Source organism: Zingiber officinale, chromosome 4A (assembly GCF_018446385.1).
Source record: "Zingiber officinale cultivar Zhangliang chromosome 4A, Zo_v1.1, whole genome shotgun sequence".
Taxonomy (NCBI): domain Eukaryota; kingdom Viridiplantae; phylum Streptophyta; class Magnoliopsida; order Zingiberales; family Zingiberaceae; genus Zingiber; species Zingiber officinale.
Genome location: NC_055992.1, coordinates 91,906,818 through 91,978,906, shown reverse-complemented (window position 1 = coordinate 91,978,906; position 72,089 = coordinate 91,906,818). Strand labels below are relative to the sequence as shown.

At 41.9% G+C, this 72,089-nt stretch overlaps 2 protein-coding genes and 1 pseudogene across 2 annotated transcripts in view; 1 reads left to right on the top strand and 2 right to left on the bottom strand.

Annotated features, from left to right (window-relative positions):
- The window catches only part of LOC121970162, a 720-nt gene extending 676 nt beyond the window's left edge, over window positions 1-44 (bottom strand). Inside the window, exon 1 of the mRNA XM_042520677.1 lies at window positions 1-44. This exon is cut by the window's left edge and continues 115 nt beyond it. The gene's annotated coding sequence lies outside the window, so the exon portion shown is untranslated.
- A 44,499-nt stretch (window positions 45-44,543) lies between these two features.
- Window positions 44,544-44,716, top strand: LOC121973969 (annotated as a pseudogene).
- Window positions 44,717-46,218: 1,502 nt separating this feature from the next.
- On the bottom strand, window positions 46,219-47,275 carry LOC121973437 (CASP-like protein 4C1). Its single transcript, XM_042524869.1, has 3 exons — window positions 46,924-47,275; window positions 46,726-46,864; window positions 46,219-46,639 (listed from the first exon to the last, which is right to left on the bottom strand). Exons 1-3 carry the CDS (start codon window positions 47,121-47,123, stop codon window positions 46,418-46,420), a joined length of 561 nt encoding a protein of 186 aa, XP_042380803.1. The 5' UTR covers window positions 47,124-47,275; the 3' UTR covers window positions 46,219-46,417.
- Window positions 47,276-72,089: the final 24,814 nt, after the last annotated feature.

Genomic DNA, 72,089 nt, shown 5'->3' with positions numbered 1-72,089 from the left:
TGGACCCGCGGCCACGCGGGCGACGCGACGCCATTGGCAGGGATCAGATAAGGAGATCTAGAATGACGCTCACGGTTTGGATTCGCTTCGCGGCCACCGCCTGGCCGACGAATGGGATTGTGCCACGGAAGCAAACGAGAACAGCAGGATTTGGATCGAGGCTGCTCGCGTACGTCGACGGAGGAGATTGACGGTGGAAGGAGCTGCCGTCTCGGGCTAAATCATCTGTCCTCCTCCTTCCCTAGTATGCGTCATTAATGATGCTGTTAACTATTGTTTGAAGAGACCCATGAAATGCGTGAAAGGTACGGGTGGAATGTTCTGATCGATCGCACGCCAACTACCTGCGCCCGCGCTGTCGTCGATCGAAGTGCAAAACCACGGAGGAGTCGCCATCAGATTGCTGCCAAAGCATTTCGATCGGAGAAACACGATCGGAGACAACGAGCTGTGGTCGTCGCTATCTGTTGTGACCAGCAGATTGCTATTTTTCTCAAAGGAATTAAATGTTCGCCTGTGTATTCACCGCCTGATTGGATCATGCGATAAGCGATGACGTTATCGGCCTTAATTATGGATGCAAATGGGTGCACATGGAACACCGATCGATCGACTGCGCATATTTTGCGCTGTCTGTCGTACGATGTGGAGTGCAACCTGAGAAGAAAAAAACAGAGAACAAATTGAGAAAACGACGACGACGTCAAAACACCAGAAAGGAGAAGGTAGGGCTGATAAGAAAACGTACAGAATAATTATCGAGAGAATTAAACCACCAGAACTGTATCTACACTGACAAATGGGATGTTGTTATCTGATTGTCCATTGAGTGGCCAGTGACGAAATAGAAATCCAACGATCTAATAATTAAGCATGACTAGCTCCTGTTAGCTAGGTAGGAGATGCACATTGTTCTCCACAAATTTTGAGGGCATGTGCAAAGGACAAATCGAGAGAGGGCAAAAACGACGGTGCCGACGAACAAAAGGATCAGAATTATTCGAAAGAGGTTCATTGAGATATTTTATACCGACATTCTGGAGCAGGAAGGAGGCCCTGTATGATCACCTTATCTCTTCTGATCGCCTCCTACATCCCAATAATCCTTGGCAGCTCTTGCCTACCATCAATTTTAGATCACACAAATTGCTCTGTACGATAGATCGAGGAGGAAGATGGAGACGAAAGTTCACGAGGCTGATAAAGTCAAGTACTGCAACTCACCACAACATCAGAACAGAGTCTTCATCATGCGCCAACCTAAACTTGCCTGCTGAGAACTACAGCGGAGAATTCCTACAAGTTTTTTTATTAACTCTAACCTATTAAATTTTCGATCTATTTGTGCAACATGAGTCGACTAAAAGCTACTTCATATAAGAGAATCTAAGTATATGTAATACCAGGGCCGTCTCAACCATAGGCATAATAATAACTTAATCTCATGTCAAATCTTATTTCTTTATTGGTAGAATTTAAAAAATAAAAAATATTTTATGTTAACTAATTTGAAGTAATAAATTATTTAAATTTATTTAGTTAAACATATTTAGTTAGTAAGCATTGACGATAATTATTAAAAAAAATGTTCATAATAACTCGTTGCAAGGATACAATAATAATGATGGTGTAAAAATGATAATAGGAAAAGAAAAAAAAAAGAAAAAAAAAATTTAGAGAAAAATAATAGTACAATATTAAATATGTTTATGACTTTATAAAGTATTTTTATAAAAAAAATATCAATTAAGTATAACCAAAGTATTTTTAATTTATTAACCAAAATTAATTTTTGGTATTAAATTAAATTTTTATCAGTAAAAAATTTAAAATTATAAGTCAAATTTTAACAAAAAAATTATCAACCAAATTTAACTTTAAAATTATCAATCAAATCTAACACATGTAAAAAATAAAAATGATCAAATTTAACTTTACTCTATAAAAAATTAAAAAATTTTGACCAAATATAATTTAGCTAGTAAAAAAATTAAAATTATCAATGAAAATAAATATTAACTAAAATGTAGTTTAGCCATAATTTTAAATATTTAATATCTAAACTTTATATATACGAGTGTGATCGTCGTTGCGTGTGTAATATAATAATATATAAATTATTTGGGTCCCAGCAACAAACTACTGTAATGGGCTTCCATATGAAAAAAATTATTTTAATTTAATATTATACTTATCTTAGTAAAAGAAACTAAGAAAAGTAAATTTTTTAACATCGTCGGCTTAAAATATTTATAGAAACTTTTTTGATCATATTGTTATCAATTCTAAGATGTGGGACTAAAGAGAACTTTATTTTTTTATATAAAACAACCAGATAAAATTAATGATGAGAAAAATTTATAATAATACGTCGTAGCTGAGTCTCGAACTCTAGATCACTGATTGTTTCGCTTGTGGAATTACTAATAAACCTTGAAATTATTTTTAGTGTGAAGAGAAAAAAGGACAGTAACGTAAATTCATTTTAGGCTTCACCAAAGTTAGTTAGTAAAGGGGGAAGATTTTTAATAAAATAGTAAGATATATATTGATCCTGTCCGAACGCTGAATCAATGGACGCTGGGCACTTGGCGCTCTCCGAACTGATGACGTGGATCTCCGACTGAACGTAGGGACCTCCGGCGAAGTCGGGCCGGGAAGGGGTTCCCGGCGACGACCCTCCGACGCTCAAGTCGGGCAAGAGGAAACTATGAAGTGGCTTCGAATATACCAGAATGTGTACCTCCGACGAAGTGTGAGGACCCTTATATAGGGCTGTGAAGAAGCTTATGCACACATATCGAGGTGAATGCGTGTCCTCTTACCATACCTCAGTATGGGCTTGTCAGAGGAGCTTGCCTGACACCATACTGCTACAGTCCGAGCACCTCTCTGATGGGAAAGTAGAACCTTCCGTCATAGGTTTTTGCGTATGGGTTAGTCGTCGAACACGCTTGTTGTCATAAGATGTCCCCCGATGTTTCCCTTGTCCTTTTGTCTCTTCTGTTCCCGCGCCGAGCGTCTGGCCGCTCGGCAGTCCCATCACGTCCGACCGGAAGTAGGTACTGATCCGCTCGGGAGATTCCAAGTCGTGTGCTCGGATGAAACTATTCACAGCATTACTGCTTTATGCCTCGGCCGAGCGGGCTACCCGCTCGGCCCGGCGACCCTGTTCACCATGAGCGTCGGAGACCCGACTCCCCGTCGAGTTCTTTGCTTCTGCTTAGTCCCCGTTCGGCCGATCGGCCCCCCTTTTCCAGTCGGTCGTTTGACCTTTGACCTCCACGTGGTGTTGACTTCCCTCAAAGGGGGTCCCCCGTCCTTACTGCCGGATCATATATATATATATATATATATATATATATATATATATATATATATATAGGGGCCCTAGGCATAGGCCGACCTTGTGTAATATACCCTCAAAATTCTTTTGAAAATCATCCCTTAAAACGATATAGAAAATATGAAAATCTCACTTGTGAGAAAATCTTAAAAAATATATCTAAAGATGTATTTATTTCAAATTATCGTACATAATCAAGATTACAAGAAATAAAACATAACCTAATATTTTTAAATTCAATCCTAGACAATAAAAATTTATTTATTTAAAGATTTTAATGTGTAACTTAGTTTAATATTTTACTCGGACGAATTGAGATTTGAGAAAAACTTGCTATTTAAGCTTTCTTGCTCATTGATTCTGAGAACGAGTCAAGCACAGAGAGTCAATCAAAAGCAAGGAAATTGAGCGAAAGAGTGAAGATGGAGCAGAGGAGTGGTTGCTACATCGACTTGCATGGAAATAGCGATGTCGAGGCTACTTGAAGGATGGGTCGAATCATGCTCAGGTTCCGTCCAATCACTCCCAAGCCAGTCGTCAACTCGTTTAGGGTAGCCTCCGCCTATGTCGTCGTAGTGTCATCCTCCACCGAAAGGAAGACAAAGAGGAAGGGCTCTGATGGTTGTAGAGGGAGGAAGGCGAGGAAGATGGAGACTGGGTGGTCTTGTTCGTCAAAGGAGGGCTTGGCCTTATGTTCGTCGATAACATCCTCGTCACTCACAATCATGACTCTCTCCTTGATTCCTAAGACTCCAAAGAGGAAGGATGACATGACGATGGAACAAGGGTGCGCTAGATCTGAAAAATTGCTCACCACTACATTAGCGTCGACGTGGATAGGCCAAGGGCAGGCAGGTGAGATGCTTATGACAACAGGGGTTGCTTGGCCAGTGACAACGGTGGTGTTCCTACCTAAGATTGCCAACAAATGAGCCACGGATGAACTATTTCTGATGTTGACGAAGTCTCGTATCACCAAGAAGAGGAATGGGTTGCCAAAGGCGCTCACCAATCCCAAGAAGGAGAGAAAGAAAGAGGGGGAAGGAGGGTTAGAATGGAAGTCAGGGGATGCTCTGTGTTGACGAGTGGCTCATATTTGGATAAGGTTAATATGAGGGATGTTATAAAAGAAAAATCTGTTAAGATTTTTTGTAATAAAATTCTGTTAAGATTTTATATAACAGAATTTTGTTGTGATTTTTCATAACAAAATTCTATTATAATTTTACTTGGTCTGAAATTTAGCATTATTATAGGGATTAAGGTAAGCTTATTGTACAACAATAAATACAAGAATTATATTAACCAAAAATCTGTTAAAGTATTTTTAATTTATTAACCAAAATTAATTTTTGATATTAAATTAAATTTTTATCAATAAAAAATTTTAAATTATAAGTCAAATTTTAATAAAAAAAATTATCAACAAAATTTAACTTTAAAATTATCAATCAAATCTAACACATGTAAAAAATAAAAATGATCAAATTTAACTTTACTCTATAAAAAATTAAAAAAATTTGACCAAATATAATTTAGCTAGTAAAAAAATTAAAATTATCAATGAAAATAAATATTAACTAAAATATATTTTAGCCATAATTTTAAATATTTAATATCTAAACTTTATATATATATATATATATATATATATATATATATTGATCCTGTCCGAACGCTGAATCAATGGACGCTGAGCACTTGACGCTCTCCGAACTGATGACGTGGATCTCCGACTGAACGTAGGGACCTCCGGCGAACCTGCAAGGAAGTTGGGCCGGGAAGGGGTTCCCGGCGACGACCCTCCGACGCTCAAGTCAGGCACGAGGAAACTATGAAGTGGCTTCGAATATCCCAGAATGCGTACCTCCGGCGAAGTGTGAGGACCCTTATATAGGGATGTGAAGAAGCTTATGCACACATACCGAGGTGAATACGTGTCCTCTTACCATACCTCAGTATGGGCTTGTCAGAGAAGCTTGCCTGGCACCATACTGCAATAGTCCGAGCACCTCTCTGATGGGACAGTAGAACCTTCCGTCATAGGCTTTTGCGTATGGGTTAGTCGTCGAACACGCTTGTTGTCAGAAGATGTCCCTCGATATTTCCCTTGTCCTTTTGTCTCTTCTGTTCCCGCGCCGAGCGTCTGGCCGCTCGGTAGTCCCATCACGTCCGACCGAAAGTAGGTACTGATCCTCTCGGGAGATTCCAAGTCGTGTGCTCGGATGAAACTATTCACAGCATTACTGCTTTATGCCTCGGCCGAGCGGGCTACCCGCTCGGCCCGGCGACCCTGTTCACCATGAGCGTCGGAGACCCGACTCCCCGTCGGGTTCTTTGCTTTCGCTTACTCCCCGTTCGGCCGGTCGGCCCCCCCTTTTCCGGTCGGCCCCCCTTTTCCGGTCGGCCGTTTGACCTTTGACCTCCACGTGGCGTTGACTTCCCTCAAAGGGGGTCCCCCGTCCTTACTGCCGGATCACTTGCCTCCCCTTCAAGTCTAGTCGAAGGAGGCGATTAGTCCGACTGACTGGACCATCAGTTGCGCCGAGCGGCGTCCATATGCAACTATCCTCTGCTCGGCCCACACGGGGGCAGCTAAAACGTCCGTCAACGCCAACATTCCTCGGATCTCCTCGACGTTTATGCCAATCTCCATCATTAAGGTCGGGCACACACTCATTAAATGTGACATATGTTGCGATGCCACGTGGCACCCCTGATGCCGTCAGCGTACGACGGCGGCATTACCTTTGATGGGACCGCCTTAGTTTGAAATGGACGGCGCGATGCGTGCTCCGGTTCTGGCGACCTGAATCCGACGGTGGAGGCCGCTCGGGATCAACCCTATAAAGCGTTCGCCTTCTCCGCCTTCGCCGCATTTCTGCTCTCGCGTGCCCAGAAGCTTCCTTCGGCGTTTCAGTGCTCTGGCAGCTTCGGTTCTCTTTTTCCAGCGATCCCTCGTTCTTCGTCGATCCTCCTTCTTCTCTGTAAGGCTCTTTTTCTGTCCAATCTTTGGTTCTTGTGTTTTCTTTGCCTTTCTTTTCCGAGTTTTGATTCTCGGGGCACTGTTTCGTTTGTCATCTTCTTTCTTCTATCTTTTGCCTTTCGTCTTTTTTGATTTCGTCCGTTCGGACCATGGCCAGTTCCTCTCAACCCCAAGACCAAGCCCTCGGCCCGTGGTACACCACCATGGAGTCGCGCTTCGATCGGCGCGACGCCGATATTCTGATGGATAATTTTGACATCCCATCTGACTTCGAAATCATCTTACTCACTCCCTCCGCTCGGCCACACAAACCGCCGCGCGGAGTTTTTTGTGTTTTCCGCGACCAGTTCACAGCCGGTCTGCGATTTCCAATTCATCCTTTCATCGCTAAAGTTTGCAATTTTTTCGGTATTCCGCTCGGAAGCCTAGTTCCTAACACTTTCCGCCTTCTATGCGGAGTTGTCGTCTTATTCAAAGTCCACAACATCCCCCCCCCCTCGACCGGAGGTTTTCTATTATTTCTATTACCCTAAACAGTCCGAGCTGGGCACATACATGTTCCAAGCTCGACCCAGTTTAGTTTTCTTCCATAAACTGCCCTCTTCCAATAAGCATTGGAAAGAGTTCTACTTCTATCTTCGTATGCCCGAGCGGGCCTCTTTCCGAACTTAGTGGCAGGTCGGACCGCCAATCTCCCCAGAGCTCAAAAGGTTCAAGACCCGACCGGAGTATCTACACGCTGCCAACATGTTAGCCGGTCTGAAGTTTGACATCAATAAGTTCCTGCCCGAAGGGGTGATGTACATATTCGGCTTGAGTCCGATCAGGACCCCCCTCCCGAGCGGCTTCGGTAAGAATTTTACTTGTGCATTCACTTTGATTGCTAACTGATTTTCTCTTTTTTCCTTTGCAGCGGACATTGTGATGGAGTCCGTGATGGCCGGCATTTTGAAGAGGAAAGCGGCAACACTCGAGGTCGCGGCTGCCAAAGAGATGGAGGCGCTCGATATTGAGCCGGTCGGCTCACATGAAGGGGAGATTGACACGAATGCGGGGGAGTCGGCCGCTCAGGCTTCTCTCCCGGAGCCGGCGGTTGGCATAACTTCCAGCCGAGGGCCTTCCGGCCGGGACAAAGGCTCCGCTCAGGAGGAGGAGCGCCCTCTTCGACAAAAGAGGCGCCGAGCGAAGACACCCCTTCGATCGACGACTTCTGCTGTCCAGCCGTCCAGCGGGCCATCGTCGATTCCCGCGGCAAAGCCCCAGCGGTGGAGGCGATTTCGTCCGATCGGACCCCATCTCAGCTGGATGCGTCCGCGGACCCTCTCGAGGCCGTGCCTATCAGCGCCCTTCCGCCCGCTCCCCGCCAAGTCCAACGCTCGGCCATTTTATCCCAATTTTCTGCGCCGACCTCCGATCCTTCCCCGGCTTCTGCCCAGACGACCCCTTGTAGGCACCGTACCATCCGGGTCTCATTGCATCTCCCCACCGAAGAGCTGCTGCCTGAATTCGATCGGCCAACCGTGCCCAAGCACTTGATCACAATGAAGGGGCCTTTGGCCGAAATGTGGGCCGACGCTCGGGCACGCGTCGTTATGATCCCACTCAGCAGTCTGGCCAACAGCCACATGCAGCAAGCTACTGGGGTAAGCGTATTTTCTGAAGTCCCTTATGCATTCTTTCCGGTTGGCTATTAACAATTTTGCTTATGTCAGATATGGGTGGAGGAGATCGCCGTCTCCAATCATCTGGCGATGGTGGACGAAGAATTAAGAAGGCTAAGGAGTTCGGGCGGCGCGCCTTCCCAGGGTCCTTCCTACGCCGAGCTGCAGAAAGAGCTCAAGAAGACCCAAGCTTTACTGGCGGCGGAGTAGAAGAAAACGACCGACCAGGCGCACACTCTGGCCGAACTTGATCGCCAGAACAAATCACTGGATCGCAAAATAAGCCTGGCGACCGAGCGGAAGAAAACGACCATTGCCGACCTGGAGAAAATAAATGTTGAGGCTCGGGGCTTGGAGCAAAAAGTTAAGGAGCTGATAGACCAGCTGGCCGGCGAGAAGGCGGCCCGATCGGACGTGGTGACGAAGCTTGAGGCTGCCCTGCAAGAGCACCAGGCCGCCGCCGACGCCTCCCGAGCGGCCCTCAAAGAATACCAAGAGGCTGAGCCAGGCCGGGTCGCCGCCTTGAGGCAAAATTACATCCGTTCGGTCGAATTCTCCGAAAAAGTCTGCGAACGGATGTACACTACCTTCGAGCTTGCTATGAATGCCACCACAACCTACTGGAAGTCCAAGGGTCATCTTCCCGACTCAGTCCTCATCCCGGCCCAGGACCAAGCAACGCTCCTCGGCACCATCCCCTAGGGCATTTATGATTTTCTTGAGTAGGATTCTTCATGTAATTCGGCCGCTCGGCCAGAAACTATCTTTTTTTTTTGTAATTCGGTCGCTCGACCTTAATTTCTCTAATGATATGCTATCCTTTCGTTTGCTTTTTCTTTTGCTAATCAATATGCGTGTTGTCCGCTCGGATCACCAACTATCGTTGTTCATGTTCCTTCACTTCTCCCCGTTATTCGCCTCTCATCCCACCTCTCTTGTTCGAATGAGATTTTTTATGAAGTATTTTGCATAGCTAGTCCACTCGGCTGAACATATCTTGTTTCGCAAATGGGCTTTTCGCTAGATGTTCACGAAATACTTTTGGTTACTTGGTTGATCAGCCAAACGACTTAAAAGTCGACCGACGGCCTTCCGGCCGGAGGGTTTATAGTCGCCAGCGCGACTCTCGATTTTTAACGTTGGAGCTCGACGGCCTTCCGGTCGGAGGATTTATAGTCGCCGGCTCGACTCTCAATTTTTAACGTCGAAGCTCGACGGTCTTCCGCTCGGAGGGTTTATAGTCGCCGGCTCGACTCTCGATTTTTAACGTCGGAGCTCGACGGTCTTCCGCTCAGAGGGTTTATAGTCGTCGGCTCGACTCTCGATTTTTAACGTCGGAGCTCGACGGTCTTCCGCTCAGAGAGTTTATAGTCGTCGGCTCGACTCTCGATTTTTAACGTCGGAGCTCGACGGTCTTCCGCTCAGAGGGTTTATAGTCGCCGACTCGACTCTCGATTTTTAACGTCGGAGCTCGACGGTCTTCCGCTCGGAGGGTTTATAGTCGCCAGCTCGACTCTCGATTTTTAACGTCGGAGCTCGACGGTCTTCCGCTCGGAGGGTTTATAGTCGTCAGATGGACTCTCGATTTTTAACGTCGGAGCTCGACGGTCTTCCACTCAGAGGGTTTATAGTCGCCGGCTCGACTCTCGATTTTTAACGTCGGAGCTCGACGGTCTTCCGCTCGGAGGGTTTATAGACGCCGGCTCGACTCTCGATTTTTAACGTCGGAGCTCGACGGCCTTCCGCTCGGCTGACGATGCTCTATACTTGCGCTAATTTTCTGATTTTTTACTCCTGCATTTCAATTATACAGTCGAACGGAAAAGATACAGCATATATTACATTGGCGCACCTTTCACCCCGCCCGATAAGACTGGAGGTGGTTCGCGCTCCATGGTCGATCCAATTGTCGTCCGTCTTCATCCTCCAGATAATAGGCACCCGAGCAAAGCTTTTCAATGACTTTGAAGGGACCAGCCCAAGGAGCCTCCAGCTTGCCAACGTCCCCGACCGGCTTTACTTTCTTCCACACTAGGTTGCCGACTTGGAATGCTCTAGGGATCACGCGCTGGTTGTAGTTCTGCTTCATTCTCTGTCGGTATGCCATCAGCCGGACGGACGCCTTCGCTCGCTCTTCGTCGATCAAGTCCAACTCCATGTTCCTCCGCTCGGCATTGTCATCATCATAGTTTTGGATCCGGACGGGCTCGACGCCGACTTCAATTGGGATAACTGCTTCGCCGCCATATACTAAATGGAAGGGCGTGAGGCCCGTTCCCTCCTTTGGGGTCATGCGGATAGCCCATAGAACGTCCGGCAGCTCGTCCACCCAGCTTCCTCCTTAGTGGTCAAGTCGAGCCCGAAGAATTCTGAGGATTTCTTTGTTGGTTACCTCCACTTGGCCGTTGCTTTGGGGGCACGCCACGAAAGTAAAGTGTTGTTCAATGCCATAACTTTTGCACCATTCTTTGAGCTGCTTCCCGGCAAACTGTCGCCCATTATCTGATATGAGTCGGCGAGGAATACCGAACCGACAGATTATATGCTGCCAGATAAACTTTTTCACCATCTGCTCGGTGATCTTGGCCAGTGGCTCGGCCTCCACTCATTTGGAAAAGTAGTCGACCGCCACTAGTAGAAACTTCCGCTGACCGGTCGCCATAGGGAACGGACCCACGATATCCATTCCCCACTGATCGAACGGACAGGATATCGTAGACGCTTTCATCTCCTCTGCCGGTCGGTGGGAGACGTTGTGGTACTTCTGGCAGGAGAGGCACGTCGCGACGGTCCGAGCGGCATTTGCTTGCAGGGTTGGCCAAAAGTATCCGGCCAGCAGGATCTTCCTTGCCAGCGATCGTCCGCCCGGATGTCCCCCGCATGATCCTTGGTGCACTTCCTGGAGGATGTATGCAGCGTCTTCCGAGCTCACACATTTCAAAAGTAGGCAGGAGAAAGCCTTCTTGTAAAATTGGTCTCCAATGAGTGTGAACCGGCCGGCTCTCCTCCTCAATAGCTGGGCTTCATCCCGATCGGACGGTGTCGCACCCGAGCGCAGAAACTCCATGATGGCTGTCCTCCAATCGCTTGGGAATGCGAGACCCTCCATCCGATCGATGTGCGCCACCAAGGATACTTGCTCAATTAGTTGCTGGATGATGACCGGTGATATTGAACTTGCGAGCTTGGCTAACTCATCTGTCGCCTGGTTCTCCGCTCGGGGTATCTTCTGGATAATGACTTCTCTGAAGTGGGCCTTGAGCTTTTCGAATGCCTCAGCGTAGAGTTTGAGCCGAGTGTTGTTTATCTCAAAAGTGCCCGACAACCGCTGAGCGGCCAGTTGGGAGTCCGAATGGAGTGTCACCCGACCGACGCCTACATGCCGAGCTGCCTGCAAGCCGGCTATGAGGGCCTCATACTCCGCTTCATTATTTGTGGCCTTGTAGTCCAGCCGGATGGATATGTGCATCCTTTCTTCTTGGGGTGAGAGTAATAGCACGCCAATCCCGCTCCCTAGCCGAGTGGATGATCCATCCATAAATATTTTCCACATAGCCTCGTGCTCGGGCTTTTGCACTTCGGTAACAAAATCTGCTAAGGACTGCGCCTTTATCGCCGAGCGGGGTTGATACTGAATGTCAAATTCACTCAACTCCGTGGTCCATTTGATGAGCCGTCCGGACGCTTCTGGATTCAACAGCACTCTTCCCAATGAGCTATTTGTCCGGACGATGATTGTATGTGCTAGGAAATAAGGACGCAGTCTCCGAGCGGCGAGGACCAAAGCAAAAGCCAGCTTCTCGAGCCCAGTATAGCGAGATTCAGCATCTTTTAGAATATGGCTCAAGAAGTACACGGGTTGCTCTTCTCCGCTCGTCCTCACTAATGCCGAGCCTACTGCCTGCTTGGTTGAAGATAAATAAATACAGAGCGGCTCACCTACAGCTGGCTTGGCTAACACGGGCAAAGAGTTCAAGTATGTCTTCAGCTCTTCAAATGCCCGATCGCATTCCTCGTCCCAATGGAACTTAGTAGCTTTATGTAGGATCTTGAAAAAAGGGAGACTCCGGTCAGCGGTCTTAGAGATGAATCTGGATAAAGCAGTTATCCGCCCGGTCAGGCGCTGTACTTCCCTCAGATTTCTTGGTGGCGGCATATCTTGCAACGCTCTTACCTTGCTGGGATTTGCTTCGATGCCCCGCTCGGTCACTATATAGCCCAAGAAACGTCCGCCTTTTGCTCCGAATAAACATTTCTGGGGGTTCAGCTTGACTCCATACTTCCTCAGCGTTCGGAAGGTCTCCTCCATGTCTTTAAAAAGATCAGCCGCTCAGACGAACTTGATGAGAATATCATCCACGTACATTTCTAGATTGCGTCCGATCTGCTCCTTGAATACTTTGTTCATCAAGCGCTGGTAAGTTCCTCCCGCGTTCTTCAGTCCGAACGACATTACATTATAACAGTAAGTGTCGTCGGCCGTTACGAAGCTGACCTTCTCTTGATCTTCTCGGGCGAGCGGCACCTGATGGTAGCCTTGATAGGCATCCGACATGCATATCAGTTCGCAGCCGGCTGTGGAGTCCACCAGCTGATCAATCCGGGGCAGAGGGTAAAAATCCTTTGGGCATGCTTTGTTGAGATCCCTAAAATCGATGCAAACCCTCCACTTGTTGCCCGACTTGGAGACTAGCACGACATTTGCGAGCCAGCTCGGGAACTGTACCTCCCTTATATGGTCGGCCTCCAGGAGCTTCTCGACCTCCGCTCGGATGATGGCGTTTTGTTCGGCGCTGAAGTCCCTCTTCCTTTGCTTCACCGGCCGAGCGTCCGGTCGGACATGAAGCTCATGCTGTGCTATACTTGGCGAAATTCCCGGCAGCTCATGCGTCGACCAAACGAAGACATCACAGTTTCTCTAAAGACATTTGATCACCTCCTTTTTCTGGCTTGCCTCCAGATCGGCCGCAATAAATGTGGTGGCCTCCGATCGGGTCGGGTGAATCTACACTTCCTCTTTTTCTTCATAAACCAAAGAGTGTGGTTTTTCAGTTATGGTGTTCACCTCGATCCGTGGCGTCTTTCGAGCGGAATTAGATTCGGCCCGGACTATCTCGACGTAGCATCGCCGAGCCGCCAGCTGGTCTCCTCGCACTTCTCCAACTTTATCTTCGACCGGGAACTTAATTTTTTGGTAGAAGGTGGAGACGGCCGCTCGGAATTCACTGAGTGCCGGTCGCCCCAAGATAACATTGTATGCTGAAGAAGAGTCGACCATGACGAAGTTGGCAGTCCGCGTCCTTCTGAGCGGCTCTTCTCCCAGCGAAATAGCCAGTCGGACCTGTCCGACCGGCTGAACTTCATTGCCCGTAAACTCATAGAGGGGGTTGTCATGGGCAACAACTCAGCTTGATCAATTTGCAGTTGGTCGAAAGCCTTTTTGAATATGATGTTGATCGAGCTGCCTGTATCGATGAAAATATGGTGAATAGTATAATTAGCTATTACCGCTTTGATGAGGAGAGCGTCGTCATGTGGCACTTTGACTCCCTCAAGGTCCCTGGGCCCGAAACTGATTTCGGGTCCGCTCGCCCGTTCTTGACTGTAGCTGACCGCATGAATTTGGAGCTGCCTGACACTCTCCTTCCTTGCTCTGTTGGAGTCACCTCCGGTCGGTCCGCCAGCGATGATGTTGATTTTCTCCTCGGGACGTGTTGCTTCTATTTTCTTTTTCCCGTGCGGACAGCCTAGGTCGTTCCTTGGACATCCGGGGATTGTCCTCGTGCCTTTGAGGATGATGTCGCTCGGGAGACAGTTGCTGTCGCCTGTCGGATAGCCGTCGATCGGCTTCATGATGTCGCGGTCGCCTATCGGATGATGGCGATCGACGACGGCTACTCCGAGGAGCGGGATGGGCGATCAGGGGAAGGCTTCGGCAATCTCGCGTGTTATGCGTGTCGGTCCTGTGGAACGAGCAAAACATGGGGGTCCATACCTTCTTCTTTGGTTTGGGCCGATCGGCAGCTACCTCTTGAATGGCATGGGACCTCGCATGGTGAGAGCGGACTTCTTCGGCCCGCGGTCCTCTGGGCGGCTCCTATCGAGTGACAGCCTTCCGCTCGGCAGGGGCTAGTCGCTCAGTTGGAACTTCTTTTCTTCGGGCCGCCTGAGCTTCCTCCACATTAATGTACTCATTGGCCCGGTGTAACATATGATCGTAGTCTCGGGGCGGCTTCCGAATCAGTGAACGGAAGAAGTCACCGTCCACGAGGCCTTGTGTGAAAGCATTCATCATCGTTTCTGAGGTGGCCGTTGGAATATCCATGGCCACTCGGTTGAATCGTTGGATGTATGCTCTGAGCGGCTCCCTGGGCTCTTGCTTGATGGCAAATAGGCTGACACTGGTCTTCTGCTAACGCCGACTGCTTGCAAAATGATGGAGAAAGGCGACGCGGAACTCTTTAAAGTTGGTGATGGATCCGTCCGGCAGCCTCCGGAACCACCGTTGTGCCGATCCCAAGAGGGTGGTAAGGAACACCCGGCATTTTACTCCATCTGTGTATTGATGTAGTGTAGCTGTGTTGTCGAACTTACCAAGATGGTCGTCCGGATCGGTGGTTCCGTTGTATTCCCCGATCGCGGGGGGTACATAATGTTTTGGCAGAGGGTCCCGCAGGATGGCCTCTGAGAATTGACGGTTGATCCGCTTGGGAGAGGCGTCCGTTCGGAGAACCTTGCATTTTCTATTGTCTCGCCTGGGCGCCTCGTCGGATGAAGATCCTCGTTCACGGTTAATTTTTGCGACTTCAGGAGGCGTACGGAATAGGCCCGATGAAATGGAACCGTGGCTGGCGATGCTTCCGCTTGGCCTCCTGACACTGACGTCGCTTGTTGCTCCATCCGATCGGCTTGAGCCTTCTGTTTCTGTTGCTCCACAAGCTTAGCTGCTCTTGCCTCGATCAGAGCGTCGAGCTCCTCCGTGGAGAGCATCACCGTATGCGGTCGTCCAGCTTCTTCCATTGCTTCCGCTCGGATGCAGGTGCGTTCCCACAGACAGTGCCAATTTGATCCTGTCCGAACGCTGAATCAATGGAAGCTGGCCACTTGGCGCTCTCCGAACTGATGACGTGGATCTCCGACTGAACGTAGGGACCTCCGGCGAACCTGCAAGGAAGTCGGGCCGGGAAGGGGTTCCCGGCGACGACCCTCCGACGCTCAAGTCAGGCAAGAGGAAACTATGAAGTGGCTTCGAATATCCCAGAATGCGTACCTCCGGCGAAGTGTGAGGACCCTTATATATGGTTGTGAAGAAACTTATGGACACATACCGAGGTGAATACGTGTCCTCTTACCATACCTCAGTATGGGCTTGTCAGAGGAGCTTGCCTGACACCATACTGCTACAGTCCGAGCACCTCTCTGATGGGACAGTAGAACCTTCCGTCATAGGCTTTTGCGTATGGGTTAGTCGTTGAACACGCTTGTTGTCAGAAGATGTCCCCCAATGTTTTCCTTGTCCTTTTGTCTCTTCTGTTCCCGCGCCGAGCGTCTGGCCGCTCGGCAGTCCTATCACGTTCGACCGGAAGTAGGTACTGATCCGCTCGGGAGATTCCAAGTCGTGTGCTCGGATGAAACTTTTCACAGCATTACTGTTTTATGCCACGGCCGAGCGGGCTACTCGCTCGACCCGGCGACCCTGTTCATCATGAGCGTCGGAGACCCGACTCCCCGTCGGGTTCTTTGCTTCCGCTTAGTCCCCGTTCGGCCGGTCGGCCCCCCCTTTTCCGGTCGGCCGTTTGACCTTTGACCTCCACGTGGCGTTGACTTCCCTCAAAGGGGGTCCCCCGTCCTTACTGCCGGATCATATATATATATAGGGGCCCTAGACATAGGCCGACCCTGTGTAATATACCCTCAAAATTCTATTGAAAATCATCCCTTAAAACGATATAGAAAATATGAAAATCTCACTTGTGAGAGAATCTTAAAAAATATATCTAAAGATGTATTTATTTCAAATTATTGTACATAATCAAGATTACAAGAAATAAAACATAACCTAATATTTTTAAATTCAATCCTAGACAATAAAAATTTATTTATTTAAAGATTTTAATGTGTAACTTAGTTTAATATTTTACTCGGACGGATTGAGATTTGAGAAAAACTTGCTATTTAAGCTTTCTTGCTCATTGATTCTGAGAACGAGTCAAGCACAGAGAGTTAATCAAAAGCAAGGAAATTGAGCGAAAGAGTGAAGATGGAGTAGAGGAGTGGTTGCTACATCGACTTGCAGGGAAATAGCGATGTCGAGGCTACTTGAAGGATGGGTCGAATCATGCTCAGGTTCCGTCCAATCACTCTATCAAGAATATGAGGCATAGACCGTGCCCTTCACAATATATGACAAGTGTCCTTCTATCCTTGACATCTAGATTGATCAATATGAGGCATAGACCGTGTCATCCTCTAATCAATCTAAATCTTGAATCCCAAGTAGACTCACTCAATCTAATGAGCTCAATATCTCATATTGACTCATTTGGGCATGGCCATGCACTTCGTGGCCTCACTCTATCAAGAATATCGATGTCACTCCCGTCATATAGGAGGGATAGATCTCATCTACATCACTCACATCTCTCTGCATAATTTGTTACATACCCAGTAATCGTCTTTATAATCCACCCAGTTACGGGTGACGTTTAACGAAACCAAAGTACGTAACTACTTATATAGGGAACCATGGTGACTTCAGGTCCAAGGACTAGTAGTCATACTAATAGCCACATGAGAAAGTATATGACACTCATATAATGATCCATGATACTTTCTCATGGCGGGTCATTCAGTATACATTCTCTAATGCATACCCATGTGTCAACTTGATATCTCCATGTCCATGACTTGTGAGATCAAGTCATCGAGTTGACCTACATGCTAGTCTCGTCATATTAAAATTGTCCCTGAATATTAATACTTGACTAGGAATGATTAAGAGTAGTGTTCCCTATATCATCTCACTATCGATTCAACCAATCGATTGATAGAGGTAAGAACCTTCTACTCAAGGACGCTATTATACTTAGTTATTTTGCACCAATACAAGTAAATATAATAACCAAAATAAATGTTTTTATTTATATACAAGAATATAATACAACGAGTCCATGCATCAATCATCAAATGATTGACTCTAGGGCTCTAACTAACAATCTCCCACTAGCACTAGTGTCAATCAGTGTAGGCTCTAAGGCCTAATGACCTAGTGTGACCATCATGCTTTCTTTGTGCCAAAACCTTGGTCAAGGGATCTGCGATGTTAGCATCTATGGGTACTCTGTAAATCTTCACATCTCCTCTCTCGATAATCTCTCGAATGATATGGAAGCGCCGTAGTATGTGTTTGGTCCGCTGGTGTGAGCGAGGTTCCTTCGCCTATGCTATATCTCCATTGTTGTAACAATAGAGCTCAATAGGGTTAGCGATGCTAGGAACCACCCCAAGTTCAGTGATGAACTTGCAGATCCAAACTGTCTCCTTTGCTGCCTCTAATGCAGCAATATACTCGCCCTCTGTTGTAGAATCATCAACTGTATCCTGCTTCGAACTCTTCCAGCTCACAGCCCCACCATTTATGCAAAACACGAACCCTGACTATGATCGATAATCATCCTGATCGGTCTGGAAGCTGGCATCACTGTAACCCTTTACAGCTAGCTCGTCATCGCCTCCATATATCAAGAAATATTCTTTAGTCCTTCTCAAGTACTTAAGAATATTCTTGACCGTTATCCAGTGACTTTCACCTGGATCTGACTAGTATCTGCTCATCATGCTCAAAGCATACGAGACATCAGGACGAGTACATAGCATGACATACATGATAGATCTTACGGCTGAGGCATAAGGGATCTGATCTATGCGGTCTCTCTCCTCTCTAGAAGAGGGACCTTGAGTCTTCGAAAGACTCACACCATGTGACATCGGCAGAAATTCCTTCTTGGAGTTATGCATGGCAAACCGTAGGAGTACCTTGTCAATATATGTACTCTGACTTAGGCCAAACAATCTCTTAGATCTATCTCAATAGATCTGTATGCCTAGAATGTGGGATGCTTCACCTAAGTCCTTCATTGAGAAACAAGTCCCTAGCCAAGTCTTGACAGACTGCAGCAAAGGGATGTCTTTCCCAATGAGTAGTATGTCATCCACATACAATATAAGGAAGACAACTGTGTTTCCAACAACCTTCTTGTAGACACAAGGTTCATCTTCATTCTTGATGAAACCAAACTGTTTGATTGCATCATCGAATCGAAGATTCCAGCTCCGAGAAGCTTGCTTTAGTCCATAAATGGACTTATGCAACTTGTATACTCTGCTAGTATGCTGTGGATCTACAAAACCCTCAGGTTGTATCATGTACACATCCTCGAGTATGTTTCCATTCAAAAACGCAGTTTTGACATCCATTTGCCATATCTCATAGTCATGATATGCTGCAATAGCAAGCATGATCCGAATGGACTTAAACATCGCTACTGGAGAAAAGGTTTCATCATAGTCAATACCATGAATCTGCTTAAAACCTTTAGCTATCAAGTGACCCTTATAAATAAGTCAATCCATGTCAGTCTTTCTCTTAAAGACTCACTTACACCCAATGAGTTTGACGCCTTCAGGTGGATCAACCAAAGTCCATACTTGGTTAGTATACATGGATTCTATCTCGGATCTCATGGCCTCTAGCCATTTCTCGGAATCTGGACTGATCACAGCTTCCTGATAGGAGGTAGGCTCATCCTCAATGAGCACAACGTCATCATGGTCAGACAAGAGAAATGAGTATCTCTCAGGCTGACGACGTACCCTATCAGATCTGCGAAGAGGTAGGTCTATTTGAACTGGTTGTGGTTCCTCAACTCCTTGTGGAACAACATCATCCACAACACTTTGTGGTTCTAGTTCAACTTCCATCGAGGCTTCAATGCTATTGTCCACATCTTGAACTTCTTCAAGATCGAACGTACTCCCACTAGTCTTTCTAGAAACAAAGTCTCTTTCTAAAAGTACCCCAGTCTTAGCCACAACTACCTTGTGTTGACTGGGAATGTAGAAGTAATATCCCTTCGTTTCCTTGGGATATCCAATGAAATAGCACTTGTCGAATTTGGGTCCCAGTTTGTCCGAGACTTGATGTCTAACATAAGCCTCACAACCCCAAATCCTCATAAAAGACACTTGGGTATCTCTCCAAGTTCATATCCTATATGGTGTCTTTATTACAGCCTTAGATGGAACTCGGTTGAAAATGAAGGCTGATGTGTCTAGAGCATAGCCCCAAAGATACATAGGAAGATCTGTGTGACTCATCATAGATCGTACCATATCTAATAAGGTACGATTCCTCCTTTCGGATACACTATTCCACTGTGGTGTTCCAGGAGGAGTGAGTTGAGATAGAATCTCACACTCAGCTAGATAGTCACGAAACTCATGGCTAAAGTATTCACCACCTCGATCTGATCGAAGTATCTTAATACTCTTGCCAAGCAGGTTTTGTACTTCATTCTTAAATTCCTTGAACTTTTCAAAGGATTCTGACTTATGTGTCATCATATACACATAATCATATCTACTGAAATCATAAGTAAATGTAATGAAGTACCTATAACCACCTCCAGTAGTAACATTGAAAGGACCACATACATCACTATGTATAAGACCTAACAAGTCAGTCGCTCTCTCACTGTGTCCACTAAAGGGAGTCTTGGTCATCTTGCCTAGAAGGCATGACTCGCATGTCTCATATGATTCAAAATCAAATGAGTCTAGCAAACCATCCTTATGGAGCTGAGATAAGCGTTTGTCATTTATATGACCTAAGCGACAATGCCAGAGATAGGTTTGGTTCATGTCATTTGACTTGAACCTCTTGGTACTTATGTTATAGATAGGGTTCTCAAGGTCTAGAATATAGAGTCCGTTCATCAGAGGTACATTACAATAGAACATATCATTTAAATAAACTGAACAACATTTGTTCCTTATTATAAATGAAAAGTCTTTCTTGTCTAAACAAGAAACTAATATAATGTTCTTAGTTAAGGCAGGCACATAACAACAATCATCCAATTCTATTACAAGCCCAGAGGGCAGAGATAGAAAATAAGTCCCTACAGCAACAACAACAACCCGTGCTCCATTGCCTACTCGTAGGTCCACCTCGCCCTTTGTCAATGCCCTGCTATTTCTCAACGCCTGCACATTAGTACAAATGTGAGAAACACATCCGGTATCTAATACCCATGATGAAGAAATAGATAGATTGACTTCTATAACATTTATACCTGAAGTGGAAGTCTCACTTCTCTTCTTCTTAAGATCTTCCAGGTACACTTTACAGTTCCTCTTCCAATGCCCGGTCTGACCGCAGTGGAAGCAGGTAGCATCCTTGGCGACCCCTCCTTTAGGCTTCAGTGCCTTGCCTTTGCCCTTGGCTTGGGACTTTCCTTTGCCTTTAGGCTTGCCCTTGCCCTTTTGTTTCTGAACCATCAGAATAGAGTTGGGCTTAACCTTCTTAAGGTTGAGCTCAGCAGTTCGTAACATACTAAGCAGTTCGGACAGTGGCTTGTCAATTTCGTTCATGTTGTATTTCATGACAAATTGACTGTAACTCTCTGGCAAAGACTGCAAGATCAGGTCAGTGGCCAGCTCTTGGCCAAGTGGGAATCCCAACCTCTGTAGATTCTCTATGTACCCAATCATCTTGAGTACATATGGACCTACAGGAGCCCCATCTGACATCTTGCACTGAAATAGTGCCCTTGAGATCTCATATCTCTCGTGTCGCGCTTGTCCTTGATATAGTTGACGAAGATGTTCAACCATATCATAAGCACCCATTAACTCATGTTGCTTCTGAAGCTCAGAGTTCATGGTCGCGAGCATTAGACATGATACATCTAATGTGTCATCTTGATGCTTCTTGTAAGCATCTTTGTTTGCTCACGTGGCATTGGCAGGAGGAGCCTCCGGAATGGGCTTCTCCAGAACATACAATTTACGTTCTTGGGTGAGAACTATTCTCAGATTCCTGTACCAGTCCAGGAAATTTGCTCCATTACGCTTGTCCTTGTCAAGGACAGAACGCAGAGAGAAGGTGTTCGTGTTTGACGACATGACATTCTACAACAGAAAATGCAGAAAATAAATATCATATTCTATTAATCATTTAATTAGGCTTTTAACTAAATGATACTTCCACTAAATTCTATAATTAATGTGGGGCAAGATCCACATCATACTATGCCCTGAGTTAGCTTTGGCTAAATCGCCCAAGACTTAGTATAATCGGTAGGTAACTAATTACCAATTACATCTCTATGCAACTCTTGTTTATAGGATCAAGATCCGCATTTATATTAAAACTCGAGTTAGCTTTGGCTAATACGCCCAAGAGTTAATATAAACGTGATTTTTCCCTATCTACCAACAATTGGAAAAATGTCTATAGCTAAACTCGATCCAATTGAGTTAACTAGTTACTCAATCTAATTGAGTTGTACTCACCCATGCGTTGATAGGCGGGACCAAGATTGTCCCTCCCCACCCTACCAAGATAGTATGTGTTGCTCTGCTTTGGCAGATTCAACAACATGCGATCGAGGTAGTGATAGGTATCATGGCATGGTAGGCATTTCGAGTTGACGTGATTGAGATCTAATCTAATCGATGAGGTGTATCATATACGCGATTTAGATCTAATCTAATCGTTAGGGCGCATCATGTACGCGATTTAGATTTTATATAATCGTTAAGGCGCTAATTAATTTCTATTCTAGCATGCATCACATATACACACACAAGTAATTAACTAAATATTTTTGTGATTAGTCATGCCCTTACTACGATCTTCTCAAGCCAATGAGAAGATCGGATGGTCAACCTAAGGTCAACAGCTTCTCAAGCTCCTTCCTTTGACCACCTTGTGTTGCTTGCCCCCTCCTCGTAACTTCGTCTCGAGTGGACCTTCCACCGCTCCATTTTGTACATTACAAAAGTGAAACTCGAGTTACATTCGAGTCTAAACTATTTACAACAGGAATATAAAATAAAGAAGGCACGACGCGCAGGTCGCGAATCAAATATACAACACGCACAATCACATGACGGCACGCAGGCCGTATTATGAATTACAACACAATTTTTTCAATCTTATTGGGTCTTTTGGGCCATGACCATCACAAAATAATACATAATTCTAAATTATGTAATTTCTATAAATTTTTGTAATTTTTCTTACAATTTTTACAATTTTTATGAGTAAAAATTCCCGATGGTCCCGTTTAGCGATTTTCGGGCGTAATCGTGGAACGAATCTCCTTGCGGGGTCAGGAGCAGCACCCCTACCCGCGATATAACCATCGCGAGTGTTCCTAAGCGATCCTACAGCGCCTTAGTCCGCTGTCCCAAAATGATTTGGGACGAAACCTTGCCGTTTCGGAAATATTTTCTCGGTAGTCGAAGCCTACAAGTGTCTAAACACTTGTGCTTCGCTTCTACGAGAAAAATACCCATAAAAAAACCAAAAATAAAAAATTCACAGAAAGTTACAGATCTGTAATTTTCATAAAAATACAAATTAAAACTCATACTCGCTTCGCACGTGGCTCTGATACCACTGTTGAGTTTTTCAAGCCGCAAAAATCGCTTTTTGCGTTGCGGAAACCCCGAAATTCCCATGCCATGGATCCATGCGAAGAAATAAATTTCGTAAAACTTCGAGTATGAGTTTTCTAACTTAGATCTAAACTAGATCTACAAAGGAGAAGAGCTTTACCCTTGATGCGAAGCCCTTCGCTTAATCCCGCTCGTCTAAAGTTCGTCGGATCTCGAGAGTGTCAAAGTAGACACTCCTCTATGTGTATCCACACAAGCAAGAGATGGAGAGACCAAACAAAAAGTGTGCTAGCACCTTTTTAGGGTTCGGCCAAGGGAGGAGAGGGAGAGAAGAGAAGAGCTTGAGGAAGAAGATGACTTAAATGAAAAATCAATTCAAGGTTGTAACTCCACTAAGTGGGCGACCACCTTTCAAAAAGGTTTATATACTCCATGGAATTTCAAGAGTCAAAAACTCTTGATCTTCCTCATGAGGTGGCACACACATGTGCTAGCCTTGATGATGTGGCACATCACCATTAACCACTTAATGTCAACTCACCAATGAGGTGGCAAATGGTCAAGTCAAACTTGACCCTTCATCTTCCTCTCAAGTCAAGTCAAACTTGACCACTTCTCTCCCTTGGTTAATCTAATCTAACCATTAGCTCAAGTCAATTTTAATTTAATGAATCTCTATTCATTGAATTAAATCAATTAAATGAGTGTAAGTCCAAATTAGACTCACTTAACACATGAACCAAATTGAGTCCAACTCAATTAGCTCAATTTGGATTACTCTTAATCCAATTTGGTTCATCACATGAACCTAATCCTTTAGATTCATCAAATGAACCTAATCTCCACCTAATTGTCCTATGTGTGTGACTCTATAGGTTCTTATAACGTTGGCAATGCTCTTAAACCCATTTAGAAGCATAAGTAATGAGCGGTATCTAGCAACACATTATTACTACCCAAGTTATAAGAATGTTGAGATCCAACATCACCTTGTGACTACTAATTGTGACTCCTCACAATATATGACAAGTGTCCTTCTATCCTTGACATCTAGATTGATCAATATGAGACATAGACCGTGACATCCTCTAATCAATCTAAATCTTGAATCCCAAGTAGACTCACTCAATCAAATGAGCTCAATATCTCATATTGACTCATTTGGTCATGACCATGCACTTCGTGGTCTCACTCTATCAAGAATATCGATGTCACTCCCGTCATATAGGAGGGATAGATCTCATCTACATCACTCACATCTCTCTGCATAATTCGTTACATACCCAATAATCGCCTTTATAGTCCACCCAGTTACGGGTGACGTTTGACGAAAACAAAGTACGTAACTCTTTATGTAGGGAACCATGGTGACTTCAGGTCCATGGACTAGTAGTCATACTAATAGCCACATGAGAAAGTATATGACACTCATATAACGATCCATGATACTTTCTCATAGCGGGTCATTCAGTATACATTCTTTAATGCATACCCATGTGTCAACTTGATATCTCCATATCCATGACTTGTGAGATCAAATCATCGAGTTGACCTACATGCTAGTCTCGTCGCATTAACATTGTCCCTGAATGTTAATACTTAACTAGGAATGATGAAGAGTAGTGTTCCCTATATCATTTCACTATCGATTCAACCAATCGATTGATATATGTAAGAACCTTCTACTCAAGGACGCTATTATACTTAGTTATTTGGCACCAATACAAGTAAATATAATAACCAAAACAAATGGCTTTATTTATATACAAGAATATGATACAACGAGTTCATACATCAATCATCAAATGATTGGCTCTAGGGCTCTAACTAACATCTTCAACATGTCGAGGACAACTTCTACGATGTTTAATCTAGTGAAGTTTGACAGAACCGAAAACTTTGGATTATGGCAGAGAAGAGTCAAGGACTTGTTGGTGTAACAAGGCATGGTGAAGGCACTAGGAGAAAGAAAACCGGAAAGCATAGAGAGATCAAATTGGGAAGAACTTCAGGTGAAGGCAGTAGCAACAATCAGACTTTGTCTTATGGATGACATGATGTGTCATGTCATGGATGAGGAGTCACTGGTGGCAGTTTGACAAAAAATGGAAAGTCGGTACATGTCAAAGTCATTGACAAAGAAGCTATATCTTAAGTAGAAATTATTCAGGCTAAAGACGACAGAAGGAACCGATCTAAGCCAGCACATCAACGTATTCAACTAGATTGTAAGTGATCTGAAGCGGGTTGATGTGAAGATCGAAGACGAAGACAAGGCGCTAATGTTGTTGAATTCTCTACATTCATCTCCTACGTACGAGAATTTGGTTACTACTTTGATGTGGGAAAAGAAAACTCTCAAATTGGAGGAGATCACAGGTGCGTTGCTAGGTTTTCACCAAAGGAAGAAAACAAGCGATGAAGTTTCTCAGGGAGAAAGACTTGTGATAAATAGCAACCAAGAGCGTAGTAGAAGCAAATCTCGACATGGATTGGGTAATAACAACAAGACTCGTTCTAAATCAAGAAAAAAAAAGGTGATCAGGTGCTACAAATGTGGAGGCAAAGGTCATGTCAAGAGAGATTGTCCAGAGATAAAGAAATATGTTGCAGAGAACAAAGGTAGTTCGACAAAGTCTACAAACATAGTTGAAGAAGAAAATTCAAAAAGCGGTGATGGAGATATGCTATCAGTTATGTCAAGTTCGGAGCAGCTGACAGATACATGGATCTTAAACTCTGTATGTTCATATCACATGACTCCAAACAAGGATTGGTTTGACACCTATAGCACAGTGGATTCTGGTTCAGTATTGATGGGAAACGATGTGTCATGCAAAGTTATCGGCACAAAGAACATCGGAATCAAGATGTTTGATGGTGTGATCAGAACTTTATGTGATGTCAGATAAGAGCTAAGGAAGAACTTGATCTCACTAGGCACACTGGATGGTATTGGTTACAATTACAAATCAATGAGCGGGGTGATGAAGGTCCATAAGGGAGCTCTGACGGTAATGAAAGGACAAAAGATAGCAGGAAATATCTACAAGTTGATAGGGACTACAGTTGTAGGTGGAGTCACCTCGGTGGAGTCTGAATCATATAGTACTATCTTGTGGCATATGCGACTAGACATATGGGTGAACGTGGGATGCTAGAATTTCATAAGAGAGATTTGTTAAAAGGTGTCAAGATGTGCAAACTTGAATTATGCAAATTATGTATTCTTGGGAAACAGAGCAAAGTGAAATTCAAGATGGCAGCAAACAAGACAAAAGGGATTCTAGAATACGTACATACAGATCTTTGGGAACCAGCAGTATAACATCACATGGAGGGCACTTGTATTTTGTGAGTTTTACTGATGATTTCTCACGAAAGGTCTGGGTATACTTTATGAGTCACAAGTCAGAAACTTCTAGAAAGTTTAAATTGTGAAAAACTGAAGTGAAGAACCAGACCAGAAGGAATATCAAATGCCTTAGGTCAGACAATGGAACTAAGTACACAGATTCAAAGTTTCAGGAATTTTGTGAACAGTATGGGATAATAAGGCATTTCTAGGTTCGCAAGATACCTGAAACATCCCTAGCTTATCCCTCAAGTTTTTTTTTAAAAAAAAAAAACACCCGTTTCGGCTTTTGCTATGTAGATAACCGCAGTACAATTCTATTGAAATAAACTATCTTATCCAATGTAAATGACAGCATCTCAAACATGAGTTCAACAAATAAGAACAATGTATTCTCGAACATCTTCCTATACAAATAAAGAACCTCCCACAAAGGAACAAGTAAGTTTTGCACTCCTAAAGTCCGGACAATGCCTTGCATCCATCTCGTCTCATCGCCTACTCCGTCCGCATGCCTTCCGTCATAACTTGGGTGATGTCCTCACTTGTAACGTAAGCATCATGAGTCTACAAACCCAGCAAGTACAATCCACTATGAATAATATGACATCTATAAAGTAACAGGTATAATAACTAGTAGACATATAAATTATCTCAAATACAGTAAACTATCATTCTCCTGTTCTGTCCTATAACCAGTCCATGACTATATTCTGTACACAATCCAATAGCAGTCCATATCATTGGTAAACATCCCTATTTTGAATGTGAACTACTAAAGCATGCTGTCACATATGATGATATGAATCAAGCTAAAGAACCTCCATCCGAATCATGCATAATTCCATAATTCCATTATCAGTATTATAAAAAACAAACTTTAATTCCATAATTCCATTATCAGAACAATCCTAATCAACATGCAAGCTAACAATAACTTCATAACCACAGCTAATGCAAGACAAATACCGGAATTAAATCTTCAATCACCAAAACAGGACACGATTCCACCAGAATAAAATTAAAGCACGCATCAAAATTCTTCTAATCCAGTGAATCGAAAAAGAAAACAGCAAGATCTCGAGCAGTCGCAGCTAGAAAACAGTATCAAATTGCCTCCGCACAAAACTACCAGTACCATGAGACAGAATAGCAATGAATCAAACACTCACCTTCCAAATCAGACTCGCCATTAGCAGACAAAAGTAAATAGAGGTAGACTCATTTGTGATCAAGATTTAGAACACCTACATTATGTCCACACTGCAACTCAGCTAAGCATATCAACGAACAGGTTCCTTACAGGACACTCACGACGACAACAACACGGCAGAAAACGAATCAAAACCCGTTCACAGTCAAATTGCAATATTCACATTAAGAGCATTCCAGTGGAAATTGAGCTCCATCAACAGCATAAAGCACTGACCAACCGACGAAATCTAGAAATCAGGCGTTTCCAAAAGCACTTCAATGAACCTTCGTTCGCATCAGTAAATCACAGAGGAAAAATCGAGTACACACTCTTTCATAACAAGCAAGATCCACAAGATTCACAAAGGAATAGTCCACCGAAAGCATAGACTCCATCAATAACAGAACGCAGAGTCAAAGCCCAGAAACCAGGTGATTTAAGCCAAGAAAATCCCAACGAAACCTCGACCGAAACGAGACTCTACAGAATAGAAATCTTTCGTAAATCATTTCACCAATCACCTTACCTAAGAGAACGATACACACCTTCTAAGTGTTGTAAAATAATAAAGCAATACAAGTAGTATTATTTTTACACAAAAATAAACATGCAATAGACAGATAAATAAAGGAGTAGGGTTTAGAATATAGTTATCCGGTTGAAACGTCGACACGCGACTGTCCTTAGAGAATTTATTGCCGCCTCACGGTGCAAAGGCTCTCCGGCAAAATTCCCCCAAGATCCGACAACCGCTCGCCTCGTCCGTAGGTGCACTCCAAAACGGACGCGACATTCGGACCCAACCTCAGATCGCCGTAAGACCAAGCCTCAGGACGGACAAGAAAGACGAGAAGAAAGCAGAAAGAATCGCACACATAAGGGAGAAAGCTCGAGGGTTGAGTGAAGAATAGAGGTGCTGCAAGTCCCCTTTTATTCACTCTGAGAAGGTACGAAGCACTGCTTCGTTAGCGAGGAAACGCACCTCAGTGTCGCGTCCGCGCCCCTTCCTCACGCGCGCGGAACAAAACCGAAGTCCGCGTCCCTTCCTCACGCACGGAACCAAACTCTGGTTTGGTTTTGGTTCAGATCGAACCAGAACCGGAAACCAAACTGGTTTGGTTCAGACTGAACCAAACCAGCAAAAACAGACCGGGCCGCCCGTGAGCGCAAGGCCCACGGGCTGGGGATTTGCACCCCCCCTACGCGCGTTAATCGCGTACGTGACGCCCGGTTTATGGATTTCCGGCTCGAACCCCCCAAATCCACTCGATTTGGGCTTGGCCCGCGCATGCGTGTAGGTCCTCTTATCATTGCTAAGCAAGGATGGAAGAGCTTCCTATATAAGCCCTTCCAAGCTTCTCCACTTAGCAATGTGGGACTAAAAAAAATGCTTTGAATTTAAAACAAAATTCAACAATCCCCCACAAATTCAAATCATTTCGGTTAAAAACAAAAAAAAATGTCCTGAGGCTAGGTTGCAATGAGCTTTTAGTGAAAATACCTTCCGGTTTGAATTTTCACCTAAGTACACCAATCTTATTCACATAGGTTTGAAGTGAACTAGGTCTTGAACTTAAACCTTTTTATATGTGAAGTCAAATGGTAACAACTCATCACGGGCGACGGTTGAATCCTTCTGGGTTGGTGCATTACGACCATGTCACCGAATCTTGTTTCATAAGTGCTAAGGGGAGTTGCCTAGACCCCCCACACTGCGGCCACACAATTACACTTACATAGGTGAGTTCTCCAAGGATGTACTGCGAGCATCCTGTCAATAAGACCTTGAACTCATTAAGAGCCTCCAAGCTCATCCTTACTAGCAGTCAAGCATCTATCCAGGGAAGAGACTATGAGATTACATCTCAATCAATTTGATGCTTACGGTTCACCTTTATAACTTGTTTATACCACATTGAACCTACTTCTTGGGATCTCCAATCAGATAGGTTGGGTTGCCGTTATAGATGAAACCAGGATAGGCCTCAGTCTCATTCCCTTACTGGATCTCTTGATTTTCTCGGAATCAAGTCCTTTTGTGAGTGGATCAGCAATATTGTCTTTTGAACTTACGAAGTCCAATGACACCACTCCAAGAGACACTAGCTCACGAATAGACTTCAATCTTATTCGTACATGTCTCTTCTGTTTCTGGTTATACTTGGAGCTTCTAATCTGAGTTATTGTTGTTTGATTATCACAGTGTACTGAAATAGAAGGTATTGGCTTTACCATCAAGGGAATTTCTGAAAGAAGACCCTTAAGCCAATCGACTTCAGTTACTGTGGTATCTAAAGCACACAATTCTACCTCAGATGTAGAATGAGATATAATCGTCTGTTTAACAGACCTCCAAGCAACTGCACCGCCTCCAAGTGTAAAAACATAACCAGTAACGCCTTTACACTCAGCAGTGTCTGATATCCAACTAGCATCACTATATCCCTCCAGGACTGCAGGGAATCTCCCATACCACAAGCCCAAGGATATAGTACCTTTTAGGTATCTGAGTACTCTGTCTAATGCATCCCAATGCGTTCTGTCCGGACAGCTGGTAAACCTGCTCAATTTCGTTATAGCAAAAGAAATATCAGGTCTAGAACAATTAGCTAAATACATTAGACTACATATTATTTGTGAGTATCTTAATTGAGACACGGCCACACCACTATTATTCTTGTGGAGAGTTTTTGAAGGGTCATATGGTGTGACAACAGATTTAACTTGGCTATAACCATATTTCTCTAATACTCTCTCAACATAGAGTGACTGAGAAATTGTTATTCCATCAGTTGAACGAGTCAACTTCAGCCCTAAAATCATATCCGCACAACCCATATCCTTCATATCAAACTTACCACTTAAAAGGACCTTAGTCTCATTAATAATAGAAAGGTTAGTTCCAAATAGTAGAATATCATCTACATATAAACATAGGATGATACAATTATCACCTTTCATTTTAGCATACACACATTTATCAGAGTCATTTACTTCAAAGCCAAACGATAGCATAGCTCTATCAAATTTTTCGTACCACTGCTTTGATGCTTGCTTCAAACCATAAAGAGATTTGACTAACCTACAGACTTTATTCTCATTTCCAGAGACTACATATCCCTCAGGTTGATCCATATATATCTCTTCTTCTAGATCTCCATTTAGGAATGTCGTTTTGACATCCATTTGATGGACCTCAAGATGATATATGGATGCTAATGCGATTAACACTCGGATTGTAGTAATTTTGGTAACAGGAGAATAAGTGTCAAAGTAGTCAATCCCTTCTTTTTGTTTGAATCCCTTAGCAACTAGGCGGGCTTTGAATTTATCTACTGACCCATCAGGTTTTAGTTTTCTCTTAAACACCCATTTACATCCTATAGTGGTACACCCAGGAGGTAAATCTACCAACTCCCAAGTGGCATTAGAGATAATAGAGTCCATTTCACTTTTAATAGCCTCTTTCTAGTGTTTAACTTCAGGAGAAGCCATGACATCTCTATATGTCACAGGATCACCTTCTATATTATAGGTGATAAAGTCCTGGCCTAAATCCGTAGACACACGTTGCCTCTTGCTCCTTCTCGGTTCTGTATACTCACTAGATTCATCTAGTCTAGAGTGACTTGAGGAAGGTGTACCCACTACGGATAATGGGACCTCTACGGAAGAAGACTCATTTCTAGTAGGAATACTAGATTGAGGTGTTCTCGTCTTCATAGGAAATATATCCTCAAAAAATGTAGCATCGCGAAGTTCTACAATAGTATTTGCATCTATTCCAGGAATTTTTGATTTAATAATCAGGAACCTATATGCAATACTATTTTGAGCATAACCCAAGAAGATACCATCTACGGTCTTTGGACCAAGTTTTTTCCTTCTGTGTTCAGGTACTAGTACCTTTGCCAGGCACCCCCACACTTTAAGGTATTTCAAACTTGTCCTTCGGCCTTTCCAAAGCTCATATGGGGTTTTATCCCTTGACTTCATTGGGACTCTATTTAGCACATGACATGCAGTGTATAGAGCCTCCCCCCACATAAAGTTGGGTAACCCAGAACTGCCTAACATGGAATTAATCATATCTTCAAGGGTTCGATTTTTTCGTTCTACTATACCGTTGGATTGAGGACTATATGGAGCAGTTACCTCATGGATTATACCTGTATCTTGACAAAATTTTTGAAACAGGTTCGAGGTAAATTCTCCACCCCTATCAGACCTTAACCTCTTAATAGTTTTATCGGTTTGATTCTCAGCTTCAGATTTAAAAACCATAAATTTATCTAAAGCTTCATCCTTGGTTTTTAGCAAATAAACATAACAATAATGAGAGTGATCATCAATGAAAGTAATGAAATACCTTTTATGGTCTCTCGTTATTACACCGTTAAACTCATAACAGTCAGTATGAATCAATTCTAAAATATCAGAATTTCTATCAACTGATTTGAAGGGTTTACGGGGTTGTTTATATTGCACACAAATTTCACATTTTTCTTATCATTTATAGCATGCTTAGGGATCATGTCAAGATTCATCATCCTTTTTACGGTATTAAAATTGACATGTTCTAATCTGTCATGCCACAGATCATAAGACTCAATGTTATATGAACAACCAATATCAGAAGTTTTATTTAAAGTAACATTTTCTACATTGAGTTTAAATAAACCTTCATTAAGGTAACATTTTCCAATAAAGGTTCCTAAATGTAATATTACAATTTTATTACATTTGAAGTTCAACTCATAACCAGCACGGACTAACTTTGATCCGCTAATCAAATTCCGACGGACCGTTGAAAAATGATGCACCTCATACAGTGACAGGACTTTTCCAGAGGTGAACCTTAGGTCAACTTGTCCTATCCCAAACACCCTGGCTGCAGAATGGTTCCCCATGGTCACGGAAGTGACTTCAATTACCTGATAAGTAAGGAAGACAGAGTGATCAGCACAACAGTGTACATTAGCACATGTATCAACTAACCATTCATTGGGTTGATAGATCAAGTTTAGTTCGGGTTTGAAGGTAACAAACCTATCGATGGTGTCGTCACTAGCAGTCACGACATTTACTTGTGCCTTGGTGTTGGACGTATTGCTTTGGTTCTTGTCCTTTCGCTTAGGGCAGAATTTGGCATAATGTCCAACCTGTCCACATGCCCAGCAAGGCTTAGGTTTGGTTCCAGTTTTCTTTTGAACCTTTGGGTTGGGTTTCATCTTGTTCTTCATTTTCTGATTTTTGAATTTCTTCTTGTCAGATGAGACTACTACATTTGCCTTTGGAATAAAATCCATAGGCATTCTTGTATCATCATTTTTATGTTGCTTCCGATGTTCTTCTTCGATATTTAAGGCAATCATCAAATCTTCTAGAGAGATTTTACCTCTCCGTTTAAGAGTCATGCCAAAATCTTCCCAACTCGGATGTAATTTTTCGATGATAGATAAGACCTGAAATTTTTCAGGTAATGGCATATCTCCTTCAGCAAGACCATGAATTTGAACTTGGAATTCATGTGTCTGCTCAACCACAGATTTGCCTTCAACCATTTTGAAGTTCAGGAATTTTGCCATAGTATACTTTTCTAAACCAGAATTTTCGGAGTTATATTTTTTATCCAAAGATTTCCACAGCTCTTTAGCTGAAGAGGTTGAGCAGTACACATCAAATAGTGCGTCTGAGAGGGCAGATAGGATTCTCCCATGGCAGAGATAATCCCTTTGCTTAAACCTCTCTAAGGCAACACTACGGGCAGGTTCCTCTTCATTAGGTGAAGGAGGGTCTGTTTCTATAACGGAGAATAGCCCTAGCGTAGTAAGCCAAAATTTCATCCGTTGTTGCCAATGTCTGAAGTTTTGCCCGTAAAATTTCTCGGGTCTAGCACTAGCCTCATCAGATCCTATTACCCTATCATTCATCATGTCTATTGGTACAGGCAATAAATTCTCTAAGAATGTTGTAAAATAATAAAACAATACAAGCAGTATTATTTTTACACAAAAATAAACATGCAATAGACAGATAAATAAAGGAGTAGGGTTTAGAATATAGTTATCCGGTTGAAGCGTCGGCACGCTGACTGTCCTTAGAGAATTTATTGCCGCCTCACGGTGCAAAGGCTCTCCGGAAAAATTCCCCCAAGATCTGATAACCTCTCGCCTCGTCCGTAGGTGCACTCCAAAACGGACGCGACACTCGGACCCAACCTCAGATCGCCGTAAGACCAAGCCTCAGGACAGACAAGAAAGACGAGAAGAAAGCAGAAAGAATCGCACAAAGAAGGGAGAAAGCTCGAGGGTTGAGTGAAGAATAGAGGTGCTGCAAGTGTCGCGTCCGCGTCCCTTCCTCACGCGCGGAACAAAACCGAAGTCCGCGTCCCTTCCTCACGCGCGGAACCAAACTCTGGTTTGGTTTTGGTTCAGACCAAACCAGAATCGGAAATCAAACTGGTTTGGTTCAGACTGAACCAAACCAGCAAAAACAGACCGGGCTGCCCGTGAGCGCAAGGCCCACGGGCTGGGGATTTGCACCCCCCCCTGCGCGCGTTAATCGCGCACGTGACACCCGGTTTATGGATTTCCGGCTCGAACCCCCCAAATCCACTCGATTTGGGCTTGACCCGCGCATGCGTGTAGGTCCTCTTATCATTGCTAAGCAAGGATGGAAGGGCTTCCTATATAAGCCCTTCCAAGCTTCTCCACTTAGCAATGTGGGACTAAAAAAAATGCTTTGAATTTAAAACAAAATTCAACACTAAGTTCCTACCTCCTTACCTCACAGATCTCGTACAATCATAAAGGGTATGAACTTGCAAAGACAACCAAAAACCTTACCAAATCATCAAGACAAAATGGAACTAAACCATTTCCACTCGCAAACACCAAAATCTGCTACTAAATCATGAAGGAGAACACAAAACCGAGCAAGAACACCAAGAAACCTTAGTTGTGACACATTCAATCGATTGATAGTAATCTAGCAATTCAAACTCACCTAAATACCAATCCCATACCTCATGGATCTCATACATTCATAGGGAAAAATACTTGCCTTCCCTTCCGCGTCCCTCTGTTGAAGCCTTCACCCTAGCCGTAGTAGCGTCGCCGATGTGATGGTCTCCTCGCCCGCTCATCGTTCCCCACAAGCTCGCCGACGTGAGGAGCTGCTTGGCCAGAGTCCCGATCCACGGTGGAGAGTTCCGTCGCAGATCGTCGTGCGAAGCGTGAAGTCGACGAATTTGAGGAAAGGTGCATGAGAAACGGGTAAGGCTAGGTTTAAATACCTAGTCAATTAAATCCTAATCTAGGGTATTTGAGCTCAATCAACTCCTAACTTAATTGGGATTCCTAAACATACTTTCTCATATCCAATTATATCCCTTAAAACCTAAAATAATTCCCTAAAAATTCATAAAAATTTCAGTAAACTCTATAAATTCATATTAATTTAATTCCTGATAAATCACCCATGAAATTAAACATATCTATTTTCCCTTAAAATAATCTAATTAGGCCAGATTTTAATTATTTACACCTTTATCCATATTTTGGTATCTAATAACCTTATGTATTTATTTTATACTCCTCCAAGCCATACAAAGGTTATAATTTACCTCACCAAGGTCCCCCTTTTTTTATAACTTTTATGCATATTTAGGTCATGAAATTTATTTAAGTTCGGATATACTATAGCATATTTGATTAAACATAATTAAGCTAGCCACTTAACTTAAACTCCATTCTAACTATACCCGAACTAATTAAATAATTTCTTTTAATTAAAACAATTAGTTTAGGTCGTTACAATACCTCAGTAGAACGGGGTAGCAGAAAGGTTGAATAGGATAATCATTGAGAAGACAAGATGTCTCAAGCTGAATGTAGGGCTTGCAAAGAATTTCTGGGCGGAAGCAGTTAACATGGCATGTTATTTTATTAATAGATTACCAAGGGCACCACTAGAAGGCAAAGTATCAAAGGAAGTATGGACAGGGAATCAAGTAAATTACTCTCATCTTCGAGTTTTTGGATGTCCAGCTTATATGCACATATCTAATGAGGAAAGATCAAAGCTGGATGTGAAGTCAAAGAAGTGCATATTTCTAGGGTATCAAAAAGGATTTAAAGGCTTCAAGCTTTGAGATCCTAAGGCAAACAAGGTGGTGATCAGCAGAGATGTGGTGCTTGACGAGAAAGCTATGTTACAGCGTACTCAGGAAGAAGGAAAGGAAATACCAAAGAGCAACATGGAGAAAGATATTGTGCAGGTGGAGCTAGAGACTCATGACTCTGATGATTCTAGCTCAGAGCACACGGAGCATCGCACTATAGCTAGTGGTAGAACGAGACGAGTCGTAAAACCATCCACTAGATATGGATTCGAAGACTTGATATTTTATGCGCTTATCACTAGCAGCGGATGTTGGAGCAATCTGGGTACCCTAAGTTTTGATGTTTGGGCAAAGGTTTAAGTTAGGATTATTGTTGTATTTGATATGCATTGTGAGTGTGCAGGATACAGGTACAACAAGGAAAGTCCAAGTGTGATCTTGGCAAGGGAGGAAAGTCCAAGGATGAGTCTTGGCAGTGTAAGTCCGAGCATGTAGTCTTGGCAACGTAAGTCCAAGTGTGATTTGACAATGGATGAAGTCCCAGAGGCGCAACCTCTTGGCAAAGGAAGATCCGACAACAATGACAAAGCCGATGGAAGCTCCAGAAGGCAAGACGTGAAGGATGGGGAGGCATCCGAGAGGCGCAAGGCTGATGAAGGAGGCTAGAAGGCTAGGTCTAGGTTGGTCGGGCAAGAACGAATGCTGAGTGAAAGTACTCGGGGTAAAATCCTAGAATTAGGGGGTACTGTAGCGTTAATGTAGCAGTACTATAGCGTTACTGTAGCAGTAATGTAGCAGTCGACTGGTGGTTTCATCAGTCGACTGGGGCAGTCGACTGGGAGCGAACAGAGAGTTGGTATCGAGCCGTTGGGCTGCAATGGTCAAATTTCCACGAAGGGCAGTCGACTGCATGTTTTGGCAGTTGACTGGTAGCGGGGTTTTCTAACTTGTGGCCTATATAACAAAGCATTGAAAGCTTGGTTAAGGTTGATGAAATAGAGGTGGTTAACCCCTATTAGTAGTCTACCAGTGCCCTAGCTTCTCAAAAGTCCTTGGTGAGAGTTTGTGGCGAGGTTTCTCCACCCACAAGGAGCTACACGAGATAGCCGGAGGTTTTTCGAGGAGTCATCCACCGACGGATCGGGATCGTCCATCTTACGGACAGCCGTGGAGTAGGAGCTTCATCTCTGAACCACGTTAAACAGCGTGTCATTGGGTTTGCTTCTTGTTTATTATTTTCTAGGGTTAGCTTTGCTTTTGTTTGTTAGTATTTTTGTTTCCGCTTTGCACTAACAAGCGTAGGAAGCGACGATTTGGGTGAGACGCTATTCACCCCCCCTCTAGCGAACGTCAAGGTCTCAATTAGTGGTATCAGAGCAAGGTGAGCTCTTGTTGGACTAATCGCCAAGAGAGCGGCTAGAGGAAGAAGATGAAGTCGGAGGGACCTCTCGGATGGGACATCCGAATCCCGCCTCCATACGAGCGCGAGGACTTCGACTATTGGAGGAAGCGCATGGAAATGTGGTTCCAAATGAATTGGAACCAATGGATTCTGTTGAAGGAACCGTTTAAAGCTCCAACGGACAAGAAGGGAAAGCATCTCCGATGTCGATATTGGACCGATGAGCAAAGGGAGCAATCGGAGACGGACAAGGAGCTAACTAGAATTTTAATTAATTTATTACCTCCTAATGCGATATTGAATGTAGGTGAATACGAGAATGCAAGTGACCTTTGGAAAAAGGTAATTGTGTTTCATAAGAGTCCTACACAAATCCAAGAAGAGGAGGAACCCAAGGAGAAGGACTCATTGGTCCAAGAAGAGAAGGACCAATCGAATGTTGACACGAGCTCAACATCCGAGGAGGAGAAGGAAGATGAGGAGGTATCATCCACATCTTTGAGGGAGGAAGAAGTGGAACCGTCCACATCTTCAAGTGAAGAGGAAGAAGAGCAATCCAAGGAAGAGGAGATCTTGGAAGCTCAACCCTCCACCTCAACTACCAAGAAGAGCACAAAGGATCACATCAAATGCTTTGAGTGTGGTAAGATGGGGCACTACAAGAGTAGGTGTCCTTCGCTCAAGAAGGTAAAGGAGGTAAACTCTAAACTCACTAAAGTTAATTTAGAAACTAATGTGAGTTGTAGGAAGAAGAAGGAGAAGAAGCACATTAGGTTCTTTACATGTGGTGAGTGGGGTCACTACCACACAAAGTGCCCAAGGAGAGGAGAGCTCAAGAAATTGGCGCACTTGAAGAAATGGGAAAAGAAGAGGAGCACAAGTCAAGGGGGAGATTCAAAGGTAAAAGGGAAGGTAATCCCTATTTTGAAGTTTAATTCAATCTCCAATTCTTATATGTTTGTTAGAAATAATGTAGATTATTTACCTAAGCATAATCATGGATTTAGTTATAATGATAGAAATAAGGTTAACATGGTAGATAACCCTAAGAAATCATACACTAAGGGTAGACCTAATAAGACCCAAACCACTTTGCCTAAGGAAAGAAAAGTGGGTGAAAACCTAAGCATTAATCCCAAGAAGGGGAGACACATGCCTAGGAAGGGTAGGTCTAGGAATGTCCATGATGGACATGCTGATTCTAGGGTTAGAACCCTAGAATTGGAAAATCGAGCCTTGAAGACAAAGCTTGAGGAAATGGAGAAAGTCCTAGAGAGGCTCATTATTGGACCTAAAGGACTTGACATGTATTTGGGTGGTCAAAGACCCAAAAATGTCAAATTAGGTCCTTCCAAGACCAAAAGAAGGTCAAGTGCTAAGGTAGCACATGACATTGGTAAGGGAGGTGTGACCAAGGACAAGGGAGGGTCATCCAAGGCCAATAAGAAGGAATATGCTAGGGTGGCATATAATTATGGCAAGGATAGGATGTCCAAGGTTAAGGACAAGAAGAAATTAACCAAAGACAATGCGTCTAAGGTTAAGAAGGTGAGTTTTGTAGGTCAAGCGTCACCCGAGGTGCACCAAAGTGACCTAGCCATAGTGGATGAGTCACCAAGGGAGGTGACTAAGGTTAGGAAGAGCCTTTGGGACCCATGGTAGATGAGTTATCAAATGTACCAAGTGGTTAGGAGACGGACTTAAGTCTCTAACATAGTGGGTTGACACAATTGGGATGTATTTCATGCATTGAAATGTGAATTGGGTTCATATTGCATGAAAATTAGTTTTTGATTTATAGATGTCATATAAACTAATGCTAGGAATGCATTATGATTTAGTATGGGCAGATACATCAAAAGGAAGTCAAAACTAGGACTTTAGGTTAAGGTTTAATTGAACCATTTAGCTAGTTTTGAATTTTGTATCAATCTTGAAATCTGTGATAAATATATTTTTATATATATTTTTCCCAAGTAGACATGGATAAAATAGACATCTCCACAAAATTTGGGATTTTTTTTGGAGGTCTGTGGAATTTTTGGCGCATTTCTGAAAGTGAGTAAAAAAGGTTGATTTTTGCCCAAAAAGAGTACCAGTCGACTGGTGGCATTGTTCATGAGCACAGAATGTTTCTGTAAGCTTATTTTGATGATATCAGTCGACTGATACTTATAGCAGTCGACTGATACAGTCTAAAAATATTTTTCAGCATTAGAAAATGACCAAAAGAGTGGTGAACATGTATGTAATCTTATGGGGGATTAATAAATAATGTTTATGGTCATTAGAAGTCAAAGAGTCCAATAATTGGGATATTGTTTGAGCTCTTTTTTATGTATGGCAAAGGGGGAGAAATTTATGTTTAAGTGGGAAACCTACATACCTTTGTAAGAAATCCTAGCTTAAGGGGGAGCTTAGGTGAAGGGGGAGCGATTTCTCATTTATTAGCAAAGGGGGAGAAGTTTATCTTTGCAAGAAATCCTAGCTCAAGGAGGAGCTTAGGTGAAGGGGGAGCCTAGGATTAGGTTTCATGATTTATGCATGTGTAGATTGTATATTTATTTGCATTATTATTGCTATATTATTTTCCTAACTTAAACGGGTTGCCAAACATCAAAAAAGGGGAGATTGTTGGAGCAATCTGGGTATCCTAAGTTTTGATGTTTGGGCAAAGGTTTAAGTTAGGATTATTGTTGTATTTGATATGTATTGTGAGTGTGCAGGATACAGGTATAACAAGGAAAGTCCAAGTGTGATCTTGGCAAAGGAGGAAAGTCCAAGGATGAGTCTTGGCGGTGTAAGTCCGACCATGTAGTTTTGGCAACGTAAGTCCAAGTGTGATTTGGCAATGGATGAAGTCCCGGAGGCGCGACCTCTTGGCAAAGGAAGACCCTATAACAATGACAAAGCCGATGGAAGCTCCAGAAGGCAAGACGTGAAGGATGGGGAGGCATCCGAGGGATACAAGGCTAATGAAGGAGGCTAGAAGGCTAGGTCTAGGTTGGTCGGGCGAGAACGAGTGCTGAGTGAAAGTACCCGGGGTAAAATCCTAGAATTAGGGCTTACTGTAGCGTTACTGTAGTAGTACTGTAGCGTTATTGTAACAGTACTGTAGCAGTCGACTGGTGGTTTCATCAGTCGACTGGGGCAGTCGACTGGGGCAGTCGACTGGGAGCGAACAGAGAGTTGGTATCGAGCCGTTGGGCTGCAACGGTCGAATTTCCACGAAGGGCAGTCGACTACATGTTTTGGCAGTCGATTGGTAGGCGGAGTTTTCTAACTTGTGGCCTATATAACCAAGCATTGGAAGTTTGGTTAAGGTTGACGAAATAGAGGTGGTTAACCCCTATTAGTAGTCTACCAGTGCCCTAGCTTCTCAAAAGTCCTTGGTGAGAGTTTGTGGCGAGGTTTCTCCACCCACAAGGAGCTACACGAGCTAGCCGGAGGTTTTCCGAGGAGTCATCCACCGACGGATCGGGATCGTCCACCTTACGGACAGCCGTGGAGTAGGAGCTTCATCTCCGAACCACGTTAAACAACGTGTCATTGGGTTTGCTTCTTGTTTATTATTTTCTAGGGTTAGCTTTGCTTTTGTTTGTTAGTATTTTTATTTTCGTTGTGCACTAACAAGCGTAGGAAGCGACGATTTGGGTAAGACGCTATTCACCCCCCCTCTAGCGAACGTCAAGGTCCCAACAGCGGAGACCCTACATCTTTTCAAGAGGCAATACACAGTTCTGAGAAGGATAGATGGATGGGTGCTATGGCAGAGGAGATGGAGTCGTTGCATAAGAACCAAACGTGGGATCTAGTGGAACTTCCTAAAGGAGAGAAAGCTATAGGGTGTAAGTGGATATTAAAAAAGAAAGAAGTAATGTCAGAGGGAGAAGAAGTGAATTTCAAGGCTTGGTTGGTAGCAAAGGGGTATTCACAGAGAAAAGGGATTGACTATGAAGAAATTTTCTCTCCAGTGGTAAGACATACGTCAATTAGAACGGTGTTGGCTTTAGTGGCACATCACGATTTGCAACTTGAGCAAATGGATGTGAAGATGACATTTCTTCATGGAAATTTGGAGGAGCAGATTTTTATGTCATAACCCGAGGGATTTAGTCATCCCGGACAAGAGCGGTTGGTTTGCAAGTTGAAGAAATCGCTCTATGGATTGAAACAATCTCCTAGGCAATGGTACAAACGTTTTGATTCATACATGATTCAAAACGAATATAGGAGATGTGAGTATGAATGCTATATATATGTGAAGAGCCTTGAAGATGAATCACTGGTTTTCTTACTACTATACGTAGATGATATGCTCATTGTTGCGAAAAAGATGAAAGAGGTTGACAAATTGAAGAGACTACTGAGTAAGGAATTTGACATGAAAGATTTGGGAGAGGCTAAGAAGATTCTTGGGATGGAGATTCACAGAGATAGAGTTGCAGGGAGATTATAGTTGTCTCAACGTAGCTATGTGGATAAGGTGTTGGATAGGTTCAACATGAAGAATGCAAAGTCGGTGAGCACACCCCTGGCGCATCACTTCAAATTATCTAGTACACAGTATCCAAAGACGGATGACAAGATCCAAGAGATGTCAAAGGCTCCTTATGTCAGTGCAGTTAGTTGTCTGATGTATGTCATGGTTTGCACGAGATCAGATTTGGCGCAAGCAGTTAGTATGGTGAGCAAGTTTCTCTCAAATCCTGGTCGACCACATTGGGATGCAGTGAAATGGATTTTCAGATACTTGAGAAATACAACTGATTATGACATTATGTTCAGTAGACAACCGGAAGATCCTTCAATTGCTGGGTACGTAGATGCAGATTATGTAGGAGATTTAGATAACAGGAGGTCTACTACAGGATATGTATTCACTATAGCAGAAGGACCTATTTGTTGAAAATCTATGATACAATCTATTGTTCATTGTCTACTACGGAGTCCGAGTATATGGCAGCAGCTGAAGCAGTAAAGGAAGCTTTATGGCTTACAGGGTTGGTCAAAGAACTGGGTGTTGAGCAAGGTGGAGTCAAGTTGTTATGCGATAGTTAGAGTGTTATCGATTTGGCGAAGAATCAAGTGTATCATGTGAGAACCAAGCACAATGATGTGAGGTTTCACAAGATCAGAGAGTTGATTACCTCTAGAGAAATTCAACTTGAGAAGGTTCACACTGCAGACAATGCTGCAGATATGCTGACAAAGCCAGTGACTACAGAGAAGTTCAAGGATTGCTTGAACTTAATCCATATCTTTAAATGCTAAAGGAAGGAAGTCCAGACCTAGAAATCCAGGTGGAGCTTTATTCAGATACTCATGTTCTTCGAAGGGGTGAATATTCGCCAAGGTGGAGATTGTTGACAGGTGGCTCATATTTGGATAAGGTTAATATGAGGGATGTTATGAAAGAAAAATCTGTTAAAATTTTTCGTAATAAAATTCTGTTAAGATTTATATAATAGAATTTTATTGTGATTTTTCATAACAAAATTCTGTTATGATTTTATCGGATCTGGAGTTTAGCATTATTTATAGGGATTATTGTAAGTCTATTGTACAACAACAAACACAAGAATCGTTAGATGTGATTCTCTTGTGTAGAGAGAATTCTAATAAAGCTTCGGTTGTTTTTGTGAAGTAAGCACATCGTCGAACCACGGTAACTCTTCTTCTTCTCCTTCCTCGTGTTTGCTCTCCTTGTGTGTGTCTTTATCATGTTGCTTCGCGCGATCTCTTTTCTCTCTTCCTCTTCTTCCGCGGTTTAGAGGTTGAGAGGTGTTGCCCTCTCTTTGCGCAACACTCTGGCTCACAACGATGGAGAAATGTAGATGATGAACAATGGATGAGTGTATGTATGTTTGTGTGTGTGTGTTTGTGTATGCATATTTGTGTATGTGTACCTTGGCTCATTGAAATGGGCTTCTTTTATAACACTGCTGAAATGGTAATCTCTCTTCATTAATTGGATATTATGTCATAATAAAGGAAACATCACATCATTGTATCTCCACTGTATTATATAGTCACGTCGCTCATATTTTGTATCTGTATAATCATATTGCTTCACGTGCTTTGACACCCCACATGCTATCCCATGTGCCACATCAATTCAAATGATGTCACAAGCCCATGAGACATAGAATTAGTTGAGCTAGAGAGCCTAGTTTGATAAGTCAAGGGAGAATTAGATCGAAGAGCCTGAAAGGAAAGAGCTGGGAGTCCTATGGGTGGGAGTGTCCAGTCGGTAAGGTTGAATGGAGCCGAGCAGGGTGTTGGGTTGATAGGATCGAATAGAGCTAAGCAGGGTGTTCAGTTAGTAGGGCCGAATGGAGTTGAGTAGGGCGCTTAGTCATGGAGCCGAATGAGCTGAGAAGGGCGTTGAATCAGTGGGGCCGAATGGAGCTAAGCATTTGGTTATCCAAATTGAATGGTGACCCTTCTCGTCTTGGATAGCTAGACTGGAAGTGATTCGATTGACCCATCCGAATTTTGACCTCTATCTCGGCAAGACTATTAACATTCTCAACACACGTTGAAACTCTCAATTTACTCCCTATATCAGGTGGGGTCATGGGGTGATGGTGGAATGAATGCCAAACACGTGGAGGAAGGGAGAAGTGTCGTGGCATAGCAACGAGGTTGTGTAGGCGGCGTTGTCGGTGGATGACTCCCTCTAGTTTGTCTCCAATGAGTGGGGTAGGGCCACTTGGACAAATGATGTGTACCTGATAATGGTGTTCGGAGGGTCTCAAAGGTAGGTGGACGACGGAAGAGGACGAGAGTAGGTACGAGTGGACCTGGTGGCGAGGGGGGGGGGGGTTAGTTTTGACAATGGAAGAGGCGTGCAGGGCATTGTTATATTTTGAGCAGATTGAAATTTGATAAAGTTTTAGGGATATTTTTGTCCAAAAGAGTAAAAATCAGAGAATAATTTTGGGTAGGGGTGTAAACGAGTCAACCCGCAAGTGAGTTATTCGGGTCTCGGTTCAAAAAAAAAAAAAGATTTGGTCGATTAAGTTAACGAGCTGAGCTGGAGCCTAATTTTGAGCTTGAAAATATTATCGAGTCAAGCTCGAACTTAATAGTATTTAGTTCGTGAGTTTGCGAACATATCATTTAAAGGCTCGAGAATGTGTTCGTTAAACTAAGCTCGTTTAACTTTTCAATGAGTTATTTTCGAACCAAACTCGAGCCGTTTGTGAACTATTTAATTTTATTACAAGTCGAGCTCGAGCTTAAGAATTAAAGTTCGAATCAAACTCAAGCCGAGCTCAAGCTTAGGTAAAATGAATTGATCATGAGCTCGAACCTCTTATTGTTTGGCTCAGCTCGGCTCGGTTCGATTACATCCCTAATTTTGAATTTTTATTTTTATTTTTACCTCTGAATCACATAAAATCTCACACTTTCAAAGTAATCACATTCCATGTTATATGTCCCTACTTGATGATATGGAGGACATGCTCTATTGCTTAGGAATCACTCATTACTTGAACTAAATAGTGTTAAATAATATAACTAGGTAAATAATCTTACTATTTAATTAAGAATATAAACTCTTTAATAACTAATTTTAGTGAAACCCAAAATTAAATTATATTAATATCTTTTTTACACTAAAAATAATTTAAAGGTATATTAGTAATTTTTTCTAGTTATTTTTTATATAAAAAATATACACTGTCATAGTTCTTTTTAATCCCACATCTTAGAATTGACAACACCGCGAGCACAGAAATTTCTATAAATACTTTGGGTCGACGACATTAGAAAGCATACATTTCTCGCCCTTTTGGGATTCTCAAGTGTAGTATCTGTTCTTATCAGTTTAATATATGATATAAAAAATTTAATTAATTTTTTATAAGAGAGTGTCTGTTAGAGTAGCTTGTTGCTGGGGTTCTCAAGCATTGCCCTTACGTTGCACCCTTACTAAGTCCAATTTATAAATCTGAGACATTAATTTATGTGTATTCATGCATTATATTACACATATCGTGTGCGTGATGACTAATTAAGATTATGAATAATAATATTCAATCAAACATGCCCTAAGAGTAACATTATATCCTATAATATTGAGAATTAAGATATTTTTGCCCCCCCCAACTGACTCAATTGCTAAGTGCATGAGATAATGACTATAGTGATTGGGGATTCAAAACTCAATAAGGATCATCATCTCTATGGACTCTTACCCATATATTTATCAATTTAGGTTCTTGTTGAAATCTCTCGATGATATGAAATAGTTGTGAGGGGCGTTAACATGGCGCTACCAAGAGAGTTAAGATATTTCCTAAGATCGTAATTTGCTTCGATGAGAAAAGTTAAAAAAAAATATAGAAATTATCATAAACACTCTAAAATTTTAAATAAAAATGTCCAGACAATTGCTAGACCGCCAAGCCGAAAGGCCACGTGCATGGCACGTGTATCATATAGTTTAAGAAAAATATAAACATTAATCTAAATTTAAAATTAATTTTAATATTACTTTTTCATAATTTTTAGAGGCTTAAACTGAAATTTTTCCCTTTATTTACAATCACATATTCTATTTGTTATTTATAATGAAATATTAAAAAAAATAGATAAAGACAAACTTCGGATCTTTCCTGGACCAATAATTATAGACTCCATTGCAGCAAATTTGCTACAACAGCTGGGATTTACATGGAGACTAGGGGGACTATGCCTACGTGCCAGTGTAAATCTGTCTCTATGTTAATAGTTATCGTAGTTTATTCACTAAGATCAAGTAGAGCATTGATGAATTTATCATGCAGTGTCGTAGTTTATTCACCTAGATTAAGTAGAACATCAACGGATCTACCGTGCAGTTGTCGACAACCATCGACAGATCTCCCTTAGATTTTACATGGTGGAAATTGAAGAGATATGTAATTTTGGTTGTGATCTTGACGTTGAGATAGATGATGTGCGTAAACCCCGAGCTCTAAGATGCTAGATCCGACGACGGATGACGGGGACTTTGGCCATGTTCTGGATGGTGAAGAGCTTTACCTAGCGCACACAGTGACAAAGGGTGGTGCTAAGATGGTTGACACCGGCAAACCAAGAGTCAATTTCTGAAAACAAAATCTCTTCTTAATATTCTCATAAGACGGCGGAGGATTCTAAGTAAAGATAGGGTTGTAAACGAGATGAACTTAGGAGTAACTCTAATTAGCATTAGTTAAGCTAACTAAACTTATTTAAATTTATTTAATAAAATAATTGAATTAAATCAAATTAAATATAAAAAAAATTAGACCGTTTAAATTTGATTTAATTTTTATTTCAATTTAGTTTGATTTAAATTAATTTATTTAGATAATATTGAACTTATAATTAAATTTATTTGATCAATTAAAAATTTTATATTTTTAAAATTTATATATTTTGAGACCTTTTATTATTTATTTATTTATTTAATTAAAAGCTGAGAGGATGATTAAGGGAGTGGTCGTTGTTTATTCATCAATACCAATCACTGAGGCTTAGCACACGCTAGCTCGTTGACACCTAACACTGCTGACTGTATGACCTTTAAATACAGTATATAATAATTATTTTTGTTCAAAAGCTAAAAATCCTGGATCCACAGTGCAATGGAACTCTGCTTACGTACGTACGTACGTACGGCCACTCTACCGGATTTGTTGCCGGCCGGAACCTGTTGTCAGGTAGCCGGCGATCCGATACCCAGTGATTAGAGCCGTCAGCGCCAGGAAGACGAAGGCAGCGAACCCCATCGCCACCGCCACGTCCGCCTTCACGCAGAACCCTCCCTCGCACGCTCCCTGGCCCCTCACCCTCCGCGCATCCGCCGCCCACGCCGCCCCCGCCGCCACAGCCATGTACGCGAACGCCTACGCCATATTCAATGTTTATCTAGTGATTGTTTACAGACTAATAAAGTAGCGACCCTGTTGAGATTATAGTATACGAGACTCACCTGGTCGTGAGCGAAGTCAAAGAGGAGCTGCATGGGCTCCGGGAAGAGCGTGGCGCCTCCCGTCAGGATCTGGTAAACGGCGGCACACGTCTCGAAGAGTGCGTAAGCGGCCACGATGGCGTTCGCCGCGAGCAAGAACCTGGGCCACTCCCCGACATCAATACATGAGAAACGGAGAGGGGAAAGGAAATTCAGTACCGGAAAGAATTGAAGCGGAGCCAGGAAGGGGAGGAGATGGTGGCGGTGACGATGACGGCGGCCAAAGCGAAGCCGAAGGTGACGATGCGGATCAGCAGAATGAGGAAGTGCAGGCGGCTGCGGCGGTGGTGATGAAGTTCTGGGAACGGCGGCCTGGAGGGGAAGGCGTCGCCGCCATGGTTGTGGAGTGGGGAGGCCATGGAAATACAATGGAAGAATTGATCGGAGGAATCAAATGAATGGATTGAAAACGGGTGGAATCACGAGAAGGAAGGGGGAAAGTAGTGCGGGTAGCGCGATATGATTGATGCGCACAGTTACTCAGTCGCCCACTGTTGCTAGGCTTCGTGTTGGCCCTTTCACGTTCTGGTGGAGCCGCTCGGTTTCTCGGTTGGCGTTAGCATTAAATTTTGCCGTCAACGCTCAGCGAACAGCCGGGTCCGCGACGCGAATTCTATGGGTTTGAATTCAATCGAATCCCACGTTCAAAAAGATTTAGAAAAAAACTAATGAATTTAAAAAGATACCTGATATGTTTATTAGCATGAGTCCTAATCATAAAGATCTAAATTTAAAATGAATAATATTATATTATTATTAAATTTTATAATGAATAATATTATATCATTATAAAAATATATGAATATTTTTTAAATATAATAAATTAGTATTAGAATCATGGTCTAGATATGATATAATATGAAATTACCTTGAACGAAATTAAGGGTAGGCTTGGGAGTAGGTTAGGTTAATCGGATGCTCGTATCAGGGGGAGAGTCAGGATGTCAGATGCTCGCGAGGAGGCCTGGTGCAGATCGGGATGACCGATTGCTTGCGGGGAAGGTCCAAAGTGGGTTAAGGTGATCGGATGTTCGCGAAGAGACCTGGAGTATGTTAGGGTGATCAGATACTCGTGGGAAGGCTTGGAGCATGTAAAAGTGATCGGATACTCGCGAGGAGGCTCAGACCATGAGAGGAATAATAGTCCTTCATTTGAGGGGATGATTGTTGGGATTCGATCAAAATCCAATGTTGGAAAGATTTAAGAAAGATCACAGGTTTAAAATGATATATGATATCTCCATTGACATGAGACTTTTTGGGGAGAGCCCAAGAGCAAAGCCATGAGGTCTTAGGTCAAAAGTGGACAATATCATGCCATTGTGGAGATATATGAACATCCTTTGGGTACAACAAATTAGTATCAGAGTCATGGTCCAGACCAGATGCAATGTGAGGCGACTTTGAACGAAGTTAAGAGTAGACCCGGAGTAGGTCAAGTTAGTCGGATTGGGGGGGGGGGGGAGCGGGTCAAGGTGACCGGATACTCGCGGGGAGGCCCGGAGTATGTCAGAGTGACATGATGCTCGCGGGGAGGCCCAAACCATGAGAGTAATGGTGGTCCTTCGTCTGAGGGGAGGATTGTTAGGATTCAATCAAAGTCTCACATTAAAAAAGATTTGGAAAAGATCATAAGTTTAAAAGGATGCATGATATCTCCATTGGCATGATGCTTTTTGGGAAGAACCCGAGAGCAAAGCCATAAGAGCGTAGGCCAAAAGTGGATAATATTATGTCATTGTGGAGATATATGAATGAACACAACACTATGGCTGTGACATTATTAGTACGAAGTCTCCGTGCAGTGCTAAATGTGAGCGAGAACACGGGGTTGAGAAAGTTCCTGAATTCGCTACCAATACCTAACTTTGCACAAATACCCCCGTTTTATTATTTTTTTAAGCAATTGACGATATATGGTTTATTCTACCATATATTTAACATATGTGTACCTATATTTATCCAGTTCAGATCTCCTATACCCTAAATCATGATCCCTTCTAAAATGACACATTTTGGATATCGTTTCATTTACGCTCATTGTACTAAAAACTCTTTCGATCCAACAGTTATAGTAATTAGTCTGCTTTTTTACCTTAGAGATTGGACAACCATACCTTACACCCTTAGAGTTTATAAGTTCTGTTGGCCCAGGGTTTCCGCCTATGCTTACCATATCCTTCCAATGTTTATCGTCTGCCGCCGTGATTTAGCCTTTCGACCTTCTTCTTCACTTGTAAGTTTTTCCTTAAGTTTTTTTGGCTCCCTATTTTTTCTTGCACTATGGCTCTCGATGCTCTTGTGAACGTTCCTACTTTGTGGTACACCTTCACCCTTTCTGATTTCAACGGTGGGGAGGTGGACCAAGTCCGGCTAACTTTCGAACTCCCTCAAGATTACCACATTATAATCCCTAACACTCTTTATCATCCCCATCTTCCCCTGACTACATTACCTTTTTTGGAGATCACTTTCTGAGGGATCTTCATTTTCCCATCCACCATTTCTTTTCAAAAATTTCTCAATATTTTCATATCTCTCTCCAGCAGTTGACTCCTAATTCCATCTAACTACTGTGTGGTATAGTTATTCTTTTCCTATACTGTATCCCCCTGACTCCTTGTGTCTTTCACTATTTTATTTTTTGAAGAAATCAGAGGTGGGGGTTTTTATTCTCCAAGCCCGAATGAAGCCTGTCTTTTTCGATAAAATGTTTACTTCGAATAAAGGCTAGAAATCTCACTATTTTCTCATCCAACCGATTCCCCTTGTGTCCTGGCCGACTGGCTAACAAATGGAGCTACCTCATGCGCCAGAGCTGGGCGACTTTCGTTAGGAGCCTATTGTTGGAGAAATCCTAATGGTCTATGCGACCATGTATTTTGGTGTTTGGGCAAAGGGTTTAAGTTAGGTTCACCCTTGTATTTGATATGTATATGTGAATGTGTAGGTTTGCAAGATACACATATGACTCGGCTTCGGGTCTAGTGAAGGATGGAGCATCCGAGGGACAGTGGACAAGGCAGCAAGGACAAGGGCCGAGGGAAGTGACTTCGAGGCATATACAAAGGATACATTGGGGACGAGCCACGGGCTTGAATGCATCCGAGGGACAAGAGCCAAAGGAAGTAGGCTTAAAGGCATGAGGTCAAAGTTGCAATGAAGAGTCAAGTGAGTCGTAAGGGTGAGGGTACGAGTGCTGAGAGATTGTACTTGGGTACTAGTCGACTGGTGGTTTCATCAATCGACTGGTTCAGTCAATTGGGCAGTCAACTGGGAGCAAACAGAATACTTTTGTTCGCTCGGCCAGTGTGAAGCAGTCGATTGGTACTTTCACCAGTTGACTGGTATTGAGTCATTGGGTTGTAACGGTTGAATATCCACAGAGGGCAGTCGACTGATGATTTTGGCAGTCGATTGATAGACCGAGTTTTCCAAACCATGGCCTATATAACCAAGACTTGGAAGCTTGGTTAAGGTTGACGAAATAGAGGTGGTTAACCCCTATTAATAGTCTATCAGTACCCTAGCTTCTCAAGAGTTCTTGTGAGAATTATGGTAAGATTTCTCCACCCACAAGGAGCTACGTGAGCTAGTCGAAGGTCTTCCGGGGAGTAATCCACCGACGGATAGGGATCGTGCACCTTACGGACAGCCGTAGAGTAGGAACTTTATCTCTGAACCAAGTAAATTGATGTGTATTGGTTTGCGTAGTCTTTCCTTATTGTCTTTAGCTTTTGTATTCATATTAGTATTGTATTTTCGCTTGCACACTAACGAATACGTAGGAAGCTATCGAGTTGGGGGTGCCGTCTATCCAACCCCCCTTCTAGCCAGCCATATACAAGATTCCCAACAAGTGGTATTAGAGCCAAGGTCACACTTCACTAGACTAATCACAGAGAAGAGCAATTACAAGAAGATGACTGACTTGATAGAACCACCGAAGTATGAAGGAGGAAGCTTATGGGACATTACCTTTTGGATTGTGAAAATGAAGAACTTCTTCGAGACGGATTGGGATACCATGTTGGTCGTCGAGGAACCATTTGAAGTCCCAAAAGATAAGAAAGGAAAAGAAACTCCGATCGTGATATTGGACGGAAGAGCAAACGTCACGGGCAAAGACAAATTCAAAGGTAATATCGATTTTAATTGATATTTTACCACCTAACATGATAAGTGATGTAAGTGAATACGAGAATGCCTACGATTTGTAGAGAAAAGTAAAGAAAGTTTTAGGCAAAGAATTTATGCCTACACAAGAAGAAGAAGAGTCCAAGGAAATGAGTTCAATTACTCAAGGAGAGGATGTGGACCGACTGGAAGTTGAGCCATGCTCAGCATTCGAGGAGGAGAAGGAGGATGAGGAAGCGTCATCTACATCCTTAAGGATTGAAGAAGATTCCAAGACAAGTGAAGAGGAAGTCTTGGAAGTCAATCTAGCAAGCACCTCCACCGAAATGAAGTTAAAGGATGACATCACTTGCTTCAGGTGCAATGAGAAAGGACACTACAAGAGTAGGTGTCTAATGGGTAAGAAGGAGGTATCTCCTAAAATTAATTCAATTTGTTTGGAATATAATTTGAGTTGTAGGAAGAAGAAGGAGAAGAAGCACATTAGATGCTTCACATGTGGTGGAATGAGTCATTACCACACCAAATGCTCAAGGAAGAGAGAGCTCAAGAAGTTGGCACATTTGAAGATGTGGAAAAATAATGAATGCTCATGTCAAGGGGGAGCTCCAAAGGTAAAGGGTAAGGTAAACCCTAGTTTAAATTTGAAGTCAAATTTAAATTTCTTCATGCATGCTAGGAAAAATAATGATAATCATTATATGCCCATGCAAAATTTTGAATTTAAATATTATGATAGGAATAGGGTTAATGTAGATCAAAACCCTAGGAAATTTATGCATAATAGACCTAGACAATTTAAACTCTCATTACCTAAGGAGAATAAGGTAATAGAGAACCAAGGCATTAATCCCAAGAAGGGGAGACACATGCTTAGGAAGGGTAAGTCTAAGAATGTCCATGGTGGACATGTTGACTCTAGGTTTAGGAACCTAGAAAGGGAGAATCAAGCTTTGAAGGTAAAGCTTGATCAATTGGAGAAAACCCTAGATAGATTCAATATTGGGTCTAGAGGGTTAAGTATGATGTTGGGTAGTTAAAGACTAACAATGATAAATCAGGTTTGGGATACCGATCTAATGTCTCAAATGCTAAGGGAAAGTTTTATGATAGGGTTGCATATGTGATGTGCGTAAATATTATGATCGCTTATGTATATTTTAATGCACATTCACTTGCTTTATACGTATATATTCCTTGCATGATCACCTCTTTTATCATGTATTCATTATATATACTCTTGTGTTTGGATATCTGCTCTTTGTTTGATTTTGTGTTGACAGGGACAACTTTTGGAGAGAAAACGATGATTGTCGACGTACCGAAACAAAGCAGAGAGCACAGCCGTGCAACCTTGCATGGCTGTGTGGCCAATCCAGAGAGGGATCAGAGCACGACCGTGCAACCCTACACGTCCGTGTCTCATAGCCAGCAACCAAGTAAGGAACAGTCGTGCAACCCTGCACGGTCGTGCCCTCCTATGACCGCAACTATGCAGCACACGGCCGTACAACCCTGCACGACCGTGTCCCAGGAGCCGAGCCCGAAGTTTACATGACCATGCCAATTAGCACTGCCGTGCAGCGCAGCCAGAGACAAAGAAGGGCATGGCCGTGCCATCCTTACACGGCCGTGCCGCCGCAGCCGCACCCTAACCTATAAAAGGGTTTTAACCCTTTTCCTCAAGGGGAGAGAGCTGGGAAGCGAGACGTCAATAGGAGAATTACTTTGGTGTTGTTCAACGTCGTCCAGGACATCGATCCAGTGATCTTTCATCACCACATCAACTCCAGAAGCAAAGGATTGAATCCGAAGATTACTTGTCGTCGTTGGATAAGCATACTTCTTCTTTCTCTCTTCGTTTTTGAGGATTGTATGTTTAAATTCACTATGTCTTCGGGTTTTTCTCAGACGTCTATGGAGTAGAGTACTTGTTCTAGGATAAGAGAGTAATTATGAATTGGTTTTGATGTAAGACTTGTATTATGCTTATATTCATTGGATGAGTTCGCTTGCTTTGTTTCGACTACTCGATCTCTATATCGTGTTGATTGATTGTGTAGGAATTGCCAACCTCGTAGAGGGAATACTTTAGATTGTACACTTGAGGGGCTCTAGTGACAGGGGTAACCCGTTCACGGACATCTAGGGTACTTCCTTGGAAGGAGAGGTGACTCCTCCACAAGGAAGTAAGAGACCAAACTAAACTCCTTAATTCTATCCTTGATAACATCAATTAGAGTTGTGTCCTTGTGATCTACCGAGACACCCTAGTGACAGGGGTTAACCGTAACAGGATTTCATAGGGATCGTCTTTGTTTGGTACTTAAGGATAGTTACTTTAGCTTCCGGCGAATGCATGCTGATGGATAATGAGTATAGGATAGTATGTGATACATCAATACCACCACAATGAAACTGAACTCTTAGAACTCTTCATAAACCAGGTTGATTACTTCTCGTTGCTAGTTCTCGTTTCCGCTTCCCAATCTCTTTCGTTAGATTACTTTCAACCATTAATAGTATAGCTAATCCTAAGTGTGCCATCACTAGTGCTTATAACCAGTCCTCGTGGGATCGATAATCTTTATTACTGACGACGAATCTGTGCACTTGCAGAATCATAACAAGTTTTTGTCACCGTTGTCGGGGACTGCGTCTATAACATTAGTGATAATCATATTAGATTAGACTAGACTTTGCTTTCTTTTTCTTTATCTTTCCTTTTTCTAACATTCTGCATTTTATTCCATATATTATTTTTGCATGAAAAAAGTTAACCTTGTAGGAGATTCAATTACCCTACATGCCTGTCTATTTCGCGCTCCCGGTCTGGTCAGATAGGACATGATGTTAAAACTATTAAAGGATTATGGAGCCCCGAAGTATGCTAAAGAGCTAGGGTCCATTGTGTTTCCAGAAATCCTAGCGAAGAATTTTATGCTCAGACCATCATTCATCTCTAAAGTGTAAGAAAATCAGTTTGGGGGATTAGATTCAGAGAATCCTTACTTGCATCTCCTATATTTCCACAACTATTGCAACACACTAAGAGTTGAGGGAGTTCCGACTGATTCAATACAACTTATAGTTTTTCCATTCAGTCTCAGAAGTAATGCAAAGGTTTGGTTCAACACTCTATAGCCGAGAAGCATCAGGACGTGGGATGAATTAGAGAGAAAATTTTTAAACAGATACTTTCCTCCAAAAAGAACCCCTCAGTTGAGGGATCAGATTCTGCACTTCAAGCAACGTGATGAAGAAGCATTGCATCAAGCTTGGGACATGTACCTATCAATTATATATCAGTGCCCACATCACGGTATTGAGAGTTGGATGATTCTTCACATATTTTACATTGGACTCTCATTCCAGAACAAGAGCCTTCTGGACACAGCAGCTGGGGGGGCACTCATGAAAAAAAGTTTGGATGAAGCACAAGAAATAATCCATATGGTGGTGTCAAATCTCAGCGAGTGGTCAGGACAAGACGTGCTAAACTTATCTCTACACCCGATCAAAGCAAAAGAGGATATGAGAGTGTTGATGGATGAAAATAAATTAAGATGCATAGGGAACAAGGTTCGAGTAGAATTAGAGGAATCCATTAGTGTGTGGTGCAAGGATGTACAAAAAATATTTCCTTGGCGTGGAGAGGTCTTATTAAAATCTCCGGGAGGTTTGATATCTACCTCAACATCATGTATGGAGGAGGACTTGGATGATGACGATGATATTGAGGGAATGACTCAAGAAATTGAGGGAGTGCCAGAAGAAGTCGTGGTAAATGAGGAAATACGGTTATTAGAACAGGAACCATCCTTGCCTGAAATTGTACCACCTCAAGTGGAGTTAAAGCCTCTGCTGCCTAACCTTAAATATGCGTTCCTTGGTCCAAATTCCACCTTCCCAGTAATAATTAACGCCAATTTGATGGAGATGGAGGCGCAGAAATTGATCTAGAAGCTGAGAACGCACAGAAAAGCAATCGGATACACCATTGATGACATTAAAGGGATCAACCCTTCGATCTGCATGCACAGAATTCTGCTCGAAGAAGGATATAAAAATTCAATTGACATCAAAGAAGGTTAAATTCAAATTTGAAAGAGGTGGTGAAGAAAGAAGTATTGCAACTTTTTGATGCTGGGATTATTTATCCTATATCAGATAGTGAATGAGTGAGTCCAATCCATGTGGTCCCCAAGATAAGGGATGACTGTGATTAGAAATGAAAATAACGAATTGATTCCAACAAGGACAGTTACAGGATGGCGGATGTGTATTGATTACAGGAAGCTAAATAAGGAGACTAGGAAAGACCATTTTCCCTTACCATTCATTGATGAGATGCTAGAAAGATTGGCAAAACATTCCTATTTTTGTTATCTAGATGAATATTCTGGTTTCTTTCAAATTCCAATATATCCCCTAGATCAAGAAAAGACCACCTTCACATGCCCTTTTGGTACCTATGCTTATCGACGAATGTCGTTTGGACTCTACAACGCACCAGCTACATTTCAGCGATGTATGATGGCAATATTCTTAGATTTCACAGAAAAGATTATGGAAGTATTCATGGACGATTTCTCAGTTTATGGGAATGACTTCGATTCTTGTCTTCTGAACCTTTCTAAAGTTCTTCAGAGATGTGAAGATGTGAACTTAGTTCTGAACTGGGAGAAATACCACTTCATGGTCAAAGAGGGAATTATTTTAGAACATAAGATTTCAGAACGAGGAATTGAGGTAGATAAAGCCAAATAGAGACAATTGAGAAACTACCTCCATCTCTTAATGTAAAAGGGGTTAGGAGCTTTTTAGGGCAAGCTGGATTTTATAGACATTTCATCAAGGATTTCTCAAAAATTTCCAAGCCACTAGCTAACCTGTTGATTAAAGATGCTGAATTATGTTTTGATGATGACTGCAATGAGGTGTTTAAGAAAATCAAGAGTGCTCTCATCTCAACTCCCGTAATTCAAGCTCCAGACTGGGAACTCTCATTCAAAATCATGTGTGACGCCAGTGACTTTGCAGTAGGTGCAGTTTTAGGACAAAGAAAGGACAAAGTACTGCACGCAATCCACTATGCGAGCAAGACATTGGATGCAACCCAAATGAATTATTCTACCACTGAAAAGGAATTGTTGGCCATCGTGTTTGCAATCGACAAGTTTAGGTCCTATCTACTGGGCTCAAAAGTGATAGTGTATTATGATCATGCTGCCATAAGATATTTGCTTAATAAGAAAGATATCAAACCTCGTTTGATCAGGTGGATCTTGTTTCTTCAGGAATTTAATTTGAAAATTAGAGACAAAAAGGGTTGAAAATGTTGTGGCAGATCATCTATCCCGAGTATGGCCAAATGGGCAAAAAGATGTGGATTTTGATCTTCCCATAAATGATGTTTTCCCTGATGAGCATTTGTTGGCAATAAATTCTGAGAGAGTTCCTTGGTATGCAGATTTTGTTAATTATCTTGCAAGTGGAGTACTTCCCCCAAAATTCACCTGGCAGCAGAAGAAAAAGTTTTTCTCAGATGTCAAATACTACATATGGGACGAACCACTACTTTTTAGGAAATGCGGAGATACAATCTACTGAAGGTGTGTGTCGGAAGATGAAATTAAGGAAATTTTATTTCACTGTCACTCATCATCTTACAGTGGACATTTGGGCATGTGAAAAACAGTTGCAAAAATTTTACAAGCAGGATTCTTTTAGTCAAGTCTATTTAAAGACATGAAGAATTTTGTACAGTCCTATGACCAATGTCAGAAGACCGGGAACATTACTAAAAGAAATGAGATGCCACTGAATTGCATCCTTGAAGTGGAATTGTTCGATGCATGGGGAGTAGACTTTATGGAACCCTTTCCTTCATCATGTGGAAACAATTATATCTTGGTGGCAGTGGACTATGTGTCGAAATGGGTAGAAGCCATAGCTTCTCCTACCAGTGACGCCAAAACAGTAATTAAACTATTTAAAAAGGTGATTTTTCCACGGTTCGGTGTACCTAGGGCAGTTTTTAGTGACGAGGGTTCGTACTTCATTGAAAGACAGTTTGAAAATTTGCTAAAGGAATACGGAGTTAGCCACAAAGTAGCAACACCCTACCATCCCCAGACCAATGGACAAGCAGAGATTTCCAATCGGAAGATCAAATCAATATTAGAAAAGACAGTGTCTAAAAGCATACTGTACCACTTTTAAGACTCCAATTGGTATGACCCCATTCTGACTTGTATATGAAAAGTCGTGTCATCTTCCAGTAGAATTAGAATACAAGACTTACTGGCGATAAAGCAGCTTAACATAGACCTGAAGTTAGCAAGAGATAGAAGGAAACTCCAATTAAATGAGCTTGATGAGTTGAGGATGGATGCCTACGAACATGCCAAATCCTACAAAGAGAGAATTCTCAAAGAGATGGCATGATCAACATATCATGCGGAGAGAATTCAAGGAAGGGGACTCAATGCTGCTATTTAATTCAAGATTGAAACTTTTTCCTGGAAAGTTAAAATCAAGATGGACAGGACCATTCCAAGTCAAGAAGGTTTACCCGTTTAGAGTTGTTGACATTTGGAGCGAGGAGCGTGGAGAATTTAAAGTAAACGGGCAGCGTTTAAAAAAAATACCTCCACGATGTGATGGCAGAGGAAGATATGCTGATATACTTCTCAGATCCACATCCACCTGAATGAGTTAAAACGGGGTCGAGTTAAAGACCTAAAACAAGCGCTTCTTGGGAGACAACCCAATGGTTTTCATTTTAGTTTATCGTTCCGTTTATCGTTTTATTTCTTTAGTAAGTTCGAGTTGAATACTTTTATTATTTCTTTTGGGTTTTCATTTTCAGAATGTGCATAGCCTCCACGAGCTGGCCGTGACCATTTCATGAGCGTGGAGATGTCAAAAGAACTAAAATGGTGAAAGGCGAGTCACCTTGCACTTAAAGGAGTCGGCCGTGTGACCACATACAACCATGCGAAGCCGACAGAGAGGCAAAGGCCACTGGCCATGCAACCTTGCACGGTCGTGTGGCCAGTGCAGAAAGGGGAAAGGCACGGGCCGTGCCAATTAGCACGACATGCAAGGCCACTAGTGAGAAAAAAGACATAGGTCATACCAATCGACACAACCGTGCGATCAAGGCAGAAAGGAAGAAGGAGCTGGTCGTGTTAATCGACACGGCCGTGCAACTTCGGTTGAGTGGAGAAAAGAGGGGGTCGTGCCAATTGGCACGGCCATGCAGAATCACCATGAAGGGGTCGTGCAACCCTACATGACCCAACCCAAACTCCTCCTTTATTAGGGCATGGGTGTGGAGGCTTGCACGCCCGTGCCGCCACCTTCACCCTCTCCCCCAAACCTCCTTTCTCTCCTCTCTTCCTCCAACTTCCCAAGGTGTTACTGCTCCTTCCCCACGTTCATCTCATTTCAATCGATCATCCGTGATGTTGAACTTCATCAAAAAGAACTCTCATCAAAGGAAAGGAAAAGAAGTGTTGGTCGTCTCAAACAAGGAGAATGCACACTTCGAAGGTATATCGAACAACTTTGGTATTACTTTCTCTAATGATGATCAATTGCATCGTTATCATTCTTTATCTAAACGTCCCATTTTAAGCACTAGATTTATGGACTGAGAAACCTTAGAAGTATTGGGGTTTGGAAATGATATTGATTGGTTGCTTGATAGAATAGGTTGGTCTAGCATAATGGCCCTGAGGTACCCAAATTATCCTCGTATTGTCTTGGAAATTTTAAGCTCCATTTCTGTTGATAATGTTCAAGGAGGAGGGAAATTAAAATTTCATTTATTTAATGATGACTATGAATGGAGTCTTGAGGATTTTAATATATGCTATGATTTGCCTAGGGATAGAGCTTACATAATCCTATCTGCTTTTGAAAAATCAAATTTATGGGAGCAAATTAGTGGAGAGTCTGGCTTTAATCCACACGTTTCTAATGATAGTAGTATCATTAACCCAATCTTTCGATATGTCCATATGATGATGAGCAACATGATATTTGGAAGGGGCGGTAAGGATGGAATTGTAAGACTTTCAGACTTGTATTGTTTATGGGGAATGATAGAAAATGTACCTATTAATTCAGGATATTTCTTTTTGAAGCACTTGGTAAAATTAGGAAAAATTTCCTCCCCTATCCAAGATAAAGTAACCTGAAAGATTCATGTTATGGGAGAGTATTTGGACTTGATCCCTGGTGAACATGAACCTGATCCCCGAACAATATGACGAAGCGCTCCAAGATAAAGATGCAGCATCTTGGCAAAGCGCAATGAATACAGAAATAGAATCTATGTATTCTAATAAAAGTATGGGAGCTTGTAGAACCACCAAATGGTGTAAAAGCCATTGGGTTTAAGGTCTATAATAGAAAACGAAGGACAGACGGGAAGGTGGAAACTTTCAAAGCAAGGCTTGTTGAAAAAGGGTATCAATTATGAGGAAACCTTTTCATCGGTAGCCATATTTAAGTCTATTCGGATTCTTTTATCTTTTGCTACTCATATGGATTATGAGATTTGACAAGTGGATGTCAAGATAGCTTTCCTTAATGGAAGTCTTGAAGAAAACATTCATATGAAGCAACCAGAGGAGTTTATTGCAAAGGGCAAAGAACATCTAGTATGTAAGCTCAATCAATCTATTTATGGACTGAAGCAAGCTTCAAGGTCTTGGAATATCCGGTATAATGAAGTAATCCAATCATATGGATTTATTAAGTGTCCAGATGAGTCTTGTGTATATAAGAAGTGTGATGAAAACGTGGTGGTATTTCTTGTACTATACGTAGATGCCATTTTTGGTAGTTAGAAACAATATCAAAGTGTTGTCAGAAGTAAGAGTATGGTTGTCCAAGCAATTCAATATGAATGACTTAGGAGAATACACACATTTTCTTGCTATCAAAGTAATAAGGAATCAAAAGAAAATAATGTTGTGCTTATTCTAAGCTTCATATATCGATACAATCATAGCTCGTTTTAGCATGCAAGACTCCAAGAAAGGTTTTCTACCTTTTAGGGATGGAGTAGCTTTATCTAAAGAGATGTCTCCGAAGACATCAAAAGAGATAGAAGGCAGTTTCTTATGCTTCAGCTGTAGGAAGCCTAATGTATGTTATGTTGTGAATGAGACTAGATATTTGTTTTGCTGTGAGCATGGTTAGCAGATATTAAAGTAACCCAGGACTGGGACACTGGACTGCCGTAAAGCATATATTAAAGTACTTGAGAAGGACTAAAGATTATATGCTAGTTTTCAAGACAGATGAGTTGATCCCTGTGGGTTACACAGATTTTAACTTCCAATCAGATAGGGACAATAGTAAGTCGACCTCGGGGTTTTGTGTTTACTTTAGGAGATAAAACCATAACAATGGAGGAGTGTTAAGCATAGATGTTTTTCGGACTCCACCATAGAAGCTGAATATGTGACAGCCTCTGAGGCAGCCATAGAAGTTATATGGATCAGAAACTTCATGATGAATTTAGACATGATTTCTGGGTTGTCCAAAAATTATTATAATTTATTGTAATAATAGTGGTGCAGTAGCAAACTCGAAGAAACCATAAGTCTATAAGACAAGTAAACACAATAGAGCGCAAGTACCATCCAATACGAGACATCGTATAACGAGGAGAAGTTGTTGCCGCCTAAATTGCATCAGATGATAACCATAAGATTCTTTCACTAAGGCCCTTAAGGCAAGAGCTTTTGCTAGGCATGATGAAGGAATGAGAATGAGATGTATGACAACATTTATGGCAGCATAGTCTTTTAGTATAAGTGGGAGATTGTTAGAATGTATACTAAAAGCCTAGCTTTTGTATAAACATTTATTTAGAAATAAAAAATCACATTGGTCAAATGTCTATATTTATATGCTAAGTGTAGTTGTTAAATTAATTTATATTGTAGATAACATGGTGTGTGGTGTCGCACATAGAAGATAATGTTATCAATTCCTTATAAATTAAATAGTAGCTCACGACTGAGATAGAAAGGAACAAACCATTGAAATAGTTGTAGTGTAATTAGGTATTAGTTTATCTTGACTGATAAATTACACTAGTACACTCTGAGTGTATTGAGCATGACCATTTAAGGTAAGTTCTTTTTATACTGACTTAATAAAAGTATTAGAGTGTATACTAAAAGCCTAGCTTTTGGTATAAACATTTATCTAGAAATAAGAATCACATTGGTCAAATGTCTACATTTATGATAAATGCAGTTGCTCAATTAATTTATATTGTAGATAACATGGTGTGTGGTGTCACACACAGAAGATCATGTTATCGGATCCTTATAAATTATAAACAGTAGCTCACGACCAAGATAGAAAGGAACAAACCATTGGAAGGTCGTAGTGTAATTAGGTATTAGTTTATCTTAACTATATAATTACACTAGTACACTTAGAGTGTATTGAGTAGGACCATTTGAGGTCGTTCCTTTTATACTGACTTTATAAAGGAACAAAGACCTCAGTTATTATGGAAGTGTGTGCTCTTAATCCTAATATAATAACAAGCACATATATTTGATATTTATTTCTTTAATTTATCAATGGGTGAGATTTAGTTCAATAAATCAATAAGCCCGATAAGTTGGGAAATGATATCACTTATAGTGTGTGTTGTTGATTATAGAAGGAAACTGTGTCCTAGTGATCTAGGTTGAGAATGTCCCCAAGAGGAGCTCATAAGGATTGTCATGTTAAACCCTGCAGGTGGACTTAGTCCGACATGACGATGAAGTTGAGTGGTACTACTCTTGGAGCTAGATATTAATTAAGTGATTTGTCAGTAACTTACTTAATTAGTGGACATTTGTTATCTTAAACACAGGGAGACTAACACACTTATAATAAGAAGGAGTCCAAAATGTAATTTGGGATTGGTGCGGTAGTTCAATAATAGTTCTTTAGTGGAATGAATTATTATTGATAAAATTAAGTTGTGTGTTCGGGGCGAACACGGGATGCTTAATTTTATCAGGAGACCAAAACCAATTCCTCCTCTCGGTTCCTATCGTAGCCTCTAGTATATAGAGATTTATACCCACCGCATACCCACCTTCTTACCCATCCAATGGGGCCGGCCAAGCTAGCTTGGAACCCAAGCTAGGGCCGGCCAAGACCAAGTGGATGAGCCATGTAGATGACCGGCCAAAGCTTGGGTCCCAAGCTTAGGTGGCCGACCACTAGAATATTAAAAAATGATTTTTATTAAAATTATTTCTTATGTGGATATCATGATTTTAAAAGAGAGTTTAAAAATTAAAAATTTCCTTTTATAGCTTTCTACAAAAGATTAAGAGAAGAGATTAATCTCTTTCCTTATTTGTAGTTTAAAAGGATGGTTTTATTTTTTGGTAAAAACTTTCCTTATTTGTAAATCATCTACATGTTTAAAAGAGAGTTTAAAATTTGAAATCTTTCCTTATTTGTTGATTAAAGGAGGATTTTAAATTTTAAGAAAACTTTCCTTTTTAATCATGTTCATGATTTAAAAGAGAGTTTAAAATTAAATATTCTCTTTTATAAGTTTCTACAAAAGATTAAGAAAAGATTTGATATCTTTCCTTATTTGTAGATTAAAAGAGATTTTAATTTATAGAGATAACTTTCTTTTTGTCCACATATTTAAAAGAAAGATTTTAATTTATTTTCCTTTTTATCAACCAATCATGAAGGGATAAAAATTATTGAGAATTTTTTATAAATTTCCGGAAGCAAATAAGGAAGTTTTAATTGGTGTTTAAAATTTTATTTGCTTGGAGATTATATGGTGTGGCCAGCCATTGCAAAATTGAAAAGAAAAATTATTTTTAATTAAATAAATTTTCCTTTTCAATGGCAAAAGAATTAAGGAAGTTTTTATTAAATTTTCCTTATTTGCCAAGATCAAGGATTATAAAAGAAGGGGTAGAGGTGCCTTCATGGTGTACAACCTCTATTATTTCTCTCCCTCTTTTCCTTGGTGTTGTGGCCGGCCAACCTCTCTTCCTCTCTTCCTCTTGGTGGTGGCTGAACCTTCTCTATTGGCTTGGAGCTCTTGTGGTGGCCGGATACTACTCGGAGAAGAAGAAGAAGAAGGAGAGAAAACTTGTATACCTTGGAGCTTGGTTGGTGTTTTGTCCTTCGTCCTTGGTGAAGCTTCTTTGTGTTGGCCGAACCTAGCTAGGAGGAGAAGAAGGTGCTTGGTGGTTTCTCATCTCGGAAGATCGTTGCCCACACAACGTCCGAGGTTAGAAGAGGAATACGGTAGAAGATCAAGAGGTCTTTTTAGAAGGTATAACTAGTAATTTTTCTTTCTGCATCATACTAGTTATTTTTGGAAATAATACTAAATACAAGAGGCAAACGATTCTAGTGTTTCGAATTTGTTTTCGATATAGTGTTCTTTTGTTTTTCTTTTTTCCTTGTGATTTGATTGTTCTTTTCGGTTGACCTAAAGTTATTTTAGGAAATTAAATATTAGATTTCTATAAAAGGTTTTGTCTAGTCGGTGGTGGTTGCTCCCATATCCAAGAAGGCCATGTGCCTCGCCACATCAGTACTGGGAACCAATTATGGAAATTAATATTTAATGGAAATTAATATTTAATGGAATTAATAACTTAAGGTGATTTGGGTCGAACGTGTTAAGTTTCGCAGGAGATCCAAGTCAAAACCTAAAAGAACAAATAGATTAAGTTTTGGATCAAACGTGTTAAGTTCCGCAGGCGATCCAAAATTTAATTTAAAAGAACACATGGTAGCTAGGAAAAGGTTCAGACCTTTGTACAAAATTTTTGTACAGTGGAACCTCTAGGCTTTCCGAGTAGCAACCAACAAAAAGAATAAGACCTTTGTTATTATGGAAGTGTGTGCTCTTAATCCCGATATAATAACAAGCACGTGTACTTAGTATTTATTCCTTTGACTTATCAAAGGGTGAGATTTAGCTCGATAAATCAAAAGGCCCGATAAGTTAGGAAATGATATTATTTATAGTATGTGTTGTTGATTATAGAAGGAAACGGTGTCCTAGTAATCTAGGTTGATAATGCCCCCAAGGGGAGCTTATAAGGATTATCATATAAACCCTACAGGTCGACTTAGTCCGGCATGACAATAAGGTTGAGTGGTACTACTTTTGAACTAAGATATTAATTAAAGTGAGTTGTCAGTAACTCACTTAATTAGTGGACAATCGACATCTTAAATACGGGGAGATTAACTCACTTATGATAAGAAGGAGCCCAAAATGTAATTTGGGATTGATGCGGTAGTTCAATAATAATTCTTTAGTGGTATGAATTATTATTGATGAAATTAAGTTGGGTGTTCGGGGCGAACATGAGAAGCTTAATTTCATTGGGAGACCAAAACCTATTCCTTCTCTCGGTCGTTGCCATAGCCTCTTATTTATAAAGTATTATACCCACCCATACCTACCTTCTTACCCACCTTAAGGTGGTCGGCCAAGCCTAGCTTGGAGCCCAAGCTAGGGTCGGCCAAACCAAGGTGAGTTGGTTTCATTAGGTGGCCGACCCTAGCTTGAACTCAAGCTTGTGTGGCCGGCCAAAATAAAATAAAAGGGATTTTATTTTTAAAAAATTTTCTTATGTGGAAGCTATGGTTTTAAAAGAGAGTTTAAAATTTAAATCTTTCCTTTTATAACTTTCTATAAAAGATTAATAGAAAGGTTTGATATCTTTCCTTATTTGTAGTTAAAAGGAAGATTTTAATTTTTGATAAAACTTTTCTTTTTGTAACCATCTTCATGATTTAAAAGAGAGTTTTAAAATTAAATCTTTCCTATTATAGTTTCTACAAAAGATTAAGAAAAGATTTGATATCTTTCTTTATTTGTAGATTGAGAGGAAGATTTAAATTTTAGAGAAAACTTTCCTTATTGGAAATCATCCACATATTTTAATAGAGAGATTTTAATTTATAAAAGTTTCCTTTAATGACCAACCATGAAGGGAATTTTCAAAAGAGAAATTTTTATTTAAAAAAATTTTGGAAACAAATTAGGAAGTTTTAATTTTATGTTTAAAACTTTCCTTGTTTGGAGGGATTAAGGTGGCTGGCCATTAGAGGTTTAATAAGGAGATTTTAATTAAATTTTCCTTCTCAAAACAATGGCAAGGAATATAAGGAAGTTTTTATTTATAAAACTTTCCTTATTTGCCAAGACCAAGGAATATAAAAGAGAGGGTAGAGGTGCCTCATCTTACAACATATCATCTATTATTCCTCTCTCTTTTCTTCCTTGGTGTGGCCAGCCCTATTCCTCTTCTCCTTTCTTCTTCTTGTGGCCGAACTCATCATCTCTTGGAGCTCTTGTGGTGGCCGGATTTTGCATGGAGAAGGAGAGAAAGGAGGCTTTGTTTCTAGCATCCCTTGGAGCTTGGTGGTGGTGGCCGAACCTCATCCTTTCTTGGAGTTATTGTGGTGGCCGAAACTTGCTTGGAGAAGAAGGTAGCTTGGGTGGATTCTCGTCTCAGTAGATCGTCTCCCACACGACGTCCGAGATAAGAAGAGGAATACGATAGAAGATCAAGATGTTGTTGCTTACAAAGAAAGGTATAACTAGTAATTCTATTCCGCATCATACTAGTTTTTCTTTGTATGAATTTTGAAATACCAAACACAAGAGGCTAGTGATTCTAGGTTTCGGATTTGTGTTTTCTTTGTTTTTCAATCTTGTGATTCGATTGTTCTTTTTGGTTAAACCTAGAGTTATTATAAGAAAATTAAATATTAAATTTCGTTGAAAGGGTTTGTCTAGGAAGTGGTGGTTGCTCCCATATCCAAGAAGGCCTAGTGCCTTGCCATGTTTAACCTAGAAGTCGATCTCTGAAATTAATATTTAATTGAATTTGTAACATGGGTAGATTTGGATCAATAATGTTAAGCATTATTTGCGATCCAAGTCTAAACCACTAAGAACAGATAAGTTAAATTTGGAATCAATAATATTAAGTTCCGTTTGCGATTCCTAATTTATTTTCTAAAGAACACAATAGGTTGTTAATAAAGGTTCAGGACTTGCATAAAATTTTTATTCAGGGGAACCGGTATGATATTCCACATAGCAACCAATAAATCCCCTATCAGGGTGAAGCGACTAGCCTTTCTTTTGATATCTCAAGCCTATTCAGCACTGATAGACAAAGTGTTAGACCCCGTGGTTGTTTTGATGTGATCAACCAAGTTAGATTGGGTCCTGTGTTGTTTTAATCCCTGTGTCTAAGTGTACAGAAGCTTATGAATGCAGGAAGTCAAGTGGAAGATGTAGCTGGTAAGAAGGACGGTACGGGAAGGGAGCCGACGAGCTCGGTGCGTTCGAGGGATGAAAGAGCTGCGGAAGAGTACACTGGTGGATGAGAAGAACGTACATGACGTTCGAGGGATGAGAAGTCGGAGTGGAAGCCTGCTTGAGGAGAAGGTCGGAAAAATTAGGTTCGGGTGAGCCCTATTTTGGTTGGTCGCAATCACCCAAGCGATCGGAGCTTCTGAAAGTCTAAAGGAGCTGGAAAAGCAAGCTGTAGGCACCCTCAATGCAGTGTTGAGGGTGCCTCCACCTTCTTTAGGTAGGAGGGCACCCTCCATGTCTTAGAGGCACCCTCTATGCCTTGGAGGCGCCCTCAATGCCATTGAGGGCTCCCTCAAACTAGTCAACTTGACCGTTTGTGAGTGGATAAAAGTTTATCCACTCATCTTGCCTTGGAGGCACCCTCAAGCCTTTAGATAGAATTTCCAGGAGCTATAAAAAGGCCCCTGGAGCTAGGACATAATCAATCAACTCTTGTACTAACTTTCTAGTAACTCTTAGAGCTTTCAGTGTGTAAAAGGCTTCTCTGCCTTCAAAGAAGGAGATTCTTAGCGAGTTGTTCAAACGCCTTGGATTAACAACCACCCAGGTTGTAACCAAGTCAACTACTGAGTCTTTTTTAGTTCTGTTATTTTATTGTTGTTGCATTTTTAGAGTTGAAAGAACGAGGAGGGTATTTCTTTTATTTCAGGCAATTCACCCCTCCCCTCTTGTCGGTCCGCTGCACAACAAGTGGTATCATAGCCCAATCGCCTCAGAAGGATTAACCATCATCTGAAGCAACAAGATCAAGATGATGGCCGGACCGACAATCTTTCCACCTAAATTCAAGGGAGATTTTGTGTCGTGGAAGAAACGAATGGAGGTATTTTTCAAAATCGATTTTGAAATATTATTAATAATTAAATATGGTTTTGTAGCTCTCAAAAATCCCTAAGGAGAAGAAAAATAAGAGTATCACTGGACCAAGAAGGAGCAAGCAGACTTCGTAGCAAACGGATGAGCCAAGTTCCACCTGCTTAGTGTGCTGCCACCTCAGGAAGTAAATCAGATCAGAAATTACAACTCCGGGAAAGAGCTTTGGGAAAAGTTCTTGGAGTTACACGAAAGGACTTCCAAAATAAAGCTTGCGAGATGGGACGTGCTCTGGAATCAACTGACGAACCTTCGGTTGGAAGAAGGAGAGTCAGTAGCACAACTACACGAAAGAATCAAGGAGCTGATCACCGAACTAACAAACCTGGGAGAAATGGTAACGAATCAGGACGTATAAAAGTATGCGTTAAATGCATTCCCAAAAACATCTGAATGGACAACTATAGTAGATTCCTACTATATATCCAAGGATCTCGATGTAAGTACTTTAGAAAGTCTTTTTCTACTTTCAAATTACACGAATCTTGGTGCATAGGACAAAGAAAAGGACCGAGTTAAAATGTTGCCCTGAAGGCAAGAACCAATGATTCAGACTCCGATGAGTCAGTTGATGAAAATGAAGCAGCTCTTCTGGTAAGAAAACTCAATAAATTTGTTCGGTCTAATAAGTTTAAATCGTAGACAAAGAGAGATTATCGAAACAAAAGGAAGGTCCGATGCTACAACTGCAACGAAGAAGGGCACATCAAGGATGATTGCCCAAAATTAAAGAAAAAGGACAAGGAGAAAGAAAAGTCTCAAAGACTGACATCCTCTAAATGCAAGAGTTTGAATACCACATGGGATGAATCATCATCCTCCGAATCTGAAGTCGAAGCCTACGACAGACTTGCTCTAACAACAATCCACCAAGATGAAGATGAGACCTGTTGAGAAATGAGCATAGATGAAGGGGGAGGATCATCAGAAGAAGAAAGTAACGATGAAGGGGGAGCATCAAAAATTGAGGTAAGTGAGGTACGTGCTCTATCTCCCAAACAATCCTTTAAATTTATTAAAAGTCTTGCTAAAGATCTAGTTAAACAAGAGAAGGAAATTGCTGAATTAAAATTGAATTTAGCAAAAACATGTCCTCTACAATTGTATGATAATCTAAAATTAGAAAAATGAATAATTAAAAATAGAAATCGAAAAATTGAAAATGACCATGCATGCTTGAATAACTTTCAAAAATAAAAAATTAGAATTTATGGTAAGTTAAATTGGTATATTAGACATCATCAAGGTCAACTTAGAAAAATTCCCAAAGAATATATACCTCCTAAATTTTTGATTAACCCAATAGGAAGGAACTTATATTGGGTTTCAAAATCTTGTTTAGATTAAAACATGTTTTTATTAAGACTTTCAGAAAGAGTTAAATATTTAAATTCCTTAAAAGGTTTTGTCTAGAAGTGGTTGATGATCCAATAACCAAGAAGGCCTAGTGCCTCGCCACAACCTAGAAGCCTATTATCAAATTAATGTTTAATTGACAAACTGATAAGTAATTAAGATAATGCTTTTAAATTCTTGTCAACCATTTAAACGTTTTAATTTTTTTGGAAATTTCTAACTTGAAAATTGCTTCAAATTTTGTTTAACTTGAAAATTTTTATTCAAAATATTTTTTGAAAATTTTGTACCTTATTTTTTTTATGTGATCAAAGGGGGAGAAACATGTACAAGTTTAGGGGGAGTAAAATATATTTTTAACTTAGATTTTTTTTAATATATATATATATAGTAATTTCTTTTATTGTAATTTTTATGCTTAAATTATTAGTATGGTAATTTCTTTAAATTACTACTCATTTGTTTTACCCTAACTTGAACTTGGGTTGATGCATATCAAAAAGGGAGAGATTGTTGGACCCCGTGGTTGTTTTGATGTGATTAACCAAGTTAGGTTGGGTCCTGTGTTGTTTTAATCCCTATGTCTAAGTGTGCAGAAGCTTAGGAATGCAGGAAGTCGAGCGGAAGATGCAGTTGGCGAGAACGACGACACAGGAAGGGAGTTGACGAGCTCAGTGCGTCTGAGGGACAAAAAAGATGTGGAAGAGTACACCGGTGGATGAGAAGAACGTATGTGATGTTCGAGGGATGAGAAGCTAGAGCGGAAGCCTGCTCAAGGAGAAAGCCAGAAATTGGGTTCAGGTGAGTCCTATTTCAGTTGGCTGCAATCACCTAAGCGTTCGGAGCTTCCGAAGGTCTAAAGGAGCTTGAAAAGCAAGTTGAAGGCGCCCTCAATGCAGTGTTGAGGGCGCCTCCACCTTCTTCAGGCGGGAGGGTGCCCTCCATGTCTTGGAGGCACCCTCCATGCCTTGGAGGCACCCTCAAATCAGTCAACTTGACTGTTTGTGAGTGGATAAAAGTTTAACCACTCATCTTGCCTTGGAGGCGCCCTCCACCCCTTGGGAGACACTCTCAAGCCTTTAGATAGAATTTCCAAGAGCTATAAAAAATCCCCTGGAGCTAGGAAATAATCAATCAACTCTTATACTAACTTCCTAGCAACTCTTAGAGCTTTCAGTGTGTAAAAGGCTTCTCCGCCTTCAGAGAAGGAGATTCTTAGCGAGCTGTTCAACCGCCTTGGATTAACAACCACCCAGGTTGTAACCAAGTCAACTGCTGAGTCTTCTTTAGTTCTGTTATTTTATTGTTGTTGCATTTTTAGAGTTGAAAGAACGAGGTGAGTATTTCTTTTATTTCAGGCAATTCACCCCTCTCCTCTTGTCGGCTCACTACACTAATACAAAGTTCCATGCTAGATGAAAGAAATCAGAGGTGTTGGTTGCTACTCGGAATACCGTCCTAGTTCCCCTGTACAAAAGTTCCATAGATCGGTGCCAGCCCTAGTCGCGGACATCTGGTGCTCGTCGGAAGCCGTGCGTGTGAGCCGGCCGGCGACAGGGGTAGGTTTCTTGAGCTTCTTCTCCGATCTATCTCTTTACTTGGGCTTGTGCTGACCATTGAGCCCTAATGCCAGCAGTTGCTAGCTCCAATCGCCGTGGCCAGCCATCACCCTCTTCCTTATACACCTATGCTCTAGATCGGACCCCTTCACTCTGGCCAACTGGTGTTGGTGACTGTGGCCTTACTCCCGTTGGGCTCCCCTCGTCAAGAAGTTGACTACGGATAGGCTTTGGCTACTTGTGGCTTGTTACAACCACTGGACATCTACTTTGACCATCATCCTGCTCAAGATTCAGTGTTAGTCCTTTCCTTGTGATCAGAAGGTAGTGTTTGGTGAAGCTATTGGGGTTGCTGTGTGTGGATGAGTAGGTGCTACATTCCGATTAGGTAACATTGTTGGTGCGGGAAGCATCTGACGATCGAACCTAGGTTTTGATAATGGCAAAGGGATTCAAAGTTAAGATTCCTTGTTATCTAACGTGCTTAAATGAGGTTTTAGGAAAGTCCTAACTGCGGTTAGGCAGGTGGAAAATCCTAAGGGGCGGTAACCTTAGGTCCTAGGGGGTGGTAACCCTAGGTGAAGGAAAACCCTAGGGGGTGGTAACCCTAGGTGGAGGAAAACCCTAAGGGGCGACAATCTTAGGTCCTAGGGGGTGGTAACTGTTAGGATCCTGGATGGCTAGAGGGGGGTGAATAGCCTCTTCAAAAGCTAAAACTCAAAGATAAAACTCACACGAGTGGTTAGCGCAGCGGAAAACAAGTTAAGAACAGAATAAGAATAAGAGAAGAACCAAAGCAAACCACAGTGACTCAAGTGTTTACGAGGTTCGGGGATAACTTGCCCCTACTCCTCGGTGTCCGTAAGGTGGACAAGCCGATCTTCGGTAGATCAACCCCGGTGAACACCCGGCTATGAACTTTCTCCTTCTCGGTGGAGTGACCTCTCAACAAAATCTCAACAGGTATGTAGAATATAGCACAAGACTTACTGAGCTTGGTGACTTAGGAGAATGAAAATTAAGCTTACAGTCACGCGAAGGTCAGTGAAACAGAGAGCAAGTCGAGACAGCCGCTTCTCAGCCCCGAGCGTCAAAGCTTTTGCACCGATCGACAGAGAGTTTCTTTTCTCCAGAAAAACTTCTTCTTAACCCTCTCTTCAACCAGCCTTTTATGTCTCTGCCATCTCTGCCTTTCGCCCGCAACGGATCCCTGCCAAACTGCAGCAAATCTCTGCATCCAGCCATAGCATCGCCAATCACGCTTCTTTCTCATCTGATCATCTGAGCTCACACCAATGGAATTCTGGTCTTCACTGGTGTCTCTGAGCTCCACCCAATCACCATGAGTTGAGCTGATCGATGCCAGATCACCGCCAGATCGCAGCCACGACTTTGCTGCTTTAACAGGTTTACAGTGGAACATAGCAAAAGTTTCTCTGGTATCCTCTACTAATGAAGCTCAATTTGAAATCAACCAATTGCAAATTACCAGTAACCTGCACCTCAAAATCTTGCAGCAGATGGTTAGAAATATTTAGGCAAAAGCAACTTTGAATCAGAAAGAATCAGAGAAAGTGCATGCAAAACAGACTATAATATGGATCGGTCTGCAGACCGATCCATACGTTCAAATCTCTTTTTCGATCGTTACTGATCGGTCTGCGGACCGATCAGAAACTAACCTGATCGGTCCTCAGACCGATCAGGAGTCGCGCGCACAAGCCTGATCGGTCTCCGGACCGATCAGGCATCAATCTGCTACTGAGTTCTCACCGATCGGTCGGCGGACCGATCAGTAACAACATAGTATGCTATCGAGTGTTTACTGATCGGTCCGTAGACCGATCAGGGCACACTTAGTGTCATCGGATCGGTCTGCCGACCGATCACCCGTGCCACTTGTGCCACTGGATCGGTCATCAGACCGATCCAAGGCTGTGATTTAAGAGGCAAGCTTCCAAGCTTGCTACCCT

What these genes read in the sequence shown, in the direction of transcription:
- LOC121973437 (XM_042524869.1), bottom strand. Translation starts at nt 47,123, where the DNA reads ATGGCCTCCCCACTCCACAACCATGGCGGCGACGCCTTCCCCTCCAGG. An exon ending in CTCCGCTTCAATTCTTTCCG is followed by an intron (nt 46,865 to 46,923) that starts GTACTGAATTTC and finishes GGAGTGGCCCAG; the next exon opens with GTTCTTGCTCGCGGCGAACG. An exon ending in TTGACTTCGCTCACGACCAG is followed by an intron (nt 46,640 to 46,725) that starts GTGAGTCTCGTA and finishes AATATGGCGTAG; the next exon opens with GCGTTCGCGTACATGGCTGT.